At 43.8% G+C, this 71,689-nt stretch overlaps 1 protein-coding gene across 3 annotated transcripts; it reads left to right on the forward strand.

The window, feature by feature from the left end:
• Positions 1–5,429: 5,429 nt before the first annotated feature.
• Positions 5,430–51,633, forward strand: TMEM248 (transmembrane protein 248). Of its 3 annotated transcripts, none has more exons than XM_017338226.4 (7): positions 5,430–5,707; positions 29,032–29,208; positions 32,311–32,596; positions 34,248–34,398; positions 45,831–46,014; positions 48,367–48,510; positions 48,997–51,633. In XM_017338226.4, exons 2-7 carry the CDS (start codon positions 29,050–29,052, stop codon positions 49,015–49,017), a joined length of 945 nt encoding a protein of 314 aa, XP_017193715.1. In that variant the 5' UTR covers positions 5,430–5,707; positions 29,032–29,049; the 3' UTR covers positions 49,018–51,633. The 3 variants fall into 3 exon arrangements, with proteins under 3 accessions (XP_017193715.1, XP_089177655.1, XP_069920860.1); XM_089321529.1 differs by lacking the exon at positions 5,430–5,707 and adding an exon at positions 5,739–5,990; XM_070064759.2 differs by lacking the exon at positions 5,430–5,707 and adding an exon at positions 10,263–10,360.
• Positions 51,634–71,689: the final 20,056 nt, after the last annotated feature.

A 71,689-nucleotide genomic window follows, 5' to 3' on the forward strand; every position in this document is an offset into this window, starting at 1 on the left:
CTGTCCCGGTTGCCCCTCTTCCAGGCCAGCTCTCTGCTGTGGCCTGAGAAGGCAGTGGAGGATGGCCCAAGTGCTTGGGCCCTGCACCCCATGGGAGACCAGGATAAGCACCTGACTCCTGCCATTGGATCAGCGCGGTGCGCCGGCCTCGGCGGCCATTGGAGGGTGAACCAACAGCAAAAGGAAGACCTTTCTCTCTGTCTCTCTCTCACTGTCCACTCTGCCTGTAAAAAAAAAAAAAAAAAAAAAAATTGAAGTAGGTTTGTGAGCTGGAAGACCACACCTTCACCACGCCCCTGTGTGACCTCATTCCCCAACCTGGCCACACCTGAACATTCTCTGGCCAATCAGGTTAATTAACCATGCCCCTTTGGAAGTGGATTAAAAGCCTGGAACACAGTGTGCCCGCCCCTTCCTTTCTTTGGCCTTTTGCCAGTACAGGGCTTGAAATGGGTGGCCCTGTGCCTCCAGGGTGCTTGGCCTTTGGGCCACCAGCCCCATGCGTCCTGGGCTAGACGGTCCTCCACGTAGCTGGTTCCTGGTACTCAGTATGAACCTAGATTTACCTCTCTCCTATAGATAGGGCCTTCACTCTCCTATGCATCTTTTGCACTGAATAAAAGCTTAAAAATGTACAATGCTGCCTTGGTCATTTATAGTGGTATTCAGAATTATCTGAATATTAGGCAAGAACCCACCCGGGCTTATTAATACTGGGAATTTATTAATAAGCACACGGTGATATCCTATGGCACCTCAAATTCTGGTTTCATGTTCACTTTGCTAGTGCTGAAAGCAGCAACCATGGAGCTGAAATTTTAGTGGGCCTGAGATTGCTTTGCTGTTCCTTTCAGATCCATTTTTCTAGTTCTTGAGGCTCAGACTCATTTGCTTCCAGATTTTGCCGGAAAGTTTAATTACTAGTATCTGATGTCAGTCTAACCTATTTCAAACCAACGGTAGCTTGTTAATTTCGATGCCTTTTATTAGAATCATTCCTTTTTCCTTCTAAATATAAGAGATTTGCAAGAAGTTCATGGAAAATTCACATTATGAAAAAACTAGGCCTGTATTTCAAAACTTTTTATACCAGAATGAAATTATCTTTTAATTCCACTTCCTTTTTTTAAAAAAAATGTTTTATTTACTTGAAAGGCAGAGTTACAGGGAGAGGGAGGGAGGAAGAGAGAGAGAGAGAGAGTCTTCTATCCATTGGTTCATTCCCCAAATGGCCTCAATGGCTGGAACTGGGTTGATGGAAAGCCAGGAGCTTCCTCTAGGTCTCCAACATGGGTGCAGGAGCCCAAGCACTTGGGCCATCCTCTGCTGCTCTCCCAGGCTCACTAGTAGGCAGCTGGTTCAGAAGTGGAACAGTTGGGACTTGAACTTGCATCCAGTTAGGATGCTGGCACTGCAACCCACTGTGCCACAGCACCACCCTTCCTCTGCCCCCCAATTCCACTTTCTACAAACCTTTTGAAGTATCCTTATAATGCCTTAGCCACTTTTCAGTGAAGAATGAGTCACAAGTCTTACACTAAATCCTACTTGTAACACCAACTCACTACTGGTGGCTGTTAAATAGGATTTTATGGGGTTCCGTAACTAAAAAAGACTCACAGGACCTCAATATGCCAATGTAAATAAATCTAGTTTATTATAGGACAAACAACAACAACATAGCTTCAACATTAAAGTACAAACATATGAGTAAATCAGAGCCACAGGCTGTTTCATGGTGAGAGTTCCAGAGAGGTCAAGTGCAAATGCCTTTCAACCTCCTTCTATAAGAGACAAGACAAAGCCCAGTCCTCTTTTGGATCAGGAATCACCAGGATGCACAGGGAGCACCTTGGAACAGAGAGTTCCAAATGGATTCTCTGTTGGGGGTTTTTCTATCATGCTGGTCACAGACACATTCCTGCTACATATATAGTCTCAACCAGAAAACCCTCCAGGGGTCTCCCTGAAGCCAGGTGTAACCCATCATTCTCATTATTATTCATAAATAGTACTGAGAGGCTGGCACCAACTGCGCCCAAACCGCAGCACAGCGGTTTCTCTTTATGGTATCTGGAGGATTTTTCACTGAGTCCAGTTAGCTGGTCCCACTGAACTTATGGTAAAGATTGAAGGATGTGAGGTATAGGGTGCTTTGCAACATACAGAGGGAGCAGCAGAGCTAGGACTGGACCCCAAGTCCCACCTCCAGCCAAAGCCTCCTGCTCTCCGAGGAGGGGGAGGAGAAGGAGAGAGAGAGGGAGAGAGAGAAATCTTCTATCCACTGGTTCAGTCCCCAGATGGCTGCAATGGCTGAAGCTGGACCAGGTTGAAGCCAAGAGCTTGAAATTCTATCCAAGTCTCCCAGATGGGTAGCAGGAGCCCAAACACTTGGGCTACCATCTGCTGCTTTCCTAGACACATTACCAGGGAGCTGGAATAGAAGTGTGCCTCCTGTTGTGGCGTAGTGGATGGGGCCACCGCCTGCAGTGCCGGCATCCCATATGGGCACCGGTTCAAGGCCCAGCTGCTCCACTTCCGATCCACCTTCTGCTATGGCCTGGGAAAGCAGTAGAAGATGGCCCAAGTCCTTGGGCCCCTGCACCAACGTGGGAGACCTGGAAGAAGCTCCTGGCTCCTGGCTTCGGATCAGTGCAGCCCTGGCTATTGCGGCCAATCGGGGAATGAACTAGCGAATGGAAGACCTCTCTCTCTCTACCTCTCCTCTCTCTGTGTAACTCTGACTTTCAAATAAATAAACAAATCTTTTTTAAAAAAGGTGTGCTTCTATAGAGATGCGTGCATCTCAGGCAGCAGCTTAACCTGCTGTGTGCCAACAATGGCCCTGACAAAACTTATTTTTATTAACTTCTGACAGTGTTATGGTTTTGATATGGCTTGAACATGTCTACCAGGGCATTCATATGATCAGGCATGGTCCTCAATGTGGTGCTAGGAAATGGTGTTGAATGTTGAAGAGGTGCAGCCTACCAGGAGTTGCCCTCAGCAGGGATTAATGTAGCTCTCGTGGGACCCCTATGCTCTCTCAAGGGCCAGTGGTTATCAGAGTGAGCCTGAGCTTGGATTGCTCTCTGGCTTCCTGTCTGGTGATGAGATCTTACCCTCTTGCACAAGTTCTTCCCATCTGCCATGAGGTCCTCCACCAGAGCCAGGCTGATGCCAGAGTCATGTCCTTGCACCTCCAGAACTGTGAGTTGACTAGACTTTTAATTTATAAGGTTAGCTTGCCCATGTGTTTGCTACAGTCATCAAAATGGGCCAAAATACACACAACACTCACACAACACTCCTCATACAACACTCTTCCACTTTTACAAACCACGTTTACTTCATATTCACCAAACTGTAAATAGGCATCTAAATGACCACTTGGCCACTGCACTTGTTCAAGGGTTGGATGGACATTCTTGCCAAACTCTCTGTGTTGAGTTGAAGGCCGTCAGCAGCTTTAAGCTTGAAGGTGTGATTTTGGAGATAGAAGTTTCATCGGGTGGATTACTTTCTACTGGAAGCTAAGCAGAGTCTTCTGAAGGCTGTCTGAAAGCGACTGATAGATATCCTTGCCGAAAGACAGAAGGGGGCTGGCGCTGTGTCGTAGTGGATAAAGCCAACACCTGCAGTGCTGGCATCCCATATGGGTGCCAATTCAAATCCCAGCTGCTCTACTTCTGATCCAGCTCTCTGCTATGGCCTGGGAAAGCAGTAGAAGATGGCCCAAGTTCTTGGGCCCCTGCACCCTTGTCGGGGACCTGGAGGAAGCTCCTGACTTCTGGCTCCTGGCTTCGGATCAGGACAGCTCCATTGTGGCCATTTAGGGAGTGAGCCAGAGGATGGAAGACCTCTCTTTCTGCCTCTGCCTCTGTGTAACTCTAGCTTTCAAATAAATAAATAAATCTTAAAAAAAAAAAGATATGTTTGGGGCCTACTGTCAATCTTGTGAAGGACTCCTTCATGACTGAATAAGTCACATCGTAGCAGTATCTCCTAGATGTGAACTATTTTAAGATAGTTCAGCAACTTAGTACTGCCTCCAACTTGTATGTGATAGGCCATTTTCTGCACACCTAACAACTTCATAGTTCACTGGTGAATAGGTATGTATTTTTTGTTTTGAGTAAATATACAGTATTTATAACAATTCAGTAAATAACTGTGAACTCCTAAGAAAAAGACCACTTTTTCCATTGTCTTTGAAGTACTTGTGTCTGCCTCCCCACCCCATCCCCTAAAAACAAACCTTGTGCATCTTTATTTACATTTTTGATAGGAGAGAGGGAGAGAGGGAGAGAAAGAGGGGGGGGGAGAGAGAGAGAGAGAGAGAGAGAGAGAGAGAGAGAGAAAGGCAGCCTAGCTCCTTGCTAGACTGAAGCCAGGAGATGGAAATTGAATCCAGGTCTCCTGGGGGGGGGGGGGGAGTGTGAGGGTGCCAGGAACCCAATTAGTTGAGCCATCACTTCCCTCTGCCTCCCAAGATCTTTATCTGCAGAAACTGAAGTTGGGAGCCAATGGGTAGGGAACCCAGGCACTCCATTGCAGAATGTGGGCATGTTCGCCCCAGTCTTAACCACTAGGCCAAGTCTGTGCATCTTCTTATTACGGCTGATGCATCTCTAAACAATATGCTGGTTAGATTCCTGTGTGTTGGAATTCTATAGAATGGAATCATGCTGTGATGTATCATTTTGTGATTTGCTCCCTCCCAATGTTACATCTTGAGATTGAGACCCATAATCATTTGAACTGTATTCAGTAATTCCACTGCTGTCTTGTATCTGGTGATACACGAATATACTAAAGACCATTTTCACAGCTGACTGTATACACGCCTGTTTTTTTTTTTTCTTTTTTACTCAATTTTTAGCGACCACAAATAGTACCGCTATAACATTATGTGTCCTGGGGGCAAACTTGCAAGCGTTTCTCCAGGATATTATAGTGTCAAGAGAAGCTAACTTTAATAAGTGTTCTGAATAACGCCAAATTAAGGTATAAAGCGGTTGTACAAAATTATATTATCTACACAGAGACAAAGCACACATATGAACACGCACAACTTTCTACGTCGAGTGCAGACACACTGCATACATGGAGTGCGCACGCACAAGCACACCATGAACATATATACTCAGGAACACACACCACACAGAACAACATACAGATACACATACACGCACCGCACACACTTCTGCAGACAAGGTAGATGATACGTACGGATCCACAGAGGGGAACGGGGTAGGGACGCACTCACCGAACTCACACCCAGAGCTACAAACGTACATCCAGCAGCCCACGCAGTCCGCACACACGTGACCTGGCGGGGAGGCGGGGTCTTCGCCGTTCGCTTCTGAAGAATTTTGTCCCGGCCGCGCCGCCGTCAAACGCCAGGTGTCAGAGGTCACGGCAGCGTTGGCGGTGGCTTCTCCCCTCCCCGCCCCCCGACCCGGAAACCGCGGCTACCGGAGTCCAAGCGGATCTTGTGTTGGCGGCGGCGGGAGCCGGGCTGGCCTCTGGTCCTCGCGTCGGCCCAGCGGAGCCGGACGCTGCCCCCGGCGCGCCGGGGAGGATGCTGCCGAGCAGCCCCGGGCCCGCCGCGCGCCGCCGCGAGTGAAGTCGGCGCGGTCGCGGGGCGTCTGCAGAGCAGCTGGCGCGGCTGGGCCCGGGGCGCGCCGCTGCCCGCCGGGGCGGGGTGAGCCGGGGCGGGCGGGGGTCGGGGTTCTGTCGGGACTGCGCGCGTGCCGAGTTCCCTCCTTGCCCCTCAGGGCTGCAGCCCCCGGCCTGGGAAGGGGTCGCCCCGCATTAGCGGGCCTCGGCCTGGTCACCCGCCGCTGGGGTTTGTTCGTCTGCATTCCCGGAGCGAGGGTTCCCTACCCGCTGTGGAACCGGCGGGACTGAGCACGGGTGGAACTGAGGCCTGGGTATCCGGATCTGGCACGCCGAGCGTATTGGTCGTTTGCCGTGTTTGACTTTGGGTAGTGTTTGCGTTTCTATCTCCTCTAGCTAATTAGACATCTGAGACAGAAGCTGGGAGGGAGACACGTTGTGTGCAGAACACTGGAATGGAATAGAGATACTCTGTGTGTGTGGCGGGCCTGTGAGGTCCACATCGGATGGATTCTTGCCTGTCTTCATGTCTAAGTGAAACGAGGAGTGAGTTCAAGGTAGTCTCCGTGCCCATGGTTCAGTTCCCTTGATGGGCACCGTGGAGAGTTAAACTAGGCCTCTTGTGCCGTGTTGAATTTCCTGAACGGCGTAAGCGCTGAACAGCTGGTGAGGGCGCCTTTGTTGGAGAATCTGGTATCTGAGTTGTCGGCTGGCAGAGCGCAGCCCGCCCTGGGCGATGAACAGTGCTCTGCTTTGGAATGATGGTGTCTTCCCCTGACCTGCCGCTTACCTGTCTCCAAGGTGCGCCACCCCTGGGAGGTCGTGGGAAGAATCCCACACGTGCTGAGGATTGGTTACATTGGTGTTGGCCCCGTAGCACCCTCGTGGTCAGTTTAAGGTCTGAGCGGTTAGCACTGATGTGACCTGTCAGTGCTTTAACTGGTTAAGAACGCCTTCCGAACTTGTTCATTTGAGGGTTCTGGAGGGAAATGGATCTGTCGTGCACCTTAGGTATACTTCGTGGAGGTGCCACGTCGACCGTGTAGGCAAGGGCCTGGAAGAATTTCTGTGGCGTGATTGAGGTGAACTGGTATTCGGTCCATCACCTGCGTCTGGGTACTGAGATCGCCAAATGCTGAGACCTGGGGGTGGGGGGGCTCTTAATTGCAGCTGCTGCGGGGTTGGGGGGCTGTGAGAGCTAAGTGCAAATATAATGTCTGCTGGTGAGGAATTTAGAGAAAGTAATAGGCTATAAAATGTGGCAGGACTCAGTTGCCATAGGGACGGACCAGCTGTTACGGATTTTGTTGTGGTTAGGGTCAGAAAAGTTTTGTAAAGGAAGTAACCTTTGAGGTGGACCAGGAGGATGGGGGACACTGAGAATTAGCTGCAGGGGAAGAACTGGGGCCAGTTGGTAAAAGAGCACCCCGACTGGGTAGCTGGGTAATTGGTGTCTAGCAGTGTTGGCAGAAGCAGCTGGGTGAGGATTACATGGTTTTCTAAGGAGGACAAAGAAACAAATGTCACCCGGTCTGGCTTCTGTTAGACTTCTGGCTAAAGAATTGGTTTTGTTTGACGAGTTTGTCCTTGTTCTGTTAAGCAGCTGGTGGAATGAAGCAGTGCTTAACTTACTTGAAGGACAGTGGGGAGGATGCTGATTGTCATTCCTGTCTGGGATTAACAGCCAGGAAATTAAATTTGGTGTCCGTGCCTGTGTTTCATTTGCAGGAGCATGACTCCAATATGGTCTCAGCAGCTGTGGTTATGGTCAAGTGCTAAGTGGCAAGCCCTTTACTTGTCTCCTGAGTGTTTTAAATGGCAGCTCATGCACTTCACAGACAGGCTGGCTGTTTCTCTTACCCAGATTGTGGAAGAACCTGTGAAGCCATTCAATCAGGGTGCTGTATAATCGCTCTGGAAAACGACTAATTTTGGCACTTCCCTGGCGGCGGTCTTAACCTTTCTTTAAAAATGCCGAAGCCTGTTTTAATGCTTCTTTCGACTCTTCTCCTCCTTCTACCCATTGCTCTATCTCCTCCTCTTTACAGACAAGCATCTGAAAGAGCCCTGACCAGGGACACAAGTATAATATAAATAGGGATGGCAGATCTGTGGAATGCTTTTGTTAGCACTGATGTGACGATAATTCCATGACCGCGTAAGAGGGCTTAAAAAAAAAAACTTTTTTTTTTTAAACTCTGAGATTCCAATTAAATTGAAAAGGGAAATGGAAGGAAGAGTTCTTAGCAAATTGATTTTCTATTTACAGATATTTTGATAAGCACAGGCATCTTTAAGATTTTTATATATATCTAGAGAGAGAGAGGGAGGGAGGGAGGGAGGGAGAGAGAGATCGCCCATCCTTTGGCTCACTCCCTGCATGGCGACAATGGCCCAGGCTGGTACAGCTAAAGACATGAGGCAGGAACTCCACTCTGGTCTCCTACATGGATGGCAGAGGCCCAAGTGTTTGGGCCAGCCTCTGCCGGTTTCCCAGGCCCATTAGCAGCGAACAGAATAGGAAGCAGAGCAGCCCAGACTTGAACTGGTGCTCTGATACAGGATCCTGGTGTCATAGGCAGCAGCTTAGCTTACTGCACAGTGCCAGCCCCAAACACGGGAATCTTTTAAGTTATTTTTCCTGGGTACAAAGCAAATCTGATAAGAGGTCTGTAGTGCTGTTTCTGCATATAGATTACATACCAAAGTTTAATAGTGGGCACTTCACAACATAGTTTTTGAAGCACTTCTCTTTTCCATTGGACTGTGGTGCTACTTTCAAAATATTTCCCGGTCTTTATACTGAATTTGGAAGTGATAACACTTAATATTCACTCTTTAGCTTTCATTTAACCCTGACATTTCATGACTTTTTTCTTAAATATCTGTTAGCTGAATCCCGCATCCTTTAATTTTAATGTGGGAGTACTTTAAATAAATTGTGCTTTTAAAAATGGCCAACAATTTGTCAAAAACTAAAGAACAAAGAAATGATTTTCAGTCTTGGGCAATTGTGAATTTATTTTTTGTTTTTCTTTTATTTATTTGAAAGGCAGGGAGAGAGAGCACAAACTCTCCAAATGCTTGCAATGGCTGGGAGCTGGGCCTTGCTGAACCCTGCAGGTTGGGAAACTCAATCCAGTCTCCCATGTGAGTGGCTCGGACCCAGCTACCTGAACCATCATTTCTGCCTCTCAAATTCTGCTTTAACAGGAAGCTGGGAGCAGGTATTGAACTTAGGCATTGGCGTCGTCTTTTTTTTTTTTTTTCTTAAAGGAGCCCTCTTTTTTTTTTTTTTTTTTTAACACTTATGTATTTATTTATTTGAGAGGTTGAGTTAACAGAGGGAGAAAGAGAAAAATTTTCCATCTGCTGGTTCACTCCCCAGATGGTCGCAACTCTACAGTGGCCAGAGCTGGGCTGATCTGAAACCAAGAAGCAGGAGCTTCTTTCATGTATCCCACACGAGTGCAAGGGCCCAAGCACTTGGACCATCTTCTGCTTTCCCAGGCCTCGGCAGAGAGCTGGATTGGAAGAGGAGCAGCCGGGACTTGAACTGGCACCCATATGGGATGCAGGTGCCACAGGTGGAGGCTTAGCCCACCACACCACAGCGCTGGCCGCAGGCATTGGCATCTTAACTGCTAGGCCAAATACCTTCCCCATGTAAATTTATTTTATTTTTTTATTTTTTAAAGTTTTATTTATTTACTTTCATTGTATTTGAAAGAGAGAGAAAAATTTTCCATCTGCTTGTTCATTGTCTAAATTTCTGCAATGGCCAGGGCTGGGCCAGGTCGAAGCCAGGAGCTAAGAACTGTATCTGGGTCTTTCACCTTGGTGATAGGGACTTAGCACTTGAGTCATCATTTGCTGCCTCCCAGGATGTGCATTAGCAGGAAGCTGGAATTGAAAGTGGAGCCAGGACTCCAACTGAGGCACCCCATAGGAGATGTGTGTGTCCCAAGCTGTGTCTTAACTGCTGTGCCAAATGCCCATTTTCCTGCCTTGTGAATTTATTTTTTTAAAAAGAGGGGCATGTTGGAAGTTACCAGTTTTTTGTTATGATGTCAAAAATGGAACAATGCAGGGGCTGGCACTGTGTCATAGTGGGGTAAAGCAGTGCTGGGGTAAGTAGTGCTGACATCCATATGGGTACCGGTTCAAGTCTCGGCTGCTTCACTTCCGATCCAGCTCCCTGCTAATGGCCCTGGGAAAGCAGTGGAGGATGGCCCAAGTACTTGGGCCTCTGCACCCAGCTGGGAGGCCTGGAGGAAGCTCCTGGCTCCTGGCTTTGTATTGGCTCAGCCCTGGCTGTTGCGACCATTTGGGGAGTGAACCAGCGGATGGGAAATCTATCTCCTCTCTCTCTCTCTCTCTCTGTAACTCTTTCAAATAAATAAATAAATCTTTTTTAAAAAATGGAACAATGTGAGTACAAATATGGCTGAAGTCTGAATTTTAGAAAAATCTGTTTACAGACATGTAACTGTATCAGATGTATTGTTCCTTTATGGGAATACTGGTGTTGTCTAAGTTGCATATTTAGCAACCAAAATTTTATGATTTCAGTTGTAATTTCTCTTTTAATAATTTTCTGAGCTATATAAGAGTCTTCTGCACTGTGAATTGTAGCAGAGTCAGAAGCAAGCATCCATTTACAGAAGATTCTGCTAGCCTTTGCTCTGCATGCTGATGAAAGAGCGCTGTGACAAGAGTCCCTTTGCAATGAGATGAAGTAAGTCAAACATTTTAAGTTTCCAAAAACCATCTATTTATTTATTTTAAAGAGTTATACACAGAAGGAGAGGCAGAGAGAGAGAGAGAGAGAGAGAGAGGTCTTCCATCATCTGGTTCACTCCCCAGTTGGCTGCAAAGGATGGAGCTGTGCTGATTCCAAAGCCAAGAGCTTCTTCTGGGTCTCCCATGTGGGTGCAGGGGCCCAAGGACTTGGGCTGTCTTCTACTGCTTTCCCAGGTCATAGGCGAGAGCTGGGTCAGAAGTGGAGCAGCCAGGATTCGAACCGGCACCCATATGGGATGCTGGCACTGCAAGCAGCAGCTTTACTTGATACGCCCCAGTGCCCAGAAAACTGGCCCCAAAAACCTGATCTTAATTGTGCTTTTATTGAAGTTGGTGACTAAAACACACTTTATATATCTGTGCCAAGTGAAATTTTTTTTTTCAATTTGACATTTAGCAACCCTGGTGTTGTGATTGACGACATGTTTTTTGGGGTCAGGTGAATTATTCCATCTCTGCCATTTATATGCAGTGTGATTTGTACCAATTACTGAACCTCTTTGACTCACTTTCCTCTTTTGTAAAATGAGGGTGGTGTTATCTGCCTAGCAGTATTACAAGGATGAAAAATATGACATATGTATAGCACTTAGCATGGTGCCTGGGATTATAGCACGTATTAAGTTGTAGCTTTTAAGAATAGCCCTTGGAGTCTGGTATCTGCCTCTTATCACCCTAGGGAAAGGGGCTTCCTACTGTTGTCTTTTTTTTTTTTTAAGATGTGTTTATTTATTTGTAAGTCAGTTACACAGAGAGAGGAGAGGGGGAGAGAGAGAGAGAGAGAGAGAGAGAGAGAGAGGTCTTCCATTGCTGGCTTACTCCCCAGATGGCTGCTACAGCTGGGGCTATGCTGATGTGAAGCCATGAGCCAGGAACTTCCTCTGGGTCTCCCATGCGGGTGCAGGGCCCCAAGCACTTGGGCCATCTTCTGCTGCTTTCCCAGGCCATAGCAGAGAACTGGATAGAAAGTGGAGCAGCCAGGACTCAAACAAGTGCCCATAGGGGATGCTGGCACTGCAGGCAGTAGCTTTACCTGCTATGCCACAGCACTGGTTCCCCTACTGCTGTCTTGATTGCAGGAGTATATGGATGTTCTCCAGTTTGTATCTCATTTGAGTGGATTGGCTGCTGTTTAAACCTGTAACATTTACTAGGTAGCAGTGGTAGTTAATGCATGGGCTCTGGAGGCCTACTGGATTTGAATCCATGTTCACTTCCTGTATGATCCTGGGCAAGTTAGCTGACTTCCTTGTGCCTTAATTTTCCATCTGTAAAATGCAGATGTTGTAGGGACCGCATCTACTGTGTGCAAAAACTTCTAAGAAAGCAAGTGATGGTGTTAGACAGTATTGCTAAGCACCCCCTGGGTGCAGGCACTGTCTGAGGTAGGAAGGCTACAGAAACAACATTGTAGATATGAGAACCCATCAGCAAGAGGCATTGTTCACTTTGACTGAGGCAGGCAGTGTCAGTGGGGATGGAGTGAGAGCTTCTTTTTTCTTTTAAAGGCAGAGTGACAGAGGGAGACACAAATCTTCATCTGCTGGTTCACTCGTCCAGTTTCCCCACAACAGCTGGAGCCAGGCCAGGCTGAAGCCAGGAGCCTAGAACTCTATCTGGGTCTCCCACATGGGTGGCAGGGAGCCAAGTACTTGGGACATCGTCTGCTGCCTCTCAGCTACATTAGCGGGAAGCTGGATTAGAAGCATGGAGTAGCGGGGACTTGAACTGGCTCTCCAGCATGGGATGTAGGTGCCTAACGATGCCTACCCTGAGAGCTGCTTTTGAGGTGGAAATGCCAGGACTTGGTAACTGGTAGGACAGCAGGAATGAATGGTGGGTAGGGGTCACTAAGTAGATGGCTGTTTGTTTCATTAAAAGGAGGGGCTGAGAAGTTGTGTTAAGTTGTGGTCCTGCTTGTTTGCGGTGCCTGTGAGTCATTTAGAAGAGAACACCAAGAGGTGGCTGTTTGGAGCTGGAGGAACAAAGTTGGCATGGAGCCATGAGTGAGTAGCTGCCCCTTGAACAGAGAGGACCAGACAGAGCTCAGAGGAACATCAGTTTTTGAAAGTGAGAAGGAAGGAGTGGCCTGGTGACAGATGAGGACTGCCTAGGGACTGGAAGAGGGTGCTAACTCCATGCCAGATACTGACAACCTAGACTCTGAATATAGCATCCCAGAGATTCCAGAGCTCTTGAAGTTTTCCTTTGTCTGCCTTGCCTCCCACTTGTCTCCCTGAAGGTCTCTCCCATCCATGCCTGCTGCTTTGTGATGGAGGAGGAAGGATGGTCCCTACTCAGTGCTTGGGAAGGGCCGGCTGAATGCTTGAACAGGCACATGGTTTCTTTCATGCCAGCGGGCATTCTCATCTCTGCCAAGGCTTAAATAATCTGTCACTGTGTTGTGTTCTGTTCTTAATTAGGCTCAGGATTTGCAATCCCTGGCCTTAACGTCCTTCAGATGTCTCCAACTTTGCAGAATATGTGAGAAGTGCTACTTTAAATTTTACACTAAAATGAGTCTCTCCTACAGCAAGGCAGGAATTCCTGCCATTCTCTCTTTAGCATAGAACTAGTTTGGGCGTGCTTTGCTCCCCCTCTTCCTCGCTGACCCCAGACTCTCTCAGCTCTGGCTTTATAGGAGACTTTTAAAGAATTTCCCATTTAGTGTAAACTGGAAAGTATAAAGCTGAATGGGGATTTTGTTCAGCCTGTGAGGTGCACTTTTTGGTCTGGGTCATAGGTAGTGGTTTAATATACTTTAAATGAAAATAAATTAGGTTACATAATGAAACTATTTAAGGGGGCTGGTGCTGTGTGTTGCAGTATGTTGAAACCCCAGCCTGCAGTGCTGGCATCCCATATAGGCGCCGGTTCTTGTCCCAGCTGCTCCTCTTCCGATCCTGCTCTCTGCTGTGGCCTGGGAAAGCTGTGGAAGATGGCCCAACTCCTCGGACCCCTGAACCCGCGTGGGAGACCTGGAAGAAGCTCCTGGCTCCTGGCTTCCGGTCAGCTCAGCTCTGGCTGTTGCCATTATTTGGGGAGTGAACCAGTGGAATGGAAGACCTCTCTCTCTCTCTGGCTCTACCTCTCTCTGTAACTCTGTCTTTCAAATAAATAAAAGAATTCCTTAAAAAAAAAAGTCAGTTGTGGAATCCCGCTCCAGTCCGAAGACCTTAGTTTAAAACTAGTTTAGAGTAAAGCTAGCTTGAAATGAGAATAAAATTAGTTTTAAACTTGGACAACTAGCCATGTAGTCTGCTTTAAAGTACGTGGACTGGGGCTGGTGCTGTGGCATAGCGAGTAAAGCTGCTGCCTGCAGTGCCGGCATCCCATATGGGTGCCAGTTCGAGTCCCACCTGCTCCACTTCTAATCCAGCTCTCTGCTATGGCCTGGGAAAGCAGTGGAGGATGGCCCAAGTCCTTGGGCCCTTGCACCCACATGTGAGACCTGGAAAAAGCTCCTGGCTTCGGATTGGCCCAGCTCCGGCCGTTGTGACCATTTTGGGAGTGTACCAGCAGATGGAAGACCTTTCTCTCTCTCTCTCACTCTCACTCTGCCTTCCAAATAAATAAATAAAGTACATGGACTTTGGAGACAGGGAGAGAAATTATGAAAGACCCCATGTACCCGGCATAGTGCATACTAATTTACTTCTTTTTCTTTTCTTTTTTTTTTTCTTTATTTTTTTATTTTTTGACAGGCAGAGTGGACAGTGAGAGAGAGAGAGACAGAGAGAAAGGTCTTCCTTTGCCGTTGGTTCACCCTCCAATGGCCGCCGCGGCCGGCGCACTGCGGCCGGCGCACCGCGCTGATCCGATGGCAGGAGCCAGGAGCCAGGTGCTTCTCCTGGTCTCCCATGGGGTGCAGGGCCCAAGCACCTGGGCCATCCTCCACTGCACTCCCTGGCCACAGCAGAGAGCTGGCCTGGAAGAGGGGCAACCGGGACAGAATCCGGCGCCCCGACCGGGACTAGAACCCGGTGTGCCGGCGCCGCTAGGCGGAGGATTAGCCTAGTGAGCCGCGGCGCCGGCCTACTTCTTTTTCTAATAAAATAGTCAAGTTGTAAAATTATGTTGTTTTGCTTTTGTTGGTCCCTGGAGGGGGGTGTGTCCATTTTTGCTAGGGTCTTTCCTCCTGACAGCTGTGTCTTGTTTCCTCACATGGTAAGAAGTCAGCCTTTAAGCCCTTTTCCTTTTTTCTGGACTAGTGGTATTCACTGATGCCCCAGTGCCCTCCTCCTGTTCTTACTTCCTTATCGTATGATTTTTTTCCTGCAAGAGTACAGTTCAGGAGATACCTGTGATCTTACAGATGGAGGATGGTGCAGAGCTCAAGCTTCCCATGAATACTTTTAAAGAATTGTTTTATTTTATTTTATTTGAAAGGCAGGGGGTGGGGTGGAGAGTCAGGGATATCTTCCATCCTCTGTTTCACTCCTCAGATGTCCTCAAGAGCCAGGGCTGGGCCAGGTCAAAGCTAGGAGCCCAGAACTCTATCTGGGTCTCACACATGGGTGGCAGGGGACCTATGTACTTGAGTATTTGAGCCATTACTTGCTGCTTCCCAGGGAGTGCATTAGGAGGAAGCTGGACCAGAAGCAGAGGTGAGACTCAAGTCCCAAGCTGCAGCTGGACCCCCTGTGCCACAGTGCTACCCACCCTGAGTACTTTTAAAAGAACAGAGAGAGGCAGGAATCCTTTCTTCTCATACTCTTCATTTATTTGTCCGGAACTTCTCCCTGCCTTGCAAGACACCTTCCCATCCTGGGTGCCCTTTGAGTTCCACTGGCCTCTCTTCCTCCACCCAGTGGAAGAGGCCACACCTGCCTGAGAACACTGTGCACCTCCCGCCCTGGGAGCACCATGCCCAGCCATCTGGAGGAGCTCTAAATGTGCTTTCCCATTGTGCTGTTGGGTTTCTCACAGAGCTCCCTAAGTACAGATTGCTGCAAATTCAGGATTACCTTCCTTAGGTCCAGAACAGTTTGCAGGATGGGCCTCGTTTCTGTTTTCTTTTTCTGTACTTTGATTTAAGAAATCACTGTTAAGTCCTGTTTTTCCCTATGTAGCACCTCTGTTAATGGAGAAAATAAACAATTAAAATTTTATGAAGTTTTATTTTGACCACCAGACCGGTACTATAATTTGGGGATTATTTATATTTATATACTTTATTGTTAAAATTACTAGAAAGGAAGTACATATTCATTATAGAGATTTTAAAGAAAGAAGAAAAACTGGGCTGGTATTGTGGTGTAGCAGATTAAGCTACTGCCTGCAGTGCTGGCATCTCATGTTGGAGTTCCAGTTTGAGTCCTGGCTGCTCTGCTTCCAGTCCTGCTTCCTAGTATGTACCTTGGAAAGCAGTGGAAGATGACCCAAGTACCTGAGTCCCTGCCAGCTTAGTGGGAGACTAGGATGGAGTTCCAAGTTCCTGGCTTCAGCTTGGGCCATTTGGGGAATCTACCAGTGTATGGAAGATCTCTCTCCTCTCTCTTTCCTTCTGTTCCTCCCTCTCCTTTTCTCCCTCTCTCTGTGACTCCTTCAAATAAAATAATCTTAAAAAATATCTATCTGTCTATCTATAATCTCACCAGATAGAGATAGCCACTGTTTACATTTGACTATATATATATGTATATATATATATAGCTATGTAAGTACTTTCCCTCTCTCTCTCATACTTACCTTGAAATAGTTTAATTTTGTATAGAGTCACCTCTACATAGCTATAGGTCCTATAGTTGTATATTCAACCATCTGGGTCGAAAATATTTTTTAAGAACTTGGATCTGGGTGGGAATTGTGGTGCAGTTGGTTAAAATGCCACTTGGGACACCTGCATCCTGCTTGGGATCAAATCTTGGCTACTCTACTTCTGATCCAACTTCCTACTAAAGCTCCTGAGAGGCACAGATGATGACTCAAGTTCTTGGGTCCCTATCACCCACATGGGGGACCTGGATGGAGTTTCTGGCTTTGACCTTGCCTAGCCTTGATCATTGTGAACATTTGTAGAGTGACCCTGCAGATGGACTCTCTCTCTCTCTCTCTGTCACTCTGCCTTTCATATAAATAGATTAATTAAATCTTTATTAAAAAAAAAAAGCTTGGGTCTCTACAGAACATATACAGCCTTCCTTCCCCCTTCCTTAAAAATGTAGTATAACAACCATTTACATAGCATTTATATTGTATTAGGTATTATAAGTAATCTCAAGATGATTTAAAATATATGGGAGGATGTGTATAGGCCAGATGCCATTTTAAATAAGGGATTTGAGTATTTTTGGATTTTGATATCTTTAGGGATATGTGTGAGGAGTGTCCTGAAACCAGTCCCCTCTGGGTACCAAGAGAGGATTGTTAGTCAAAAAGCTGGGGGCAGGATTGGGGGGAATGATTATTTGACAGAAACAGAGAGCTCCTGTCTCCTAGTTCACTCCCCAAATGCCCATAGTGGCCAGGATTGGCTGGGCCAAAGCCAAGGGGCTGAATCTCAGTCTGGGTTTCCCGCCTAGGTGGCAGGGACCCCTTACTTGACCATCTCAGTGTCTGCATTGGCAGGATGAGGAAATTGAGAGCTGGGAGTAGAACCCAGGCACTCTAATGTGGGTCTTAACTGTTAGAGCAAACATCCACCTCTTACGTTATTTTAGATCCTGTTTTTAATGGCTGCATTTTGTTCCTACTGGGGAGGTGTCATTTTATTTGAACAGTGCCCTGCTTTTGTTTGACATCTAGTTTTCCATTTTTTCCTGCTCTGATCATGTCTGGTGTAACTGTTCGGGTAAATCTCTTTTCAGTGATGAGTGTTTCAGGTTAGTTTCTAAGAATAGTATTCTATTGATATGTATGGTCAATTTGGTTTTCAAAAAGTTTGTAACAACTCTTCCCTTAAAACATTTCTTTAAACTTTTTTTTTCTTAATTTATTTGATGGTAACAATGTTGTGACATAGTAGGTTAAGCTGCCTTCTATGATGCTGGCAGCCCATATGGGCCCCTGTTCCTGGCTGCTCCACTTCTGTTCCAGTTCCCTGCTTATGCACCCGAGAAAGCAGTGGAAGATGGCCCAAGTCCTTGGGCCCCTGCAGTTCCCTTGGGAGACAGGATGAAGCTCCTGGATTTGGTCTGGTTTGGCTCTGGCCACTGTGGGAATGAACCAGCCGATGGAGAATCAATCTCTCTCTCTCTCTCTCTCTCTCTCTCTCTAACTTTGCCTTTCAATAAAAAAATTTATTTGAAAGGCAGAGAGATAGAGAGAAATACTCCATCCTTCATCTCCCAAATGCTCACAATAGCTGGGGCTGGGCTAGGCTAAAGCCAGGAGCCCAGAACTTAGTCTGGATCTCCGATATGGGTGGTAGGGAGGCAAGTACTTGAGCCATCACCTGTGCCCTCCCCACCCTCCACCCAGCATTCGTTTAAGCAGTTGTGTTCTGATAAATTGTAGGTCTATTGAAACATCTTTGGGACCATCTTGGTTTTGCCTTTTGTGTACTTAAACCACTGCCGGATGTTTAGCATTGGCCCTGAACTGTGTTTATGGACTTTAATCCCATGCTTTCACATGCTTGTGAAATTGCCTTTTGGTCGTGGTCTGTGTACCTTGAATCCCTGGATTTTCCGAGGCAGCTTCTAGCCTGGTCATTTCTGTTTCCATGGTGGTGAATACCATAATTGGAGCTGGCATGAATGCTTTCTCCCTTTTTCTTTTTACCCCAAACAGAGCTTAATTTATTCTTTAATGAAACATAACAGTTTTATTGAAAAGATTATAGAAGCTTTCTCATAACTCTTTACAGAGGAAATAAATTCATTTAACTTTGATTAATTCCCTATATGAAAATACTTGGCATGTTAGAAAGGAAATTTCAAATTTGTGAAATATATGAACTCCTTTTTTTTAATTTCATTTTTTTAAAAGAAACTTAATTAACTTTAAAGAAGCACCCAAGAATGATATATCCTTTGGGAACATTTAGACATAATTATAATACAACTCTTTGAGGACAGAGGTCCTGCGTGGTAAGTTAGTGCACAGTGACTCTAGTTGTTAATTTAACAACACTCTGGTGTATGACATCAGTGATCACCTGAGGTGCTTGATTTGAGCTGCCTAGGCCATGGAAGCCTTTTGAATCCATAAAGTCCTTCAGTATTTAGACAAAGTCATAAGCAAAGTGGAAGTTCTCTTCTCCTTTCAGAGAAAGGTACACCCTTCTTTGATGACCACTTCTTTCCACTGGGGTCTCACCAGTTAGGTCTTAATATTTGAACTCTTAATAGTTGTATTTAAAATACTTTTATAGTGATTATAGTTGTTGGTCTACTCTGGACGTTTTCCTAAATTAAGTTGGTTTATGTTGACAGTATTTGCTAAATTGTGGGTATTTATTTTGATATAACTAGGCATTTATATTCTGATGTGATATGGTTTTATTTATTTTTTTAAAGATTTATTTATTTGAAAATCAGAGTTAAACAGAGAGAGAAGGAGAGGTAGAGAGAGAGAGAGAGAGGTCTTCCACCCAGTGGTTCACTCCCCAATTGGCTGCAATGGCTGGAGCTGGGCTGATCCGAAGCCAGGAGTTAGGAGCTTCTTCTGGTTTCCCACGTGGCTGCAGGGGTCCAAGGACTTAGACCATCTGCTGCTGCTTTCCCAGGCCATAGCAGAGAGCTGGATTGAAGTGGAGGAGCTGGGTCTCGAACTGGCGCCCATATTGGATGCTGGCACTACATATACTCCTATGCCACAGCGCCAGTCCTGTGACATGGTTTTAATGAATGATAGTTCTCTCTAGAAGTGAACTTTGATGCATATATCTTATCATTTTTCTGAATGGTTTATAATTGTAGTTCTAGGTGGTGACTGATCCAATTTATTTTTATAGACAAATTTTGTTGACAAGTTTTTAAAATTATTTTTAATTTTATTTGACAGGTAGAGTTAGTGAGACAGAGAGAAAGGTCTTCCTTCCATTGGTTCACCCCCCAAATGGCCGCTATGGCTGGCGCTGTGCTGATCCAAAGCCAGGAGCTAGGTGCTTCCTCCTGGTCTCCCATGTGGGTGCAGGGGCCCAAACACTTGGACCATCCTCCACTTCCCTCCTGGGCCACAGCAGAGAGCTGGACTGGAAGAGGAGCAGCTGGGGCTAGAACCTGGTGCCCATATGGGATGCTGGTGCCGCAGGCGGAGGGTTAACCAAGCAATCCACGGCACTGGCCCCCGACAATTTTTTTTTTTAATAATGATTTACTGTTGATGTTTTTGTTTCTGAATCTTATTAATCTCAACTGGAATCATTTCTAGATTGTTCTTTAGTTTATGATTTAAACTTGGACTCATTTGATTAATTTAATGAGCTTACATTTGAAAATCACATATTTTGTGTTTAGATATTGGAAATTAGAGGCAAGTTAGATGCAAGTATCTGCCCTTTAGAGTAGTTTATAGCTTGGTTGAGAAGGTCGACATAAGAGGGTACTTTAAAAGTTCATAGAAAAATAAAGTTGATTTTGTTTGTGTATGAACTTTTTGAAGTCTGTACATCTATAAAGGCAACTATAGTAGAATATTTCAGGCTCTGTGAGAACTTTGCAGAGACTATAATGAGGACTTTAATGTAAACCTGTTCACTTCTTCCCAAGGCACAGGAGGGAAGATCTGGGGAAGTTTCACAGAGGTGGTAACCCCTGAGCCAAATCTTGGAAGGTAGGAAGTGAGGTAGTGGGGTGTGGTTTGTAAAAGTCAGGAGGACCAGAGGACTCTGACTTGAGGCTGTGACATGTCTGTTACATTTGGGGCACTGCAAGTAGATGACGTAGGGGTGTAGGGGCAAGCCCTTTGAGAAGCAGATAGGCCCTAGCTCATGGTAGACTGCTATTCTAAGGAGCTTGGAGTTCTGAAAGAGTTAAGCAGAGCATGATCGGATTTGCATTCAGAAGTCAGCAGCATGGAAGATGAATGATTTAACTGATGGGAAGATCCAGTTGAGGCTTGGGGCAGTAGTCATAAGGGAGTGATGAGCAAGTAGCAGAGGGGTATGGAAGGCAGAGAGAAGTAAGAGGGTAAAGAAACAGTCTTTGGCACTTAGTACTTGCTTGGCTATGGTGAGCAAGGCAGAAGATGTTCAGAATGTTTCCCCCAAGTTCTGTATGGAGGTGGGGAAATACAGAGGGAAGAGTCAGGTGGAACTGATAGGAAAACTGGTGAGTTCAGTTTTGGATCTGAGGGTGTAGAGAGATGCAAGTGACTCTTGGATGTAGAGGTCTGAGCTGTAGAGGGCTGATACAGTGATTAATCTGTGTCATCTGAACCAGAAGCTGGGCAGAAGGTAGGTCTGAGATGTGCTTTAGAAAGAAAATTGGCGAGATTTGCTGATGAATTAGGGAAAAGAGCGCAACAAAAGGAGGAATATGTTGAGGGGAGTTTATATTCTAAATGTAAATGTTAAAACAGAAAATTAAAAACATGAGCTAAGTCAGATTCCAGCAGATGAAGATGATGTGTAGGAATTACTGAAATTAGAAAACAAAGGTGAATGTAGATAAAATCTGCAAAGCCAAATACTGGTTTTTTTTGAAACAATGAGTACAGTAGAGCTCTGGCAAGATTGATTAAAAAGACAAGGCAAACATACCCACATCTGTAATGAAAAAGAACACAAGTACAAGTGGATTAAAATGGGACAAATCACAAAATAATACCGTGTTCCCAGAGTTTAAAAACCAATGTAAAATGGACGATTTCCTAGAATAATACATCTTATCAAAACTGACTCAACAGAAATTAAAAACAGACTTGAAACTGTTAAAAAAAACATTGATAAGTAGCTAAGATTAACCCACCAAAATATAAAATCAAACAAAAACTTGGCATACCTAGATGGTTTTCTGGCCATGGTCTATCAGACTCCCAAGAAATAGATAAGCGTATCTTATTTACGTTGTTCTGGAAAGTGGAGACAAGTGAACACAAAATTTATGATACTAGGTAATGTGGGGGGCGGAGCCAAGATGGCGGAATAGTGAGGGCATGCACCGATAGTCCGGGAAAATTTAGTTTAATAAAAGTGGAGTTACGGTAGCCTCAGAAAAAGGATCAGGAAAAAAATTGCAGAGGAAACTCTTCCGGATCTAGTGGCTTTGACTCAGAGGACCTACTGGGAGAGCAAGGTCGCCCACTGCTTGGAAGCCGAGCTGTGGGAGCCGCAGGGTCTGCACGCCAGTGCAGGAAGGGGAGTGGATGTGACACAGACGACCAGCAGGGAGAGCAGGGACTCCCAGGGCTCTGAGTCTACACATTGGCGCTGGAAGGGGAGGTGAGCTCAGTAACCGGAGACATTGGCAGGGAAACGGCAGACAGAATTTTAGAGGGAAGCGGGTTTTGAGGCGGGAAAGTTCACCAGACTGACTACAGGAGAGAGGAAAAAAAAAAAGGTGTAGGGGGGTACTGGTACAGACAAGTTTCTCTCTCCGCCAACCTTGCAAGAGTTTGCAAGAGACAAAGAGCAGGTCCCACTCGGGATATACATAACAAAAGGGGAGAGCTAAGGAACTGAGGCTTAACAATTCAGTAGCCTAGGCAACCCAGTGGGAGTCCACAGGAGAAACTGAGCCGGCACAGACTCTTTGGGTAGAAGCCAGAGATCAGAAGCTAAATACCATCAGTTCTGCTCAGCCATGCGGTATTACTTACCTCATGAATAAAAAAATAAAATAAAATAAAATAAAATAAAATAAAGAGAGAGAGAGAGAGACAGATATTTACCATGCATAAACTGAGGGTGTCACCTTTGCACACCCATAACCCGGAAGAACCAAGCAGAGCTCTCAGGCCACACCCATCTCAAGCCTCCAAGGCTCCTCCAACAGCAGGCAGTCCACTTAACACAGACATAGTATAAAAAAAAAAAAAAAAACCTCACAGTGAGGGAAGAAGAATTAACAATGCCAAGCAACAAACACAAAAATCGAGGGAACAAGATCAACGATGACACTATGACGCCTCCAAGGAAACAAAACACCCCAAGCCAAGATTATGAAGATGATGAGATAGAAGAAATGCAAGATACGGATTTCAAAAAATTTATGATAAGAACATTTAGAAGTTTTCAAAAGCAAATCCTTGAACTACAGAAATCCTTATTGGACAGGATTGAAAATCTCTCTCGTGAAAATGAAATTTTAAGGAAGAATCAAAATGAAACGCACAAACTAGTAGAACAGGAAAGTGTGATAGTGAAGAGAAATCAAAATGAAATGAAGAGCTCAATAGATCAAATGACAAACACATTAGAAAGTGTAAAAAACAGAGTCAGTGAAACAGAAGAGAGAATATCGGACTTAGAAGACAGAGCACAGGAAAACATGCAGTCAAACCAAAGAAAAGAAGAGGAAATTAGAAATCTAAAAAATATTGTTGGGAATCTACAGGATAGTATTACAAAAACCAACATTCGAGTTCATGGAGTTCCTGAAGGCATGGAGAGAGAGAAAGCATTAGAAGGCCTTTTTAGTGAGATACTAGCAGAGAACTTTCCCAGTTTGGAGAAGGTCAGAGACATCCTAGTACAGGAAGCTTATAGAACCCCCAATACACATGACCAAAAGAGATCCTCACCACAACACATTGTAATTAAACTCACCACAGTGAAACATAAAGAAAAGATCCTACAATGTGCAAGAGAGAAACGTCAGATTACTCTCAGAGGATCTCCAATCAGCCTCACAGCAGACTTCTCATCAGAAACACTACAGGCTAGGATGGAATGGCGAGACATAGCACAGGTGCTAAGAGAGAAAAATTGCCAGCCCAGAATATTATATCCTGCTAAGCTCTCATTTGTGAATGAAGGTGAAATAAAGACCTTTCATAGCAAACAGAAATTGAAAGACTTTGCTGCCACTCGTCCGGCCCTGCAAAAGATACTTAAAGATGTGCTACACTCAGAAACACAGAAACACGGCCATCAATATGAAAGAAGGTAGAGGAAGAAAACCGACCATTACAAGAGCATGGGAAGCTCAAAGCATATACTAGAAAATATCTCCGGGAAAATGCAGGGCAAAGTCACTATGTATCAATAGTCACATTAAATGTTAATAGACTTAAGTCTCCAGTTAAAAGACACCGAATGGCTGATTGGCTTAAGGAACAAAACCCAACTATTTGTTGCCTACAAGAAACACATCTCTCTAACAAAGATGCATGCAGACTGAAAGTGAAAGGTTGGAAAAAGATATTGCATGCCAAGAGAAACCAAAAAAAAGCAGGTGTAGCCGTATTAATGTCAGACAAAATAAACTTTAATACAAAAACTGTTAAGAGAGACAAAGAGGGGCACTATAAAATGATTAAGGGTTCAATTCAACATGAAGATGTAACTATTATAAATGTATATGCACCTAATTACAGGGCACCGGTCTATTTAAAAGATATGTTAAGGGAATTAAAGGGAGAGTTAGATTCCAATACAATATTACTGGGGGACTTCAATACTCCACTCTCAGGAATAGACAGATCACCCGGACAGAAGATCAACAAGGAAACAGCAGGTTTAATCGACACTATTGCCCAAATGGATCTAACAGAAATCTACAGAACTTTCAATCCTACATCTAAAGACTTTACATTCTTCTCAGCAGTGCATGGAACCTTCTCTAGGATTGACCACATACTAGGTCATAAAGCAAGGGAAATGCAAATCAAAACCACAATGAGGTTTCACCTCACCCTGGTTAGAATGGCTCACATACAGAAATCTACCAATAACACATGCTGGCGAGGATGTGGGGAAAAAGGGACACTAACCCACTGTTGGTGGGAATGCAAACTGGTCAAGCCACTATGGAAGTCAGTCTGGAGATTCCTCAGAAACCTGAAGACAACCCTACCATTTGACCCAGCCAGCCCACTCCTTGGAATTTACCCAAAGGAACTTAAATTGGCTAACAAAAAAGTGGTCTGCACCCTAATGTTTATTGCAGCACAATTTACAATAGCCAAGACCTGGAACCAACCTAAATGCCCATCAACGGTAGACTGGATAAAGAAATTATGGGATATTTACTCTTTAGAATACTATACCGCAGTAAAAAACAATGAAATCCAGTCATTTGCAACAAAATGGAGGAATCTGGAACACATCATGCTGAGTGAAATAAGCCAGTCCCAAAGGGACAAATACCATATGTTCTCCCTGATCGGTGACAACTGACTGAACACCAAAAAGGAAACCTGTTGAAGTGAAATGGACACTATGAGAAACGGTGACTTGATCAGCATAGCCCTGACTGTTAATGAACAACTTAATACATTATCCCTCTTAGTATTTTTTTTGTCTGTTCTACTTAATACTACTGGTTTAATTCTGTAATTAATACACAGTTATTCTTAAGTGTTGAAATTTAACTGAAATGTGATCCCTGTTAAACATAAGAGTGGGAATAAGAGAGGGAAGAGATGTATGATTTGGGACATGCTCAAGCTGACTTGCCCCAAATGGTAGAATTAGAAACATACCAGGGGATTCCAATTCAATCCCATCAAGGTGGCATGTACCAATGCCATCTCACTAGTCCCAGTGATAAATTTCAGTTCACAATTGATCATAATGAAAGGACTAAGAGTCAAAGGGATCACATAAATAAGTCTAGTGCCTGCTAATACTAACTGACAGAATAAATAAAGGGGAGAGCGATCCAACATGGGAAGCGAGATACACAGCAGACTCATAGAATGGCAGATGTCCTAAACAGCACTCTGGCCTCAGAATCAGCCCTAAAGGCATTCGGATCTGGCTGAAAAGCCCATGAGAGTATTTCAGGCACAGAAAGCCAAGACACTCTGGCAAAAAAACCAACCAACCAAACAAACAAAAAAAACCTAAATGAAAGATCTCTGTGAGTGAGATCCCAGTGGAAGAACAGGTCTTCAAAGAAGGAGGTACCTTTCTCTGAAGGGAGGAGAGAACTTCCACTTTGACTATGACCTTGTCTAAATAAGATAAGAGTTGGTGAACTCAAAAGGCTTCCATAGCCTTGGAAACTCATGACTGGAGCAAAGGGAGATTACTGATGCCATAAACAGGAGTGTCAATTTGTAAAGTCAACAACAGGAGTCACTGTGCACTTACTCCTCATGTAGGATCTCTGTCCTTAATGTGCTGTACATTGAGATTTAATGCTATAACGAGTACTCAAACAGTATATTTCCTCTTCTTTTCTTTGGTTTTTCTGTATGTTTTCCTGTGCTCTGTCTTCTAAGTCCGATATTCTCTCTTCTGCTTTACTGACTCTGTTTTTAAGGCTCTCTAATGTGTTTGTCATTTGATCTATTGAGCTCTTCATTTCATTTTGATTTCTCTTCACTATCACACTTTCCTGTTCTACTACTAGTTTGTGCATTTCATTTTGATTCTTCCTTAAAATTTCATTTTCACGAGAGAGATTTTCAATCCTGTCCAATAAGGATTTCTGTAGTTCAAGGATTTGCTTTTGAAAACTTCTAAATGTTCTTATCATAAATTTTTTGAAATCCGTATCTTGCTTTTCTTCTATCTCATCATCTTCATAATCTTGGCTTGGGGTGTTTTGTTTATTTGGAGGCATCGTAGTGTCATCGTTGATCTTGTTCCCTCGATTTTTGTGTTTGTTGCTTGGCATCGTTAATTCTTCTTTCGTCACTGTGTGTTTTTTGTTTTTAATTTTTTTAATTTTATACTATGTCTGTGTTAAGTGGACTGCCTGCTGTTGGAGGAGCCTTGGAGGCTTGAGATGGGTGTGGCCTGAGAGCTCTGCTTGGTTCTTCCAGTTTATGGGTGTGCAAATGTGACACCCTCAGGTTATGCGTGGTAAATGTCTCTCTTTTTATTTATTTATTTTATTTTTTCAGGAGGTAAGTAGTACCGCACCGGATGGCTGTGCAGAATTGATGGTATTTAGCTTCCGATCTCTGGCTTCTACCCAAAGAGTCTGTGCAGGCTCTGTTTCTCCTCTGGACTCCCACTGGGTTGCCTAGGCTACTGAATTGTAGTGACTCAGTTCCTTAGCTCTCCCCTGTTGTTATGTAAATCCAGAGAGGGGGCCTGCTCTTTGTCTCTTGCAAACTTTTGCAAGCCTTGCAGCCTTGCAACCTTTGCAAGGTTGGCAGAGAGAGAAACCCCCCACCCTTTTTCCTTCTCTCCTGTAGTCAGTCTGGTGCACTTTCCCGCTCCCCTCTAGATTCTGACTGCCGTTTCCCCGCCAATGTCTCCGGTTACTAAGCTCACCTCCCCTTCCAATGCCGATGTGTGGACTCGGAGCCCTGGGCGTCCCAACTCTCCCCGCTGTTGTCTGTGTGACATCCACTCCCCTTCCTGCACTGGCGCGCAGACCCTGCCTAGTTTGTTTTAGGGTATCACCTGTTGCTTTGACTATTGGGACAGGGAGCAAGCCCATTCATTGCTGGGGAAAGGATGAACTGGTGCAGCCTTCTTAGATGATTGTGTGACAATACCATGACAAGTTGAAGATGTGTTCTGCTCTGTGGCTGTCCTCGAGCCACTCTTGTACCTATTGTTGTTCCCTTTGTGGGTGAAACAGTGGAAAGACCTTTTCTCAAGTAAGTCAACTGTAGGACACACTGAAGATATACAGCCCTTAAATTCAGTGTTAGATAAACATCGTTCAACAGATAACTCAGAAACAGAAGGTTCAATGAAAATAGTATGATAGAGTATATCATTTTCCCCAGCTTTTCAAATACAATATGAGTAATTATCTGTTTTTGCACACTCACACAGTAGAAGTACACAGCACATGCTGGATAATAGTACTTGCCAGTTCAAGGTCAGGATTTGTCTCTGGAGAGAGAAGAGATTATTTTGCATCTCAAGGCTGTTAAGAGTACATTGCCTGATTTACTGCAAGTGGTGGTTGTTCATAGGGACTACAGATACATTTCTTTGTCTCTCAAATTTAAAAGCTGGTGCAGACTTTTAAAAAAGTGCTTTTTGTTAATGTCATCTGTTCATAGTTAGAAGTGCTTGTTGTCCCCGGGGCCATGTCTGTAGCAGTGAAGAAGATGACAAGATCTTTTCTCATGGAGTGCACAACTGAGGAATGACAATTGACAAGTGGAAAAAATGATTGTACTCTTGACTGACACTAAACACTACAAACGAAATAAAGCTGAGTGCTGAGACCAGGAGTGGAGAGGGTTCAGGGAAGGGCTCCTGTAAGGACCTGACTGTTTACTATGAGGAGCAGTTTAAGAAGAGCAAGCAGGTGGGAATTTGGGGGCAAAGCAACCCAGGCAGAGATAAAAGCTTTCAGAAGGTTATGCTTAAAAATTGCAGTAGGATATGTAGGAATAAAATACTTAGGAACAGCTTAACAAAAGAAGTGGAAACTTACACTATAGTCAGAAAACATTTTTGAAATATGTTAAAGAAAACCTAAATAAATGGTTTGTAGACTACAGAACACTATTGGTAAGAGGCAGCATTTCCGAAATTGACCCAGTGATAGAATTCACTCTTTTTTCGTTACATTAAATTAGCTTGTTGCCACTTTAGAAAGCTATGAACTGGTTGGGCCCAGTCCTTATTGCTTCTGAGCTAACTTCCTGGCAGACACTGATGAGCTGATCCTATAAAACAGCAAGGCACACAGTGTGGCCCACGCACAGTAAAGGAGGAGGGGAAGTTGGTGGCAGTGTTGTTGGAGAGGTTGGCAGGGTTTCTGGATCATGAAACCATGCGCTGTGCTGGGGAACTGCCATATTGGCATGTATTTGTGTCATATCACTGATGGACCTAAACATTATCTTAATTAACACAGAAGTAGCAGTGCTTGTCATGGAATGTTTAGAAGATTCAAACTAGATTCAATCTATATTTTTCAAGATTGTACCACTTGAGGTAATGACAGTTAACATTTAATTTTTTCTTCTAGTCTTGAATGAGTTTACTTACAAATTTTTTTTTGAGATAGCATTTTTATTTTACTGTATAGTCAAAGGCTTAATGGCTCTGCTAAATAAAGAGTTCAACAGATAAAAAGTGCAACTGTCTAATCCAGTAGGAAAATCAGCAAGGCTGTAAACAATAATCATATGAAAAGATGTTGAATCTCACTCATATAAAATAAATTTTAAAATCAGGCATTTCTCAGATTTCATAATAAAACTTTTTTTTTTTAAAGATTTATTTATTTCTATGAAAGAGTTACACAGAGAGAGAAGGAGAGGCAGAGAGAGAGAGAGGTCTTCCATCCGCTGGTTCACTTCCCTAGGTGACCACAATGGCCAGAGCTGTGCTGATACAAAGCCAGGAGCCAGGAGCTCCTTCCAGGTTGCTCATGCGGGTGCAGGGGCCCAAGGAGTTGGGCCATCTTCTACTGCTTTCCTAGGCCATAGCAGAGAGCTGGATTGAAGTGGAGCAGCTGGGTCTCGAACCAGCGCCCATATGGGATGCCGGCAGTGCAGGTGGTGGCTTTACCCACCGTGCTGCCCCTGAACTTAAACTGCCCAATACTCCTAAGGGAAACAAAAGTGAGATTCATGGCTTTTCTTTTGGCAAGCCAATCCACACATCTTCTGATTAATTTCTTTCAGGTGGAACTGATCAGAATAATGTTCAACATCAACCCCTTGGAGAACCTGAAGCTGTACATCAGCAGCCGGCCCCCCCTGGTGGTCTTTATGATCAGTGTCAGCGCCATGGCAATAGCTTTCCTGACCTTGGGCTACTTCTTCAAAATCAAGGAGATTAAATCACCAGAAATGGCAGAGGTACAGTCTATTCTGACTTCTCTCAGGCTGACTTGACCTTGTAGAATGGGGAAACGCCTGTGGGCTCACCAGACATCTTTCCTTGGTTGTTTCTTTTGTCTCCTAGTGACAAAGGTCAGTATTTATTAGAAATTTTCTGTTTCCCATCTCCCTGTGACTAGTTTTGTTGATGAGAAACTTAGTTACTGTTTGATTTAAATACTAGTGCCAGTTTCAGTTAGCTTGTTTCAGCAGTGAAACATGCATTTATGTATATTATATATAAATAACTTATGTCATTGTTTTTATTCTGATTTTTAGTTCAGCTGAATATCATTTTTCAAAAGATTTGTTTGAAAGGCATAGGATTAAGGAGTGTCAGAGAGAGAGAGAGAGAGAGATTCAGTCTTGTATCTACAGATTCACTCCCCAAATGGCCACAACAGCCCAAGCTGGGCTAGGCTGAAGCCAGGAGCCAGAACCTCCATCCAGGTCTCCCACTTGGGTGACAAGGGCCCAAGTCTTTGGGGCCATCTTCTGCTATCTTCACAGGCGCATTAGCAGGAAGCTGGATGGGAAGCAGAGCTGCTGGGACGTGAACCAGCGCTATGATTTGGGATGCTGGTGTTGCAACGAGCAGCTTACCCTGTTGTACCACAATGCCAGTATATTTGAAGAGCATATTTGGAGACTATATTTTAAAAGTGATTTGTGTCAAGAAGTTAGAAAACATGCATCTATTCATATGAATTAGTTCACTCCAACTTTAGGAAACTTGATTTTTTTTTTTTTCAAAAGGATTTATTTATTTGAAAGGCAGAGAGACAGAGGGAGGGAGAAACAGAGAAAGATCCATCTTCCTTCTGCTGATTCACTGTGCTGGTCCAGTTCAAGGCCAGGAGTCCCATAACTCAATCTGAGTCCTGACATCGGTGGCAGGGGCCTATTACTTTTGCATCCATCCAGTGCTTTCTCAGTTGCATTAGTGGGGAACTTGAACAGAAGCCCAGTAGTTGGGACTTGAACTCCAGTATAGGGTGTTGGTATCTGCTGGTATTGCACATGGGAGATTAACCTACTACTCTACAATGCTGGTCATTGAACATTGATATTTTAAAGCTATATATCATAGTTTTATCAGCTTTACTTATGATTTAAAAAAGTATTCATTTGTTTGAGAGACAAAGGGAGAGAGGGACAGACAGACTCATTCAGTGGTTCACTTTCCAGATGCTCACAATAGTCAGGACTGGGTTGGGTTGAAGCCAGGAGTTGGGAGCTCAGTCCAGGTCTCCCCCTGTGGGGACAGGAACCCAATCACTTGAGCCATCACTGCTGTTTTCCAGGGTCTGCATTAGCAGGAAGTTGGAGTCAGGAGCTAGAGCTGGGTATATATCCAGATATTCTGATATGAGGTGCAGGTGTCTTAATCAGCATCTTTACTGCTAGGCCAAAGGCCAACCTCTGCTAATGGCTTTTTACATCATTTAATTTTTTTTTTTTTAAATTTAAGAGGCAGAAAGAGGGAGAGAAAAAGAGAAATACAGAGCACTCCCATCTGCTAGTTTATTTCTCAGATGTCCATAACATTGAGGAAGCTGATGCTCAATCCAGGTCTCTCAAATGGGGCCCAGAAACCCAACTGTTGGGTAATTACTGCTGCCTCCTAGGATCTGCATTAGGAGGAAGTTGGACTCTGGGTCAGGAATTGAACCCAGCTGCTTGCGGTGTGGGATGTGGGCATCCTAGTGACTTAACCACTTGGGCAGATACCTGTTGCTTTCCCCCTTTTTAAAAATCATTTAAAAAATTATTTGAGGGGTAGAGAGACTGACACAATAATGACTGTTTCTTCTTTACTGGTCAGGAAGGGATCCTAAAGAAATTCAAATACAGGTATCTTTTTAACAGGAGAACTTCATTATCTATAATCATGCCATCTAGATTGTAGGGGATAGGCAAATGGATACATCCAGTTGCAATCCTACTAAAAATGTCATATGCGAGGATATTTCAGAAAGGTTATGGAAAAGGAAATTAAAGATTATTTTGGTGCACAATTTTTAGAAGAGTTTTTTCCATAATAATTTTCCACACGTTTTTTTGAACTGCTCTTGTTACTACTTATCATGATGTTAAAAAAGTAGAACATTTGACATCTTGGGGCTAGCCCAAATTGTGTTTTAAAATTAATCCTAGTGTTAGAGTAATGAGAAAGTGTAATTTGATTTGTCTTCACATTTGGCAACTTTTTATAAACCAATGTTGCTTGGTGGAGAGAAGTTGTAGTTAACAGCCTACTTCATCTTTGGATTTCTGCTAAAATTAACATAGACCCTGGTGTGTCATTCACAATGTTGGTATCTATGAACCATGACAGTAATAGCTGTATGTGTGTTTTTAAAAATAAATGTATTAATTTTATTTATTTGAAAGACAATTTCAATTTCTGGGTCATTCTCCAAATGCCTATGACAGTGGAGGCTGGGCTAGGCCAAAACTGGGTGCTGGAAACTCCATATACATCTTTCATGTGGGTGACAGGAACCCAAGTACTTGAGCCATCATATGCTGCTTCCTAGGGTGTGCATTAGCAGGGAGCTTAATTGACAGTGGGGCTAGGATTGGGACCCAGACACTCGAATATGGGTTACAGGCATCCCAAGCGGTGTCTTAACTGCTGTGCCAAACACTTGCCCTGGCAGCCTCATTTGAAAAAAAAAACAAAAAAAAACAAAAAACAACAACAACAACGAACTATAGTTATAATTTAGATTAATGTTTTTAATGTTTTGTTCAAGCTTTTTTAAAAAAATTATTTATTTGAAAGGTAGAGAGAGATAAACACATTTTCTTGAGTGAATTTGTTTAACCTCACAGCTTCTAATATCTTGTGCCAATGTAGAGTTCCTATTTTGCATTATGAGTATGAAAATGATTAAGAAACTCATGGTCTTCTGCCAGTACAAGAGGATGATGGCTGTCTTGCACTGTCATTGGTAATGCTGGACTCTGATTGTGGTTTTTATTGTGATGTGATGCCATCCCCAGGGCCGTGTCTGTGGTCCTGCGGCAGGAGACTCTGGTAGCTCATGTTTGTGTCTCTATTTCCTTCCGCTGAAGGACTGGAATACCTTTCTGCTGCGCTTTAATGATTTGGATTTCTGTGTGTCGGAGAATGAAACACTGAAGCATCCTACAAATGACACCACTACTCCAGAAAGCACAATGACCAGTGGGCAGGCCAGGGTATCTACCCAGTCCCCCCAGGCCCTGGAGGATTCAGGTCCAGTTAACATCTCAGTTGCAATCACTCTAACCCTGGACCCTCTGAAACCCTTTGGAGGGTACTCGCGCAACGTCACCCATCTGTATTCAACCATTTTGGGGCATCAAATTGGACTTTCAGGTATGAGATCGTTGGTGCCTTTCTTTTCAGACTTCTAGGAGGACAACTGTTAGAGTATTCTCTGTGTATGCTTTTACTTAACAGATTATTTCTTATTTCACACATATGTCTCTTTTTGTTGTGTTTGACCCATGTAAAGTCAAGAAGGAACCATTTCTAATACAGCTTCACTTATAAAGGACTCGGAATTTATTAGTCTCTTTGTAAAAGCCCATCAGGATGAGAAACTGACAAACTGTACCCTTTTCTGGCCTTGGCATTCACACACATATAATTTTTGTTTGGGCTTCTCCCATTGGAATTTTCAGTGCTTACTATACATGTGACATCACTGTTAGTCTACTTCTTGTCGAATGCCTACCATTAGCTCAGCTCTGGACTGGCTGCCAGGAAGAACTAGAAAAGCCCAGAGTTTGGTCTCTTCTCCTTGGACGATGGGATTATAGAAGAGACGAAGGAGTTAACATTTCTCAAACACTTCCGAGTGTAGTTCCTCACAAAAAACGAAGTGCTGTGTAACTGCTTGTTAAATCATTTTAAAAATAAACACGTGTAAAACATGGAGCCCAGCCCTTTGACCACTCCCAAACCTGTGAGTCTCTAAGTGACACAGGAGAGGGACGGGGAAGCAGTGGGACCTGGAATGATGAGCAAAGATGGCCCATGGCAGCCCTGGGCCTTGGATGAATGACCTTTGGTTCTTCAGTTTCCAAAAGCCATTTTAAGAAGTCCTTAAAGGGATTTTTGTTTAGAAGTGACTGTTCCCGTAACAGCTCTCTCCTAGTCGGGGTCCAGGTGACTTCTGGGTTTTGCATATAGCAGGTAGACCTTTTTCTTCTGCTGTGATTTTAGAACACTTAGGTTTTCATTTAGGCTTCATCACTATCCAGGTCCACGACCTTTCTTTTTCTTTTTTTAAGATTTATTTATTTTATTTGAAAGAGTTACACAGAGAGAGGAGAGGCAGAGAGAGGTCTTCCGTCCGATGGTTCACTCCCCCTGATGGCCGCAACGGCTGGAGCTGTGCTGATCCAAAGCCAGGAGCCAGGAGCCTCTTCCAGTCTCCCATGCGGGTGCAGGGTCCCAAGGACTTGGTCCATCTTCTACTGATTTCCCAGGCCAAAGCAGAGAACTGGATCGGCAGAGGAGTAGCTGGGACTAGAACCAGCGCCCATGTGGGATGCTGGCACTTCAGGCCAGGGCATTAACCCACTGCGCCACAGTGCCGGCCCCCAAGACCTTTCTTATTAAGACTCTCAGATCCTCTAATGCTCAGTTTGTTCCTCTCTAAAAGGGCAACGGTAATGCTTTTTCAGTTATATTTATTTCTTGGTAAATTTTAAGTGAATACATGTGAAAGCTGGTTGAAAATGGTTGGGAGTGCTGTATAATGCTGAAACAGTGGCCGTCATTCACCCAGCCCAAGCTTTGCAGTTCAATGCTGCCTATGCCCTTGCTTGGACTCTCCAGGTGCCGCTGAAAAGTGGTCCCTCTCCATTTGCCACTTGCTGGCTATGCTGGTTGAGCAGATGTCATAGTTGTGATCAGGTCTGTTGTTCGGGTGATAGGTGATTCCTATTTGAATCCCAGAGAATAATAAACAGATGAATCCTTACCTTTGCTAACCAAAACACTGATTTCTCTTTCCCAGGCAGGGAAGCGCATGAGGAGATAAACATCACCTTTACCCTGCCTACAGCTTGGAGCTCAGATGACTGTGCTCTTCATGGTCACTGTGAGCAAGTGGTGTTCATGGCCTGCATGACGCTCACGGCCACTCCTGGAGTGTTCCCCGTCACTGTGTAAGTGTTCCCTGCACCGGGTGGATGGGCTGTGAGTATTACTTGGGCTGCCCAGCAGTGAATGATCAGGATGACTCGCATTGTGTGATTTTGTAGAATTACCATTGCCTGAGCTTGGCCAAAAGGTGGTTTAAGTTTCATTTGAAATTCTGAAGGTAGAACTTCTGCATACAAATACCAGAAAGTTCATGCTTCTGCAGGGCAGGAGAAGTGCCTGGTTGCACTGGATATCTTTAGGCTGCCTTTCCTATGGGTAGAGAAGAGGCACATCTCAGGAAACAGAAATAAGAGCTGACCCGATGGCCAGAGCAATTTGTAGTTACAGCTCCCTAAAGTGTTGTCAAGAACATGTTAGTTCTTAAGTCAAGAGTATAAGTAGAACTTTATTTTCCACCTAACAAGTTAACTGTTTCTGAAACTTTTTTTTTTTAACATTTATTTAATGAATATAGATTTCCAAAGTACAGCTTATGGACTACATTGGTTTCCCCCCCACCCCCTGATGACTTCCCTCCCACCTGCAACCCTCCCCTTTCCCGCTCTCCCCTTCCATTCATATCAAGATTCATTTTCAATTTTCTATATATACAGAAGATCCGTTTAATATACATTAAGTAAAGATGTCAACAGTTTGCACCCACATAGAAACACAAAGTGAAAAATACTGTTTGAGTACTCGTTATAGCATTAAATCTCAATGTACAGCACATTAAGGACAGAGATCCTACATGAGGAGTAAGTGCACAGTGACTCCTGTTGTTGACTTTACAAATTGACACTCCTGTTTATGGCATCAGTAATCTCCCTTTGCTCCAGTCATGAGATTCCAAGGCTATGGAAGCCTTTTGAGTTCACCAACTCTTATCTTATTTAGACAAGGTCATAGTCAAAGTGGAAGTTCTCTCCTCCCTTCAGAGAAAGGTACAAGGCTGCAAGGCTAGAAGAATTCCCAAGAGACAAAGAGCAGGCCTGCTCTCTGGATTTACATATCAATGGGGGAGAGCTAAGGAACTGAGTCACTACAATTCAGTAGCCTAGGCAACCCAGTGGGAGTCCAGAGGAGCCAAAGACTGGAAGCTAAATACCATCAATTCTGCACAGCCATGCCCTGCGGTGTTACTTACCCCCTGAATAAATAAAATAAATAAATAAATAAAAAGAGAGAGATTTACCACGCATAACCTGAGGGTGTCACCTTTGCACACCCTTAACCTGGAAGAACCAGGCAGAGCTCTCAGGCCGCACCCATCTCAAGCCTCCAAGGCTCCTCCAACAGCAGGCAGTCCACTTAACACGGACACAGTATAAAAAAAAAAAAAACAAAGAAAAAAAAAAAACGCAGTGACGCAAGAAGAATTAACTATGCCGAGTAACAAACACAGAAATAGAGGGAGCAAGATCAACGATGACACTATGATGGCTCCAAATAAGCAAAACACCCCAAGCCAAGAGTATGAAGATGATGAGATAGAAGAAATGCAAGATACGGATTTCAAAAAATTTATGATAAGAACATTTAGAAGTTTTCAAAAGCAAATCCTTGAACTACAGAAATCCTTAATGGACAAGATTGAAAATCTCTCTCGTGAAAACGAAATTTTAAGGAAGAGTCAAAATGAAACTCAGAAACTAGTAGAACAGGAAAGTGTGATAGTGAAGAGAAATCAAAATGAAATGAAGAGCTCAATAGATCAAATGACAAACACATTAGAAAGCCTTAAAAACAGAATGGGTGAAGCAGAAGAGAGAATATCGGACTTAGAAGATAGAGCACAGGAAAACATACAGTCAAACCAAAGAAAAGAAGAGGAAATTAGAAACCTAAAAAATATTGTTGGGAATCTACAGGATACTATTAAAAAAACCAACATTCGAGTTCTAGGAGTTCCTGAAGGCATGGAGAGAGAGAAAGGATTGGAAGGCCTTTTTAGTGAGATACTAGCAGAGAACTTTCCAGGTTTGGAGAAGGACAGAGATATCCTAGTACAGGAAGCTCATAGAACCCCCAATATTTTTAGATTTCTAATTTCCTCTTCTTTTCTTTGGTTTGACTGCATGTTTTCCTGTGCTCTGTCTTCTAAGTCCGATATTCTCTCTTCTGTTTCACTGACTCTGTTTTTTACACTTTCTAATGTGTTTGTCATTTGATCTATTGAGCTCTTCATTTCATTTTGATTTCTCTTCACTATCACACTTTCCTGTTCTACTACTAGTTTGTGCATTTCATTTTGATTCTTCATTAAAATTTCATTTTCACGAGAGAGATTTTCAATCCTGTCCAATAAGGATTTCTGTAGTTCAAGGATTTGCTTTTGAAAACTTCTAAATGTTCTTATCATAAATTTTTTGAAATCCGTATCTTGCTTTTCTTCTATCTCATCATCTTCATAATCTTGGCTTGGGTGTTTTGTTTACTTAGAGGTGTCATAGTGTCATCATTGATCTTGTTCCCTTGATTTCTGTGTTTGTTGCTTGGCATTGTTAATTCTTCCTCTCTCACTGGGAGGTTTTTTTTTTTTTTCTCTTTTTTTTTTAACTTTTATTTAATGAATATAAATTTCCAAAGTACGACTTATGGATTACAATGGCTTCCCCCCCCATACCGTCCCTCCCACCCACAACCCTCCCCTTTCCCACTCCCTCTCCCCTTCCATTCACATCAAGATTCATTTTCGATTATCTTAATATACAGAAGATCAGCTTAGTATACTTTAAGTAAGGATTTCAACAGTTTGCTCCCATGCAGAAACATAAAGTGAAAAATAATAGATGATTTTTTTTTAAATGATGATGAAATCAGAGCAGACCTATTCTCATGTTTAATCCCAGTGACAGTCAAGTTGGGAATTGATAATTTCTTTTTTTTTTTTTTTTTCTTTTTTACAGAGGATCAGTTTAGTATGCATTAAGTAAAGATTTCAACAGTTTGCACCCCCATAGAAACACAAAGTGAAATATATTGTTTGAGTACTCGTTACAGCATTAAATCTCAATGCACAGCACATTAAGGACAGAGATCCTACATGAGGAGTAAGTGCACAGTGACTCCTGTTGTTGACTTTACCAATTGACACTCCTGTCTATGGCATCAGTAATCTCCCTATGCTCCAGTCATGAGATTCCAAGGCTATGGAAGCCCCTTGAGTTCTCCGACTCTTATCTTGTTTAGACAAGGTCATAGTCAAAGTGGAGGTTCTCTCCTCCCTTCAGAGAAAGGCACCTCCTTCTTTGATGACCTGTTCTTTCCACTGGGATCTCACTCACAGAGATCTTTTGCCAGAGTGTCTTGGCTTTCCATGCCTGAAATACTCTCATGGGCTTTTCAGCCAGATCCGAATGCCTTTAGGGCTGATTCTGAGGCCAGAGTGCTATTTAGGACATCTGCCATTCTATGAGTCTGCTGAGTATCTCGCTTCCCATGTTGGATCGCTCTCCCCTTTATTTATTTTATCGGTTAGTGTTAGCAGGTACTAGACTTGTTTATGTGCTCCCTTTGACTCTTAGTCCTTTCATTTTGATCAATTGTGAACTGAAATTGATCACTGGGACTAGTGAGATGGCATTGGTACATGCCACCTTGATGGGATTGAATTGGAATCCCCTGGTACGTTTCTAATTCTACCATTTGGGGCAAGACAGCTTGAGCATGTCCCAAATTGTACATCCCTTCTCTCTCTTATTCCCACTCTTATGTTTAACAGGGATCACATTTCAGTTAAATTTCAACACTTAAGAATAACTGTGTATTCATTACAGAATTAAACCAGTCATATTAAGTAGAACAGATAAAAAAACTACTAGGAGGGATAATGTATTAAGTTGTTCATTAACAGTCAGGGCTATGCTGTTCAAGTCACCGTTTCTCATAGTGTCCATTTCACTTCAACAGGTTTCCTTTTTGGTGTTCAGTCAGTTGTCACCGATCAGGGAGAACATATGGTATTTGTCCCTTTGGGACTGGCTTATTTCACTCAGCATGATGTGTTCCAGATTCCTCCATTTTGTTGCAAATGACTGGATTTCATTGTTTCTTACTGCGGTATAGTATTCTAAAGAGTACATATCCCATAATTTCTTTATCCAGTCTACCGTTGATGGGCATTTAGGTTGGTTCCAGTTCTTAGCTATTGTGAATTGAGCTGCAATAAACATTAGGGTGCAGACCGCTTTTTTGTTTGCCAATTTAAATTCCTTTGGGTAAATTCCAAGGAGTGGGATGGCTGGGTCGGACGGTAGGGTTATCTTCAGGTTTCTGAGGAATCTCCAGACTGACTTCCATAGTGGCTTGACCAGTTTGCATTCCCACCAACAGTGGGTTAGTGTCCCTTTTTCCCCACATCCTCGCCAGCATGTGTTGTTGGTAGATTTCTGCATGTGAGCCATTCTAACCGGGGTGAGGTGAAACCTCATTGTGGTTTTGATTTGTATTTCCCTGATTGCTAGTGATCTTGAACATTTTTTCATGTGCCTGTTGGCCATTTGGATTTCCTCTTTTGAAAAATGTCTATTAAGGTCCTTGGCCCATCTCTTAAGTGGGTTGTTGGTTTTGTTGTTGTGGAGTTTCTTGATCTCTTTGTAGATTCTGGTTATTAACCCTTTATCTGTTGCATAGTTTGCAAATATTTTTTCCCATTCTCTTGGTTGTCTCTTCACTCTCCTGACTGTTTCTTTTGCAGTACAGAAACTTCTCAATTTGATGCAATCCCTATAGTTGATTTTGGCTTTGACTGCCTGTGCCTCCTGGGTCTTTCCAGAAACTCTTTGCCTGTGCCAATATCTTGAAGGGTTTCTCCAATGTTCTCTAATAACTTGATGGTGTCAGGTTGTAGATTTAGGTCTTTAATCCATGTTGAGTGGATTTTTGGTGTAAGGTGCAAGGTAGGGGTCTTGCTTCATGCTTCTGCATGTGGAAATCCAGTTTTCCCAGCGCCATTTATTGAATAAACTGTCCTTGCTCCAGGAATTGGTTTTAGATCCTTGATCAAATATAAGTTGGCTGTAGATGTTTGGGTTGATTTCTGGTGTTTCAATTCTGTTCCATTGGTCTATCCATCTGTTTCTGTACCAGTACCATGCTGTTTTGATTACTACTGCCCTGTAGTATGTCCTGAAATCTGGTATTGTGATGCCTCTGGCTTTGTTTTTGTTGTACAAGATTGCTTTAGCTATTCGAGGTCTCTTGTGCCGCCATATGAATTTCAGCACCATTTTTTCCAGATCTGAGAAGAATGTCTTTGGTATCTTGATTGGTATTGTATTGAATCTATGAATTGCTTTTGGGAGAATGGACATTTTGATGATGTTGATTCTTCCAATCCATGAGCATGGAAGATTTTTCCATTTTTTGGTATCCTCTTCTATTTCTTTCTTTAAGATTTTGTAATTCTCATCGTAGAGATCTTTAACGTCCTTGGTTAAGTTTATTCCAAGGTATTTGATTGTTTTTGTAGCTATTGTGAGGGGGATTGATCTTAGAAGTTCTTCCTCAGTCATGGCATTGCCTGTGTATACAAAGGCTGTTGATTTTTGTGCATTGATTTTATACCCTGTTACTTTGCCAAACTCTTCTATGAGTTCCAATAGTCTCTTAGTAGAGTTCTTTGGATCCTCTAAGTAAAGAATCCCATCGTCTGCAAAGAGGGATAGTTTGAGTTCTTCCTTCCCAATTTGTATCCCTTTAATTTCTTTTTCTTGCCTAATAGCTCTGGCTAGAACCTCCAGAACTATATTGAATAGCAGTGGTGAGAGTGGACATCCCTGTCTGGTACCAGATCTCAGTGGAAATGCTTCCAACTTTTCCCCATTCAATAGGATGTTGGCTGTGGGTTTTTCATAGATTGCTTTGATTGTATTGAGGAATGTTCCTTCCAAACCCAGTTTGCTTAGAGTTTTCATCATGAACGGGTGTTGTATTTTATCAAATGCTTTCTTGGCATCTATTGAGATAATCATATGGTTTTTGTTCTGCAGTCTGTTAATGTGGTGTATCACATTGATTGTCTTGCACACATTAAACCATCCCTGCATACCAGGGATAAATCCCACTTGGTCTGGGTGGATGATCTTTCTGATGTGTTGTTGCATTCTATTGGCGAGAATTTTATTAAGGATTTTTACATCTATGTTCATCAGGGATATTGGTCTGTAATTCCCTTTCAGTGCTGCATCTTTTTCCGGCTTAGGAATTAAGGTGATGCTGGCTATATAGAAAGAATTTGGGAGGATTCCCTCTTCTTCGATTGTTCTGAATAGTTTGAGAAGAATTGGAGTTAATTCTTCTTTAAATGTCTGGTAGAATTCAGCAGTGAATCCATGTGGTCCTGGGCTTTTCTTTGTTGGGAGGGCCTTTATTAGTGTTTCAATTTCTGTCTCATTTATGGGTCTGTTTAGGTTTTCTGTGTCTTCCTGGTTCAATTTAGGCAGTTTGCATGTGTCCAGGAATCTATCCATTTCTGATAGGTTTCCCTGTTTGCTGGCATACAAGTCCTTGTAGTAATTTCTGATGATTCTTTTTATTTCTGTGGTGTCTGTTGTTACATTTCCTTTTTCATCTCTGATTTTATTGATTTGGGTCTTTTCTCTTCTTTTTTTAGTTAGTTGGGCCAATGGGGTGTCAATTTTGTTTATTTTTTCAAAAAACCAGCTCCTCGTTTGGCTGATTTTTTGGAATGTTTTTCTTGATTCAATCCTGTTGATTTCTTCTCTGATTTTAATTATTTCTCTTCTCCTACTAGATTTGGGTCTGGTTTGCTGTAGGTATTCTAGATCCGTGAGGTGAATTGAAAGCTCATCTATTTGGTGCCTTTCCAATTTCTTGATGTAGGCACCTATTGATATAAACTTTCCTCTTAACACTGCTTTTGCTGCGTCCCATAAGTTTTGGTATGTTGTGTTGTTATCCTCATTTACTTCCAGAAAGTTTTTAATTTCTCTTTTGATTTCTTCTATGACCCATTGTTCATTCAGGAGCATGTTGTTCAATCTCAATGTGTTTGCGTATGCTCTAGGGATTCCTGAGTTGCTAATTTCCAACTTCATTCCTTTATGGTCTGAGAAGCTGCATGGTATGATTCTAATTCTTTTGAATTTGCTGAGACTTGCTTTATGGCCTAGTATGTGGTCAGTCCTAGAGAAGGTTCCATGTACTGCTGAGAAGAATGTAAAATCTTTAGCTGTAGGATTGAAAGTTCTGTATATATCTGTTAGATCCATTTGGGCTATAGTGTCGTTTAAATCTACTGTCTCCTTGTTGATCTTCTGTCCGGATGATCTGTCTATTTCTGAGAGTGGAGTATTGAAGTCCCCCAGTACTATTGTATTGGAATCTAAGTCTCCCTTTAAGTCCGTTAATAAATCTTTTAGATAAACTGGTGCCCTGTAGTTAGGTGCATATACATTGATAATTGTTATATCTTCTTGTTGTATTGATCCCTTAATCATGATATAGTGTCCCTCTTTGTCTCTCTTAACAGTTTTTGTGGTAAAGTTTATGTTTTCCGATATTAAGATGGCTACGCCCGCTCTTTTTTCATTTCTGTTGGCATGGTATATCTTTTTCCAGCCTTTCACTTTCAATCTGTATGGATCTTTGTTGGAAAGATGTGTTTCTTGTGAGCAGCAAATAGATGGGTTTTGTTCCTTAACCCAATCAGCCAATCGGTGTCTTTTAACTGGACAATTCAGGCCATTCACGTTCAATGTGACTAATGAAAAGAGGTAACTTTGCCCTGCCATTTGCCAAAGATAAGTTCTAATATATGCTTTGAATTCTCTGTGATCTTTTGCTGTGAGGTTTCCTTCCTTGGTTTCCTTCCTTTACCTTCTTTCATATTGATGGCTGTGTTTCTGTGTTTCTGTGTGTAACACATCTTTAAGCATGTTTTGCATGGCTGGACGAGTGGCAACAAATTCTTTCAATCTGTTTGCTATGAAAAGTCTTTATTTCACCTTCATTCACAAATGATAGCTTTGCAGGATATAATATTCTGGGCTGGCAGTTGTTCTCTCTTAGTACCTGGGCTATATCTCGCCATTCCCTCCTAGCTTGTAGGGTTTCTGATGAGAAGTCAGCTGTGAGTCTGATTGGAGATCCTCTGAGAGTAATCTGATGTTTCTCTCTTGCACATTTTAGGATCTTTTCTTTATGTTTCACTGTGGAGAGTTTAATTACAACGTGTCGTGGTGAGGATCTCTCTTGGTCGTGTTTATTAGGGGTTCTGTGAGCTTCCTGTACTAGGATTTCTCTGTCCTTCTCCAAACATGGGAAATTTTCTGCTAATATCTCACTACAAAGGCCTTCTAATCCTTTCTCTCCATGCCTTCAGGAACTCCTAGAACCCGAATGTTGGGTTTTTTAATAGTATCCTGAAGATTCCCAAAAATATGTTTTAGATTTCTAATTTCCTCTTCTTTTCTTTGGTCTGACTGTATCCTTTCCTGTTCTCTGTCTTCTAAGTCCGATATTCTGTCTTCTGCTTCACCCATTCTGTTTGTAAGGCTCTCTATTGTGTTTTTCATTTGATCTATTGAATTCTTCACTTCAGTCACTATCACAGTTTCCTGTTGTACTAGTTGTTTCGTTTCATTTTGATTCCTCCTTAATATTTCATTTTCACGAGAGAGATTTTCTATCTTGTCCATTAAGGATTTCTGTAGTTCAAGAATTTTTTTTGAGAACTTCTTAATGTTCTTATCAATTTTTTGAGATCTGCTTCTTGCATTTCTTCTATGTCATCATCTTCATAATCTTGAATTGGGGTGTCTTTTTCATTTGAGGGCGTCATGGTGACTTCCTTGTTTTTATTACCTCGGTTTTTGCGTTTGTTATTTGGCATATTGGAGATATTTGGTTTCTTCACTGTGGTGCTTTTTCTTGTTATACTATGACTCTAGATTAAGTGGACTATCTGTTTTTGATGGAGCCTTAGGGCTTGAGATGGGTGTGGCCTGAGAGCTCTGTTTGGTGTGCCAAAGGTGACACTCCCAGGTTAGGCGTGGTAAACCTCTCTCTCTCTCTCTCTTTTTTTTTTTTTTTTGATTCAAAAGGGAAGTAATTCTGCACAGCTGAACGAAGTTGGAGGTAGTTAGCAGGGAAATGATATACCCACAGGAGCCAGAGATCAGAAGCTCTTTCCCAAGAACCACACAGGGAATCTGTTCGGCCCTCAGAGTGGGCTCAAATTCTCCTTCAGTCTCCCACTGGGTTGCCAAAGTTACGGAATTGTAGCGTCTCTGGAGAGTGCTCACGTGAATTCCGTGAGTTCTCTCCCCCACCGTCTCTTTTTTCACAGTCTCTGTTCAGTAGCACCACAAATTTACTAGGTCCTAATCTCCTGTTAATTCACCCCGCCCAGAGTCAGGTTTTTCTGCTAGGCTCAGGGCCTGTGCAGACCTGAGGTCGCTCTGCTTATGACGTATGTCCAAGATGGCGCCTGCTCTTTGTCTTGCTCGCCCTTGAGAGGTGAGCGGAGAGAGAGAAACCCGTGTCCGTACCAGTCACCTTTTTTTTTTTCTCTCTCTCTCTCTTCCAGTCAGCCTGGTGAACTCCCCCCCCCCCCCCGGGGGTCGTTCCCTCTAGTCTCCTCTCTCCGCTTGCCTGCCGGTGTCTCGGGCTATTGAGGTTCGGCTCACCTCGCGTTCCAGCGCTGGTGTGTTGAGTCTGCCGCTGGTGTCCCGAACTGTGGGCTCCCACGCTCTCCACGCAGGTCTGCTGTGAATCACGCGTTCCGGAAGAGTTTCTTCTGCTGTTTCCTCCCCTACTCTTCCTTGAACCTGCAGTATCTCCACTTTTATTAAACTATCTCTCCTCGGACTATCAGTGTGCTCCCTTCCTATTCCGCCATCTTGCCTCCTCCCTCTGAAGAGGTTTTTTATTTTTTTTAAACTATGTCTGTGTTAAGTGGACTGCCTGCTGTTGGAGGAGCTTTGGAGGCTTGAGATGGGTGTGGCCTGAGAGCTCTGCCTTGTTCTTCTGGGTTACAGGTGTGCAAAGGTGACACCCTCAGGTTATGCATGGTAAATCTCTATTTATTTATTCATTTATTTTATTTTTTATTCAGGTGGTAAGTAATACTGCACAGCTGAGCAGAATTGATGGTATTTAGCTTCTGATCTCTGGCTTCTACCCAAAGAGTCTGTGCTGGCTCAATTTCTCCTGGGGACTCCCACTGGGTTGCCTAGGCTACTGAATTGTTAAGCCTCAGTTCCTTAGCTCTCTCCTTTTGTTATGTATATCCCAAGTGGGGTCTGCTCTTTGTCTCTTGCTAGCCTTTGTAAGGTTGGCGGAGAAACTTGTCTGTAACAGTACCCCCCCCACCCTTTTTTTTTCCTTCTTCTCTCCTGTAGTCAGTCTGGTGAACTTTCCCGCCTCAAAGCCCGCTTCCCTCTAGATTCTGTCCGCCGTTTCCCTGCCAGTGTCTCCCGTTACTGAGCTTATCTCCCTTTCCATCGCCGATGTGTGGACTCAGATCCCTTGGCGTCCCTGCTCTCCCTGCCGGTGTCTGTGTCACTTCCACTCCTCTTCCTGCACGGCGCGCAGACCCTGCGGCTCCCGAAGCTCGGCTTCTGTGCGGTGGACGACCTTGCTCTCCCAGTAGGTCCTCTGAGTCACAGCCACTAGATCCGGAAGAGTTTCCTCTGCAATTTTTTTCCTGATCCTTTTTCTGAGGCTACCGTAACTCCACTTTTATTAAACTAAATTTTCCCGGACTATCGGTGCGCGCCCTCACTATTCCGCCATCTTGGCTCCGCCCCTGTTTCTGAAACTTTAGCTTTAATTTTTTTTCGTTGAACAGTAGTCAGTATTATTGTTTTGCCCCTAAGGATTTATTTACTTTTTCTGTAAATGAAATAATGACCTATAGATAAGCAAAATACTCAAAGTTCAGCGTATTTAAAAGAATTCAATGCTTAATCCTTTGTAAGTAAGACTTAGTTATTCTGAGGTAAGACTTATTCTGAGGTTTATCTGCATTAGACATTTGCAAGTTTGTAGAGCAAGGTCAGGTAAGTTAGCCATGACTTGGTGTTCTGATAGCTGATGCAGAAGTTTGTATAGGAAGCTTCCAGTTGTAATGAAGAATTCACATCATTGGAGAAAATAGACTTCAATGGAGTAGGGCTCTCTTGGGCTGTGTCACATGTGAGAAGACTGTGGTTTGCATGGAAGATGCGGAATCCCAACACCCAACTCCTAAAGGTCAGATGCCTGTTTTTTTCCTGGTCTGTGTTTACCTCAGAAACAGAGAGAGACCCTACAAATGCAAATGGAATGGTGAAACAAGGTATTATCAGAAACACGTATGTGTTAGTTTCTGCTTTGCACACATGGTGCTCTGTTCAAGTGTTGTGCCCGCTGCTGGGGGGCGGGGGAGGAGAAACATGTGAGTGTCTCAGGCCACCAAGCATCTGTTTTCCCCTCTCTGCCCCCACAGGCAGCCACCACACTGTGTTCCTGACACTTACAGCAATGCCACGCTCTGGTACAAGATTTTCACGACTGCCAGAGATGCCAACACTAAATACGCTCAAGATTACAATCCTTTCTGGTGTTACAAGGGGGCCATTGGAAAAGTCTATCATGCTTTAAATCCGAAGCTTACAGTTATGGTTCCAGACGTAAGTGAGAAAAATCTGTGGCTGGCTGTTCTGGAACCGCTGGCCCAGGCTCTGTTTAGTTCTTGGATTAACTTAGTCTCTGCCACTCTAGACTTTCAGCTGGGTTGGGAACCTAGGCAGAGAGGGTAGACATGGGGAAACAGGTCACCCTTTGGGTTAAGAAACATCTTGTTCTTTCTTCTATTTTCTGCTGTGTTCAGCAGTAGTTACTTAAGCACTGTCGTGTGCTGACCCAAAAGGATTCCTTGAGATGCCTGTGTAGTGCTACTGATGCACACAAGCATGCTGGGAGAGTGTGTGCTTCATGTGGATCTGAGCAGTAGTAAGTAGCACTGTTTGGTATTCAAAAAGGTAGAGGTGAGTCATACAAGGAGATGAACCTTTGGGTAGTGTTTTTTTTGTTTTTGTTTTTTTTTGTTTTTGTTTTTTGACAGGCAGAGTGGACAGTGAGAGAGAGAGAGACAGAGACAAAGGTCTTCCTTTGCTGTTGGTTCACCCTCCAGTGGCCGCCGCCGCGGCTGGTGCACCACGCTGATCCGATGGCAGGAGCCAGGTACTTATCCTGGTCTCCCATGGGGTGCAGGGCCCAAGCATTTGGGCCATCCTCCACTGCACTCCCTGGCCACAGCAGAGAGCTGGCCTAGAAGAGGGCAACTGGGACAGAATCCGGCGCCCCGACCAGGACTAGAACCTGGTGTGCCGGCACCGCAAGGTGGAGGATTAGCCTAGTGAGCCGCAGCACCGGCCTAACCTTTGGGTAGATATTGAGGCCTGCATAGGTTTTCCATGGACAAAGAAGAAATGAGAAGAAAACATTTACTAATGTTGCAGGTGAAGAACTAATTTAGTGTCCTTTTCTAAGAGCTCTTCCCTGTCTTCCTGTCTGTGTGGGTGAATTTCTTTTTGTTTTTTTTTTTTTTTTTTTTTTTTTTTAAAGATTTTTATTTATTTATTTGAGAGGCAGAGCCACACACACACACACACACACACAGAGAGAGAGAGAGAGAGAGAGAGAGAGAGAGAGAAAGAGAAAGGTCTTCCTTCCATTGGTTCACTCCCCAACTGGCTGCAATTGCCAGAGCTACACCAATCAGGAGCCAGGAGCTTCTTCCTGGTCTCCCATGCGGGCACAGGGGCCAAGGACTCGGGCCATTCTCCACTGCTTTCCCAGGCCACAGCAGAGAGCTGGATTGGAAGAGGAGCAACTGGGACTAGAACTGGCGCTCACATGGAATGCTGGTGCTGCAGGCAAAGGATCTACCCACTGTGCTACGGCGCTGGCACTGTGGGTGAATTTCTTATCCCTTGACCTTTTCCCTGCTTCTTTTCTGTAGTTCATTTCTATGCAGTTGTAGAAGTTCTTAGGCTGGAGGCCTGCATGAGGGAGCAGTGGAGAGTAGGCTGGAAGCCTTCTGGAGTTTCTCCCACTGGCTGGGCCTGGTGATTGATTACCTGTGGGTGGTGAAAGGTCATCCAGGATGTCCTAAGCATCTTCAGCCTGAGACTTAGGAGAGTGGGGGAAAAGCATAAAGAAGGGAGCTGCCTCCCCTGGGGAAAGGTTGTGTGCTGAGGCCTTGCAGGTCAGGGAGTCATGAGTTAGGAACACAGACATGGGCTGTGAGCTGAGAAACCTGAGGGCAGTTGCTGGAAGAGGCTGTATCCAGGGAAGAGAAGGGGGAAGACGAGGCTTGAGCCTTGGGAGAGGAGAGCTTGTGGGTGGGTGGGGGTTGGAGCATTGTGAGTGCAGAAGCCAGGACAGAGCAGAAACAAAAGAAAGAAGTGGGAGGTCCCCAACAGGGCTCGCCTGGGAACTCCAGGTCTTCATTTAGTGAGTACCAGCTTTTATAGCTTGGGAGCCCAAAGAGATAACTTCCTGTTTGGCTTAAGAATTAAAGTTGAGGGGGCCAGTGCTGTGGCTCAGTGAGTTAAAGCCACAGCCTGCAGTCAGGCATCCCATATGGGCACCAGTTCCAGTACTGGCCCCTCCACTTCCATACCAGCTCCCTACTACTGTGCCTGGGAACGCAGTAGAGGATGGGATGGCCCAAGTGGTTGGGCCCTTGCACCCATGTGGGGGACCTGGAAGCAGCTCCTGGCTCCTAGCTTCAGCCTGGCCGAGCCCTGGTCATTGTAGCCATTTGGAGAGTGAACCAGTGGATGGAAGATTTTTCTCCCTTCTCTCCTTCTCTCTGTCTGTAATTCTGCCTCTCAAATAAATAAGTAAACTTTTAAAAAAAGCTAATTAAAGTTGAGATGAGATTGGAGGCTGTGAATTCTGTCCCCAGAAACCTAAACTGGAAGTCTGTTGGTAACTCAGTGGTCACTTTTCTCTTCTTTCTCGTTTCCATTTAGGATGACCGCTCATTAATAAATTTGCATCTCATGCACACCAGTTACTTCCTCTTTGTGATGGTGATCACAATGTTTTGCTATGCTGTTATCAAAGGCAGACCCAGCAAATTGCGTCAGAGCAATCCTGAATTTTGTCCTGAGAAGGTGAGCAGCATTTCCTAGAGAGTTCTATACACCGAAACTCCTGGTTAGTGCTTATCCATTGATTGTGGGTGGCCCCTTTACTCCAGACTAATTCCTGTCTTTTCAGCCAAAATCACGGTGTTAGATTTTCAGCCATACTGACTTTGCAGAGGTATTGGCTGTGCCATCACAGTAACATCCCCATGAGACACTGGACACTGGACCTGGACAACTGGCCTTCCTTCTCCCCCTTCATCAGCCTGAGAAGTCATCTAATAGATGCCAATCAGGGCTTAAACCTGCAGACCAGGGAGCCAGCCCAGTGGTTCTGCAGATGGGCTTCTTCTAGGCAGTTTGCTCAGGAATTCAGTGGCATCCTTGTCTGTCAGCTGCCTGTAGTCAGGGCAGCCTGGATGCCTAAGCCCCCTTCCCCAACTCTCGGGTGCCACTGGGGCTGAGTCCCTCGGTTTGCCGTTTGTCTGGACTCCTTGTCTTGCTGTCTTCTAGGTGGCTTTGGCTGAAGCCTAATCCCACAGCTGCCTGTTTCCTGAGAGAGACTGAAAGAACCATAATCATTGCCTGCTGAACCCAGCCTGGGCCTGGCCACTCTGTGAATACATGATGATCTTGCAATGTTGGGTTATTCCAGCCAAAGACATTTCAAGTGCCTGTAACTGATTTGTACATATTTATAAAAACCTACTTTGAAATTGGTTCAATGATGCACGTGCTTTGCACTGGGTGCAGCCAGAGCCCTTCAGCCTCACCATGGGACTTGTGGACTGGGCAGGGTATTTTCCGCATAGTGCTAGAGAGGATGTGGGGGTCTAGCTGCCTGGGAGCAGGTGGTGAGCTTTCCACCAAGGTCACAGGCACGTTTCTTCACTGGTGGGGTCGAAGTTGGCTTTGGTTCTGTGTCAGCCCGGTATGTTCAGAATGTTTGAAACAAGTCTGCACCTTTGATATGATCTTGCATTTCCAAAGCCACCAATCCATTTTGTGGATTTTAATGTGTGTGTGGCTTAATTGTAGTAACAGCAGTAATACCTTTTCTCCATTTTGCTTGCAAGGAAACATACCTGTTTCAGTTTTGGGTTACTTTTGGAAGACACAATGAATAAAATAGTCACATTTTAATACCACTTTAGTTAGGAAAGAGTTGTGCTTTTATCCTGAGTAAAAAGTTAAATATTTCAGTGCCACCTACATGCTTCATTTTCTATCTGGACAGTGAGGAACCTGGTCTGCAGTTGCACAGAATGTTCTGCTCTCTTTCTGCCCTCTTGCCCCTTCCTGCTATGATAAAAGTCAAAGCAGCTCTCTCACTCAGAAGGGCTTAAAATCAAGTAAATGGCTCAGTGTAAATTAAAAAGGAGTTGTTCTATTTTCTGGGATGTAAATGACAGTATGAAAAGAGAGATGACTTGATAGAACAGCCATGAAAAGGTTTGTGTTTTTGTTTTTCCAAGAGGATGAATTTTTCCACTCTTGGCATTTATTTCTATGCAACCAACACATCTTCAGAAAGAAAATGGCAACTAGGGAGATCTGTAACATGAAAAGGGTGCCTGTGAAATTGGAGAGACTGTAAGTCCGAGTTGCCATTTATCAAAGAAAACCAAAAATATTTTTCTTGGAAGATTGTGATCATGTAGTTTCTGTGTCCTGTTTTCCTTCTGATTCTTCATTTTTAAAATTTCATTCTCTGCCTTACTGTTTTTCTTTTTCGTAATAACTCTTAACCTAAAGAACTCATTGTCATTTTGTTCTGTCAGGCAGTGTGAGAGCAGGAGGGCAGTGAAAACACTGGACATGGCTGTCAGTACTTCTTTCCTTTAGGTCTGTTGCCTGTTCTAAATTATGATTAGCTCCTGCAGTCTGAAATATATTGGCCTAGAACATTTTATCACAGGCAGTCTTGAATGGACCACACTGTGGGCTTTGATTTGTAAAATCACGAAATAATAAGTTAATATTCCTTTTTTCCCTTTGAGTACATTTGAAGTGCAGTAATCATACTTGTCTTTCCATTTTTTTTTTTTTTTTGTATGATACAAGTTGCTTACATAATGCATGGCTAACTTCTTAATTTAGTTTTCCCTTTGGAGACTCTGAGACCCTTTATGAGACAAGATTGAAAAAGAGCCCTTTGGCTTGGCCTTTAGAAACATCTACATCATTAGGCCCATCAGATTTTAGATTAAGCTGCTATGAGTTAATAAAATCCTAGTGAAGTGGAGTTACAGGAGTGGAGAAGTTGTAACTGGCAGAGTCATATTAAAGGAAAGAGATAAGTGATGAAAGTCCATTTCACTGGTCTCTTCTATCTAGCTTGTTACCCAGGAGAATGACTCTGTTCAAGTGATGGGGAATGGCTGGAATCCAGCCAGGGGAGGAAGGAGACTGTCAGGCATGAGGAGAGGAAGTGCCAAAAATGCCTGGACAGTGTGACTTGTCATGAGGCCAGAATGTGTGCTGTAAAATTCAGCATTCATACTAGCAGGTACTTCTCAAAGATCTAACAGAGATGCAGCAGTGTGTGAAGGTAGATGGAAGAAGGCTGGGGAGGAGAGGGGACCGGGGCCCTGGCTGAGGAGGCCTCATACCTGAAGAGGTTTCCACAGAATCTCAGATGCTGTGGGCTCTGTGACTACCTGGGCACCTAAGACAAGGCCTGTTCCTCAGCTGTACTTGCTGGTGGACTTGAGGATGAGAAGAGCATTCCAGCGGTGGCCTGGGCCGGGAGCACTGGCTCTTCCTCAGGCATCTTGCACTGGAGGTCCATTAGAAGGTGAGCACCTTCCTACTCAATGGTTGTTTCAGATCATATTGATCTCTTTCCTTTGTCTTTTTGTCCTTTCACTGTATGACTTGAATCAGTTTTGATTCTATTTGTAAGTTTTTCTCATTTTTAGGAACCTGTCATTTCTGTTGCGTTTTCTTGGGCAGTGTGTAGGGATTCAGCATCCTGGTTTTTCGACCCTCCTGCAGGCACTGTGGGGTGACGAGGGCCAGCAGATCCATTTCCCTTCTCTTGCTGCATGATGGTCAGTTGCTGATCTGTTAGGGCATTCACTCCCTGATTAATTTTCTGTGTTTGAAATATGTGCGTATGTGCTTTACAGAATAAAACATCTGAATTTATTTCTGTGTGTCCTTTTCCTCTAGTCTGGTGCTTTCTCAGGAAAGAAAAAAAATTAAAAACCATTGAGGGGTTTTGCAAGCTGCTCTTGGAGGTGTCACCAGCAGGAGAGGGTGGCATAGTGTTTCCTAATAAAGCGGCCACCAAAGCCCATGGTGTTCTCCCTGAGAGTATAAACCACTCCTAGTCAACTTGGCCAAAAGGTTCTCAGAGACCTGAACCAAATCCTGCCCTGAAGATGGGAGTAATAACAGGGAGAGAGGATGAGATATGGGAGTTTAAAGAACACTTCTTAAGACAGGCATTTGGCAGAGCAGCTAAGATGCTGTTTGGAAAACCCATGTCCCTTCCGGGAGAGCCAGGGGTGAGTCCTGGTTCTGCCTCCAATCCAGCCCCCTGCTACAGCACACCATGGGGAACAGCAGGCAAAGGCCGATACGTATTTAGTGAGACCCTACCATCAGCTTGACAACTGAGATTGGATTATGGCTCCTTGCTCCCTCTGCAATTCTCCCGCTTTCCACTGAGCAGAGGCTCTGTGTCCCCTCACTCCTCAACCAGAACCAACCCATGGGCCAGTCAGGAATCCTTGGTGTGACAGGAGCAGCCCTGAGCATGCTAAGACCTCAGGGAGCTGTTTCCACCTCCTTCACCTCCTCTTCCTTTCTGTCTAGAGCAGGTGGAACAGGAGGTTGGAATCAAATCTGTTGTTCACTACCACCTCTTCCTCATCTCTGTATGCTGGTTTATCTCCAACAGGCTCCCAGGAAATGTCCTGTAGTTATGTGACACCTGATTGGGGCCAGAGGGACAGTGCGTGTGGAACTTGCCAGCCCCATGGCAGTGGTATGGGCTGGCATGGCAGCATGGGTCCCAACATGGGATCCCACTACAAGAACACCCCAAGCCCAGTGACCCAAAGCCCACACCTCTAGAGTCATCAAATTCTGTGCACAGAGATGGAAATCTGCCTAGAACCTTTTGTAGACACACTGCATCACGGGTCTAACCCAATGTATATGAAAACAGGAAATAGAGTTTAAAATGCCTTGGCAATTGGGAGAGCATAATGTCCTTAGCTAAGATCTGAGGTCACATAGGCATTAGGGGCAAAGTTCATAATGCCATCTGTCAGTGTCCATGTCCCATTGTGGTCTGATCAATTTGTCATCGTTTTCTGCGGGGTAAAGCCCATGGCACTGACCTCTTACCCAGCCTGAGGAAGACCTACGAGCAGAGAAGGGGCAGCTCTGCTGTGATTGATTTGAAAGAATGTTGTACACTTACTCATCCCTGCTCTGGGGTTTAAAACTAGGTCACATTTGTCATGAGCCCTGTAAGAGCCCATCTACACCTGCCACCTCATGATGGGCTGGGAAGTGGACCAATGTGGAGAGAGTGGCCAGTGCACAAGAGCGAGTGGGCTCCACACGTGGCTCACAGTCCCACTGAGGGCGATGATGTCACCTGCACAGAATGTTGGCACAGGCCAGACCTCTGTGATGTCATCCTGCATGGCGGTTATTAGGCCTTGCTGCCAGCACAGTGGCACAGGGACAGGTGCCGAGGGCAGAGACAGAGCAGGGAGAGTGGTCTGTGGGGAGATGGCCCGGGGAGCAAAGGAGTGGTGGACACAGGTGAGGGAAGGGAGAAGGCAGGATGGGGGTATGGGCATGGGCAGGGTAACAGTGGGTGTGGACAAGCTGAGAGTGGGCCGAGGGATGGCATGGGTGGGCTGAGGGAGGGCTGAGCGTGGGTGAGAGGGTGAGAGAGGGCGAGGGAGGGTGAGGTGGGCTGAGCATGGAATGGGGAGGGAGAAGGGGAGCCTGGGGTGATGGCAGTGGCAGGCATGGAATGGGGCACTGGATCCAGGACAATGGGGAGAGCAGTGGAAGCAGAGACAGGGGGGCAATGGAGGAGCTCCCTGTGGCATTCCTGCTGTACCCCAGGTGTGTGGGGAGAGTGCTGGGTATTTCTCAGCCCAACCTGGCCTTCCCTCCCTCGTTATGTGGCAAGCGTTTGGATCGCTGGAGCCAGATCCAACTCATTGCCTGTGTTTATAAATAAAGTTTCCATATTTGTCCAAAAATTACCATGTGATGTGTAATTTTTAACAAAGATGTATGTATTTGAAAAACAAATGAGGGAAGGAGTGGGTGAGAGAGAGGTCTTCCTTCCTCTGGTACACTTCCCACAGGGACCCAACAGTCAGGTCTGGGCAAGGATGGAGCCCGGTGCCAGGAACTCCTACTGCTCTCCCTAGTGAGTGGTGTGGGCCTAAGTACTTGTGCCTGAATCTGCTATTTTCCTAGGTACATGAGCAGGAGATTGGATGGGAAGTGGAGCAGATTGGACATGAAATTGTGCTCCCATATGGAAGCTCAGCTTGAGCAGAAGTCCTACAAAGGCCAGCTCCCTTGTGAAATGTCATTTTGTATCACAGTTCCCACACCCTATGCATTGATGGTGGAGTTCCATCTGCTAGGTCATGTGTACACCATGCTGGGTTTTACTGCCTGAGATGGTGTTGCACAGCCATGCAGGCAAACCTAAATCTTTGGCACCTCCCCTTGCCAGCTGAGGGAGGCCTGGGTTTGAGTGGAGAGCTTCACTTAAGAGGGCCGATTCACTTCGTGGGACTAGAGATGGGAGGGGAGGTCCTGATCCCAGCTGGATCATAGGCTTTGTCCAGTGCTGAAGCAGGTGCTCATGTCTGGCTTTCCCTGGCAATGTGTCCGACAGCTATGAAACAAGACAAAATCAACAACCTTTACAGCCTCTGGGAATCAGAAAAAAAAAAAAATCAAAAAACAGCACTGATTGAGAAATGGTGACCACCCAGGAAAGACGAGTGGGAGAAGCTGGCGTGCTGGCCTGGAGCTGTGTCCCTTTCCTCCCCACCCTGAGCTTGTGGTGCTTCCAGGGTGGGTGAGCTTGTGAAAACCAGCAGCCCTGTTGGACCTGGTGTGGAGGGGAGGGTGAGGAACCCATGCTCAGGTCCTCACCAGTAAATAGAGGAAACGTAGGATAAAAATGGAGATAAGCAGCAGCTCTGCTGGCCTGAGGTTGAAGGTCCTCTTGGGATAGGGGTGCACCAGTGAACAAAATAATTTTTACTTTTATGATACATTTATTTATTTGAAAGTCCAAGGTAAGGGAGAGAGGAAGAGAAAGATCTATTCACTGGGTACTCCCCAGATGGCTGCCACAGTCAACACTGGCCAGGCTGATGCCAGGAGCAGGAGCTTCTTCCAGGTCTCCCATGAGGGTATCTGGGGCCCAAGCACTTGGGCCATCTTCTACTGATTTTCTCAGGCCACTAGTAGGGAGCTGGATCAGAGGTGGCACAGCCAGGAAACAAACCAGCACCCATATGGGACGCTGGCATCACAGGGAGCAGCTCTACCTTCTATGCTACAATGCCAGGCCTAAATTATTATTTATTGATCTGAAAGACAGGGACACACAATAGGCAGATTGGGAGAACTTTCACCCTTTGTTTAACTCTCTAAATAAGTACAACTCCCTTAGCTAGACCAAGCTGAAGCCAGGAGCCAGGAATTCAACTTGGGTCCATGTGGGTGGCAAGGACCCAACAACCTGAGCTGCTGCCTCCCAGGGTGTGTATTAGCAGGAAGCTGGAACTGGAATTAGAGCTGGGACTTGATCAGGCACTCTGATATGGGATGTGGGTGTCCCAGTGGTGTCAGTGCTGGGCCAAACACAACCACCCCCCAAAGAGAAGTTTATCAAGGAAACAGCCAGATACAGGCAGTAGCTGTTTTTATTTTAATTTACATTTAGTTTTAAGATTTAACTTTTTTTTGCATTTTACCTCATTCACCTTATATATAGATATGCACATTTTTTTTTATTTAATGTGAATTTACAAAGTGCAACTTTTGTATTGTTGTGGCTCCCCCCAACCTCCCTCCCTCCTGTGACCCTCCCCTTTCCCACTCCCTCTCCCATCCTGCCCTTCATCGAGTTTCATTTTCAATCACCTTCATATACAGAAGATCAACTTAGTATACACTAAGCAAGGATTTCAACAGGCTGCACTCACACAACCGCACAAGGTATAGGGCATTGTTTGACTAGTAGTGTTGTTTTTAAGTTTCATAGTAAAACACATTAAGGACAGAGACCTACGTGGGGAGCCTGTACTCAGTGACTCCCATTGTTGATTTAACAATTGGCACTCTCATTTATGACATCAGCAATCATCTGAGACCCTTGCTATGAGCTGTCTAGGCTATGGAAGCCCCTTGAGTTCACCAACTCTGAACTTGTTTAGTCAAGGCCATATCACAGTGGAGGTTCCTTCCTCCCTTCAGAGAAAGGTGCCTCCCTCCAGAGAAAGGCGCCTCCCTCTTTGATGGCCTGTTCCTTCTGCTTGGGTCTTGTTCACCAGGATCTTTCATTTAGATTGTTTTTTTGCCACTGTGTCAAGGCTTCCCATGCCTGTGAGACTCTCATGGACCTTTTAGCCAGATCCAAATGTCCCAAGGGTTGATTCTGAGGCAGGAGAGATATGCACATCTTTTCTTGAAATGAGGGCTATTAATATCACAAAATGGGGGATTCCTGACAATGGTCAATGTGTGGATAGGGTGTAATTCAGTGAAGCAATAGTTATACCTATATATCAAAAAATATGACATCTCTACAATTTTTCAAAAGGATTTTTTTCAAAGTGAGTTACTGATCAAGGGAGAGACACGGATGGAGGAATGGAGGGAGTGAAGGGGAGAGAGAGTGAGTGCTTTTATCTACTGGTTCACTACCCAGATGGCTGCAGTTGCTGTGGCTGTGCTACACCAACTAGGGACCAGGGGCTTCACTCCTATCTCCTACGTGGGTGGCAGGGCCTCAAGCACTTGGTCTATCTTCCACTGCTTTCCCAGGCCATTCCCAAAGAGTTTGATCAGTAGTGCAGCAGCCAGGACTGAAACTGGTGGCCATATGGAATGGGCTTTGGATGTGTTGGCTTTACTTATTATGTCACAATGCTGGCCCCATCCACACGATTTTAAATATTTTTATTTATTTGAAAGGCAGAGTGACAGTGAAGTGACAGATTCATACTGAGAGATACATCTTTGCTCTCTACTGGTTCAGTCCCCACATGGCCATACCAGCCAGGGCTGGGCCAAGCTGCAGCCAGGAGTCTGGAACTCCATCCAGGTCTCCCCCACATCCATTAGCAGGAAGCTGGGTCAGAAGTGGAGCAGCTGAAACTTGAACTGGGGCTGTGATATAGCATGCTGGTGTCACAGACAGTGGTTTAACATGCTGCACCAAAATGCCAGTCCCCCTCTGCTCATTTATTTTCCTCTCTGTATATTAACTTCCACCAGTAATACAAAGCCTGAGATATTTTTCTTTGTGGGTTTGGGTTAACTCACTTAGCAACTGAAATCTATTCCATCCATTTTGTTACAAATGTCAGGATTTCATTCCTTTTTAAATGGCTGACTTGAGTATTTGATTTGCTGATCTTTTGTATTTTTTTGGTTTCAATATTAGTATTTTTAAATTTTAATATTCCTTTCCTCCTACTCATTTTGGGTTTGATTTGTTGTTGCTTTAAGCTGGATTGATAGCTCATTTATTTGGTGCCTTCTGGATTTTTGATGTATGTTATAAACTTCCTTCTTAACACTGCTTATGCCATATCCTATAATTTTTGGGATGTTATATTGATGTCTTCATTTGTTTACTAAGTTTTTTGACTAGTTTTCTGTCTAGTTAATATGTCCACTGATGAAAGTGGGGTGTTGAAGTCCCTGTAACTATTGTATTGGAGTCTATGTCTCCCCTTAGATCCATACACATTTATTTTGAATAGCCTGTTGCCGTGGCATTGGGTGCATATACATTTATTATAGTCACATCTTGAATTGATCCCTTAATCATTACAGTTTCTTTCTTTGTCTCTCTTAACAGTTTTTATGTTAAAGTCAATTTGGTTTGATGTTAGGATGGTTATCCATGCTCGTTTTTGCTTTCTGTTAGTTTGGACATTTTTCTATCCTTTCATTTTCATCCATCTGTATCTTTGTTGGTGAGATGCGTTTTTTGTAAGCACCAAATGATGGGTCTTGCTTTTTAATCCATTCAACCACCCTGTATCTTTTAGTTGAAGCGTTTAGGTCATTTACATTCAAGGTGACTATTCGCGAGTAACTACTTGTCCCTGTCATTTTCCTATAAATATTCCTACTGTTTGCTTGCATTTTCTTTTTACTTTTACTGGGAGATTTTCTGCCTTCACATTATTTCACAATGATGGCTATCTTTCCATGCTTCTGTGTGTAGCACATCCTTAAGCATCATTGTAAGACTGAATGAGTGGTGACAAATTCTTTCAATTTTGATTTGTTATGGAAGGTCTTAAATTCACCTTTGTTTGTGAATCAGTTTCATAGGGTACAATATTCTAGGTTGACAGTTGTTTCTTCTCTACAATACTGTTTTTAATTTTTATCTTTTTATAATGTCTTCAATTTTTATTTTGGTCTGAGAAATTTCCAAAGATTTGTCTTCTAGTTCTTTCTTCTGCAACACCAAATCTGTTGTTATGGCTTTCTACTTTTGCAATATGTGAAAAACATATTATTCATTTATATTTTTATTTATTTATTTTTTTGACAGGCAGAATTAGACAATGATAGAAAGACAGAGAGAAAGGTCTTCCTTTTTCCGTTGGTTCACCCCCCAAGTGGCCACTATGGCTGGCGCGTTGAGGCTGGCGTGCTGCACTGATCCAAAGCCAGGAGCCAGGTGCTTTCTCCTGGTCTCCCATGCGGGTGCAGGGCCCAAGCACTTGGGCCATCCTCCACTGCACTCCCAGGCCACAGCAGAGAGCTGGTCTGGAAGAGGAGCAACTGGGACAGAACCGGCACCCCAACTGGGACTGGAACCTGTTGTGCCAGTGCCGCAGGCAGAGGATTAGCCTAATGAGCCACAGCACTGACCTTTTATTTTTAATATTACCATTTGATTGCTCCTCAAAATCTCAATTTCATGGAAGAATTTGTCATTCATGGCATGTATGGATCTCTTTAATTCATGAATATACTTCTCATTGCTTCTGAGTAATCCTATGATTAATCTTTTGAATTCCACTTGAGAAATTTCATCAATCTCTTCCATATTCACTTTCAAATATGGAAGTATTGTTGTGTCCATCTGGGGGAGTCCTGTTGTCTTCCTTTTTCTGTTTCTTGAATTTCTGCATTTATTTTTAAGCATTTGTGGAAATACTTGTTGGTTTTTGCTCTGATGGCTTTTATCTTTGAATTATGCCTCTGTGGCTTAGTGGGGGTATCTGCTCTTTCAGTGAATCCCCAGAGGTGTGTGCCAAGTGTGGCCAGGGAGCTCTGATCCCTGCTGCAGGATGGGGTCCATATTCAGGATGGTATCCAAGTTGGGCGAGGTAGATCTCTTTTTAGCAGAAAGGTGAGTATGGTCACCTCTGTTGATGTAATCACACCATCACCTCCTCTCTTCCAAATGAGCAATGTGAACTAAAGGTTTTAGTTCACAGTGGGTGTAAATTTCATCCACATTGCCATATGAGCCACACAAAGGATCTGTGCAGTTCTCATTATGAGCACAGATCCCATTGCAATCCCACCCCAGGCAATCAGGGAGCTCTGAGCATATGGAATCACACACAATGATTGTCCAGAGATTCAGCTACACTCTGAGCTCTCTTGTGCAGTCACAGAATTGCCACAGTCTCAGCACACTATTCCTGCCATCATGGGATCCAAAGGACCCACCCTTCCCTGGTAACCTGTCATGACTGCAGAAAGTCAAAGATGTTTCCAGAGCCAGCTTCCTGAGGGTATTCTGCCTAGTAGGCTTGAGCCCCAGAGCCTGTGATATGTTGAGCAAATGGGGGCCACTCATATTGCTGCTTGCATGCTCATCCCCCTATCAATCCTCCCAGCCAGACTTAAAGTCAGTGGGGAACTTGCTTCTTCCCTCTGCTATAATCTCTGGATCACAGCTGTGCACAAGAGTGTCAACCGACTGTTGCCTTCTCTCCACTGGTTGCTGATTGTGTGCACCTGAGTTGTTGCCATCGGTACTGCTGACATGATATTGTTGTCCCAGCTGGCTGCTGGCTGCTGGGCTCAAGTGCAAGAGCTTTCACAACTGCTGCTTTTGCCCAAAATGGCACTGCCCTCTCTCAGCTGGTTGCCTGGTGCCATTGTGGGTGAGATGAGGAGAGAAAAACATGCTCCTTTTTTTCCCTCACTGGGTTGGTGGGTACACTATCCACCCATCTCCAATCACAGAACAAAAATCAAGGTCATGGCAATGGTGAGCTTTCCTGCAGATATACTCTGACAAATCCAATGTCCTCCATGCCCTCTGTTCAGCTCCCAGCTGACAATCCCTTTCCAAGCCTGTGGTCAGACACAGGTGTGTGTCTCTACTGTGCAGACGGCAAATTGTGGTTCAGATGGATTAAGCGCCTGCCTGCAGTTACACAAAGAGATCTGGGAAGTGATCTCCACTCACCAAAGGTTGGCATTTGTGACTTCTATGTGCATTGATCTGATATCTCATACCTGAACCTAACAATGTTGTTTGACTCTCCCAATATGCTACGCATAACTGACAAAATTGTAAATGTGTCATTTGTGGGGCTTGCATTTGACATGGTCACATAGACACCAGTCAGGATTCTGGCATCCCAGATTGGAGTGTCTGCATTTGAGTCCTGAGTCTGCTCTTGATTCCATCTTCCCACTAATGCATACCCTGGGATGCAGCAGGTGATGGCTCAGTAGTTGTGTTTTTCTCACTCAGCAGGGTGACCTAGATTGTATTACTGGCTCCTGGCTTCAGTCCCTGGCCAACCCTTGGTTGTTTTAGGCATTTGAGTATGAACCAGTGGGTGGAGTATCTGCCTGTTTTTAGCTCTGTCTCTGTCTTCATGTCTCTCTGCCTCAGAAATAAAATAATTTAAAAACAAAGATCAGGAAGAATAAAACCCAGTGTGCCACATGACCTTTAGTCATGTCATCAAGTTCTCTCTGCAGGAACTCTTGAGAAAATGGTGGGAAAAACATCAAAGGACATTTGCAGTAAGCGCACAAGGAGGGCTGAGCACTGAGAAGAGTTGTCATGATGGAATGAAGGCAGCAGGCCTTGTTGGCAGGACAATGAGTGTGAGTGTGTGTGGGGATGGGGTCCTTCCTAGCCCAGATAGGTTCTGGACTCCAAAATGCCTTCTGTGGAGTACCTGCAGGGTCTGCCCCAGGCACTTCCATCCCCTTCTCACACCCACTTGTTGGTTGTCTGCTGCTACCTGAATGCACTTTAGCTGAACTGCAGGTTGTAGGCCCACGAGCCAACCAGGTCCATGTCCAAGTATCTACTAGGTTGTGCCCTGCCTGGCAGCTCCAAGGAGATTCCAGTTTTCAGCTGATGCTGAGTGTGGGCAAACTGTGTCCCATGTACCTACAGGACTGAGGCTCCTGTCCCCTTCCGCTGCCCCTCCTGCCACATCACTTCCAGGTGATAACAATGGGCCCACAAGCAGACCCCTGGAAAACCTCCTACTGTCACACCTGTGAAGTCTTTTGTCAACTGTCATGGAACCACCTAGAAGCCAGGGAGGGATTCAGGGCCTGGTCTTGGGGACAGGGATTTTCATACCCACTTGGCAGGGAGATATTCTCTAAATGAGTTGAATAGACTCTCTGGAAACATGACAGGCAGCTGAACTGGGCCCTGGACACAGCCCTCTGCAAGGGAAGCCATGACCTCAAAGTAGAAAGATAAGGACAAAATGGTGGGAATGATTGTCTGTAACTTAGGCATGTGTGTTTTCACTTCAAAAGGCACTTTTGTGTCCAGCCCAAAACTTGTGCTATAAACCAACGATTCAAATGTTTGGAAATTTCAGTGGAATGATAGGTCCTGAAAGCTCCCAGGACAGAACAAACTATCACCCACAGGGAAGAATCGAACCATCATGGGGTTTCTCATGGAATACAAAATGCTCAGCCTTAGAAGCTGGTTCCAAAGTTCTAGAAGGAATCAGCATTCATCCCAGAACTCCAGGCACAGCTGCTGCCAGCAGGCAAGGGAGTTTATCACCAAGATGATGGCATTTGTACACATTCCTACTCCAAATGACATGGAGAATGGTGACTGAGGGTCCCTGGTTGACCGAACTTCCTAGGACAGTCATAGTACTAGATTCTTGTGTGTTACCTGCTGGCCTGGGTACAAAGAGGATTACAACTGGGAGGAGACCAGGTATAGAAGGGTGCGGTGCCTTTTTGCTTTTCATTACTTCCTATTCACTGCCACCTACTTCCCAATCTAGCACACTGCAACAAGTAGGATTGTGATGTCCCTAGACAGATGTGCATTCAAATTACATCAATGACTTCCTGTGACTTTACCTTATGTCTTAAAATAAAAGTGAGTCTGCATGCTGTTTTAAGCTAGGGATCACTTTTGCAAAATCTAAATCATTTAAACCAATAAGGTCCAAGGTGGCAGAATAGTGAAACAAGAGTCCAAGTCACCTTGGCAAAAATTAATATTTAAAAAGTGGTGATACATATGCCTAACATAAAGCCCATGGGCAATTTGCAGTGGGAAACACAGCGAAACAACAGAGACAGTCCAGGTTTTTGCCAAAAGAGCTAATAGGAAAAAAATAAAAAACAACGAAGGCTTGGATCCAGGGAGGAAAACACCGGCACCAGCAGATCAGGCTGGTGGCTGGCTCCCCTACCTCCCTTGCATTGCCTCACCCTCCACCAAACAGCGAGGGGCACAACAATTCAGAAAAATTCCTTCCCCTTCCATGTAAGCATATGGCAATGGGAAGCCCTGCATATGGAAAGCTTGTGCCCACCCACCACCATTGAGAAGTGAGCTGGGCTCCAGTAGGTGGGCATGCTGTGCACATGACCCACAGACTGATAGCACTGCCTAACAGAGGGAATTGTGCTCAATGGAAAGACTCCACAGATCAAAGATGCAGTTCATTTAGCAGTGTGAATAAGTTCTGAACATACCAAGGACTAACACTGGGGCATCCCACAGCTGAGTAGAAGGGTGGATCACACCAACAGAGGTGAACTCCTTCCTCTACCCTGATAACCAGAGGAAAGCTACAAAGCCCCCTGGGGGCCTTACCTTGGATACTTGCTCTACCCTGGAATACTGAACTGAGCACCCAGCATGCACCTCTTGGTACCCACTGAAAGTATAGACATCCCCATAAGTCACAAAGACACAAACAAACTAAAGATAACACCACAAAACAATAAAATGAAACAAAACAACACAAATGCCAAAAGGCAAAGGAAGAAATTTAAATAAATAAGGAACCTATTAAAAGACCCCTAAAGGAACACTACAGCATTTCAATAGTAGAAGGTGAAAATGAACAGATTAAGGACATACCAGAAATGGAATTCAGAAAATTAATCATCAGATTACTCAGAAGCAGTCAGAAGCAAAGTCATGAACTAAATGAAAAATTTTTCCATGAAATTGAGATATTAAAGAAAAATCAAAATGAAATCCTAGAAATAAAGAATTCAATAGAGCAAATATAGATGCTGGGGAAAGTCTCACCAACAGTAGGTGATGCAGAATAAATATTCAAACTAGAAGATAAATCTCTGGAAATTTTACATCACCATATGAAAGAACTATCTGTACCTCAATGTTTATTGGAGCTCAACTCACAATAGCTAAGACAGGAAATGAACCCAAATGGCTGTCAATTAAAGAATGGATAAATAATTATGGGATATGCACACCATGGAACACTACACAACCATACAAAAAATGAAGTCCTGTCATTTGCAACAAAGTTGATGAAACTGGAAAACATATACTTAGTGAAATAAGCCAGTCCCAAAGGGACAAATAACACATGTTCTCCCTGACCTGTGAAAACTAATAGAGCACCTCAAAGGCAACATGTAGAAATGAAATTGACAGCAATGATTTTGAACAGCCCTTCTCTTGACTGTTGAAGAATAGTTTTGTATTCTATGTTTATCTTTTCTTTTCCTTTATAGCATTTCCCTCATCTTTTTTTCTATGAGTCACTGAATTCTTTCTGAAGAGTTAACTATATATATTATATATATAATTTTAAAACTTTTTTTTTTTTTTGCCAGACAGAATTAGACAGTGAGGGAAAGAGACAGAGTTATAGACAGTGAGAGAGAGACAGAGAGAAAGGTCTTCCTCCATTGGTTCACTCCCCAAATGGCCACTATGGCCAGCATGCTGCGCTGATCTGAAGCCAGAAGCCAGGTACTTCCTCCTGGTCTCCCATGGGGGTGCAGGGACCCAAGCACTTGGGCCATTCTCTGCTGCCTTCCTGGACCACAGCAGAGAGCTGGACTGGAAGAGGAGCAACAGGGACTAGTACCAGGTGCCCCAACCAGGACTAGAACTTGGGGTGCCAGCGCCACAGGTGGAGGATCAGCCAAGTGAGCCACAGTGCTGGTCTATCTATAATGTTAATTGATAATAGATCTTAGTAAAAAATAAAAGGGAAAATAAGAAAGGGAAGAGGAAGGGTGGTTGGAGGGCAGGCACAGTGGTAAGAATTACCAAGATCCTAAAGTTGTAATTGTTAAATGTATGAAGTTCATAACTGCATAGCAGTATAGTCCTGCATACACACCTACAGATTTACTTCTAAGGGTACAGCTTAACAACTTGCAACCAGACCCTAAATTCCCTTAAGCTGGCTGGTAGAAATAGCAGCTTAAGTGTTATAAAGATCAAATGGATAGGATTAGGAGGCAAGTGACCATATAGATAGGATCCAGTGCTAACAGATCATAAAATAAGTGTTTGGAAATGATAATAGAATTAAAAAAGAGTGAAGGCTCCAACATGGGAATCAGTCCATACAGCATACCCATAGAATGACAATCATTTAAGAAGCACTCCACATTTAGAATCAGCCCTCAATGCTTTCTAGTCTGGCTGAAAATCTGAGGGGGAGCATTTCCAGCATGGAAAGCCAAGATGCTCTGGCAAAAATGTCCTACTTAAAGAATCCCTGTGGCTGGACGCCAGTGGAAAGAATTGGCCCTCAAAGAAGGATGCACTTTCCTCTGAAAGGAGGAGAGCACTTTCACTCTGCCTTGTCAAACTAGTGGATCCAAAAGGCTTCCAAGGCCAAGGCAACTCATGTTAAGAGCTTTGGGTGATCACTGATATCATAGCTAAGAGTCCTATTTGTTAAATAAATAACAAGAGTCACTGTGCACTAACTTCTCATGCAGGACCTCTGTCCCCAAAGAGTTGTACCATGAGACTTAATAGTAAAACGTATTATCAAGAATCACTTCCTTTTAGTGTATTAAATGAAGGATATTTTTATGTCCTGTAAGTTATCGTTATGTCTAAGAGCTACCAAAAGACGAAACATTCTTAGGTTCTTCTTTAAAGACAATTAAATTACTAAATGGAGAAGGAGGATGAAGGGGGGAGAGTAGGAAGAATTACTATGTTCCTAGTGTTGGATTTATGATACACAGAAATAAAAAAAATCACAACAAAGTACATTAATATTAAAAAGAAAAACACGAAGTAATCTTTTTCTTTGTTTTTGATCTGTATTTCACAGTGAAGCTTAAAAGTCATTTGCCCTTATATTAAAATGGAGTTTTGTAAAAAAAAAAAAAATCCTGCTCAACCGGTGTGCAAAACACACACAAAACAAAAACTGTTGCCACTTTATCTGCATGAAAAAAGAAACACACTTCAGATGAGTAGGTATCCAACTAAAGCATATAACAAAGTAACTTCAGTTCACATTTTTTCCAGAAGTTGCCTGGGTAGAAGTTATTCCGAAGGTTACTCAAATATTCTTCCAGTGCTTAGTACCATGCTCAAGTATTGCCGTCAACACAGAGGACACCCGCACAATGACGTCAGCACAGCCGTGGTCACACTCTGGTACCTGCTCCATTAGGCCCTGTAGAGTGAGCGCTTTGCCAGCAGCCGCGTCACTTTCTATTTGTAGGCTGGCTGCCTGGTGCTGACGTTTACTTAGCGCCCCCAAGGATAATGAATGAAATTGAAATCGTTTTACCTTGACGGAGTGAAGCCGTCCTCCCTCCTGAGGTTTGGCCCGTATTGCATATTTTTTTCTAGGCGGCGCTCAAATAAGCCTCCAAAGTGGCTGCCACTGGACGCCATCTTGCCCGGAAGTAGGATAGATCAAGGCGTGCCAGGATTGGCTGGAGAATCGACAGCATCGGTCATCATTTCCTGAGAGCAGGGACTGAAGAGACGTGGTGCCGCCCCCTGGCAGCCCCGCAGAGAGGATGTGAGAGACTTGCTCCCGCCTCCCCACCACAGGGCACCTGGCGGGATGCAGGGCGGGGAGAGGGGGCGGGACCGCAGGGGGCGGGGCCGATCGCTCTCCGTTGAAGTCAAACAACCGCTAGGGCGGCCATTTCTCAAGCGGCGGGGCCACACTGCAGTGTGAGGCTGCGATCGCCGCGCGGGGCTGGGGAGGCGGCCCGGCCATTCACCCGTGCTTGAGACTGTGTCCTCCGCTTGCCGCGGCGCCTCGTGGCCCAGCTGCTGCGGGTGATGCGCCGGTCCCGGGAAACCTGGACGGCGGCCTGGGGTGGGATGTGGCAGAGTCCCTCCGGGGTCTTGTGTGCAGTTGGGCGCAGGGCCGTGCAGCGGCCAGGCCGCAGCTCCCAGGAGGGCAGGATGTTTCTCGGTGGTCTTTGCAGTCCTCGCCAGGTCTGGGTCGGCCCTGTCTTTACTGTCCCATACCATACCTTCCCACTCTGATAAGGAAGAAATAAATACGGAGTGGATATTGCATTTGGTTGACAGTTGAGAATCCTAAATCTATAGTCTTTAGAGCTCATGATATATGTTTCTAATCATGTTACTAAAATAATAAGTTTATATTTTACTTAACTATAATCTCGCTGTTGATAGACTTTAAGACAGCCTTAAGATTTCACTGTTAGAAATTCTGCAGAAAATCTTCTGGTGTGATCTTTCAGTCATGAATTTGGAATACCATGCTGACTTATTTACTTATCCAAGATTGTGCAAATTTATGGGCAACCTGTTACCATTTTGAATTCTGAGATGGTTGAATCAATTTGTATGCGGTCATAGGAATATGAGGGCATTGGTTTCATCTGTGTCATCACCAGCATTGACTGTTGGAAATGAAAATAAATTTCTAAACGTTATGGCAAATATGGATAAGAGAGATCTTCAATTCTGCAGAACTATACTTGTATGTGTAGAGTACAATAGTAGTTTTGAGTCTGTGTGGATCATAAAACAGGTTACAAACTTTTAGATCCTTTTTCCTCCCATTTTTACATGAATCGAATCAAGCTCTGGATTTGAGAGCTGGATGGAAGGCAGGCATTTTAGTGATCATGGTGAAAATGTGGCTGCAACTGACACAAGTTGATCTAAACTGGGACTCCCAAATAGAGGTCAGGAAGCACAAGGTATAATGGGAATGAATTTCTTCTGATGTCACAATATAGCAAAGAAAGTGAAAAGTTCAGATGTTTTTTAAATGAGGTGACATGACACCCAACTTAGATATTGTTACACCCAGACAAGGATATTCAAGTGATTAAGTCATTATCGTGTAGTTTACCATGCTTCTTGATTTATTTGTATTCTATTATTTTACTCACTGCTTAGGTTTACTAATTCTGTTTTTGTGAAATTCCTTTTCCTTTATGAATTACTGGGTTTTACTCTTATCGAACTTTATTTTCTAGCTTTCCATGGTCTTGACTAAAAATGCCAATTCCATAATGGGTTATTTTCCTACTTTAGTCTTGCCTATTAATGTTTTAAAAGGGTTATTTTATTTATTTGAAAGGAGGTGCTATGGAGTGAATGACAGACACAGAGAGAGAAATCTTCCATCTGCTGGTCACTTCTCAGATGGCTGCAACCAGAGCCAGGAGCTTCTTCTGGGTTACCAATCTGTGCAGGAACCTAAGGGCTTGTGCCAAATCTGCTGCTTTCCCAGGCAGATTAGCACAGAACTGGATTGGAAGTGGAGCATCGAGGACTCAAACTAGTGCACATATGGGATGCTGGCATTACAGGCGGTGGCTTTACCTTGTATGCCACAATACTGGTTCCTTGCCTAGGAATTTAATGGGCATGATTGCAAGCCTCAAAGCTAAGGAATTGTGTCTGTTTTTAATTTTTTTGCCAGTTGAATCCTTTAAAGATATTTTAAACTATAGGAGTAACATGCATTTGTTATATTTTACAATTGAAAGCAAAAACTGGGATTTTCCCCTATCCCCAGTCCTTGTCTTGGTGTGAATTTTTGCTGTTGTTTGGGGGGTCTCACTAGACCCTTTGGATTTTAAGAAGAGATCAGAAAGAATGTTCTCAATGTTTTACTATACAAAATATATCAAAGATGCCTTCTCAGGTATTATAAACAATTTGCATCGAACATCTCTCTAAGTATATAAGCTCCTCTTTTGTGGCAATGCCACTGGGATATCATTTCCCAAAGAGTCACTGTTAGGAACAGGAAGTGGACTGGCTAACCAAGGAGTCCTTTAATTCTTGCTGGGCAGAAGCTTTGTGCTTTGTGCTTCCTCAGATTCATCCCATTCACATATGGGGCAAAGGAGACAGCAAGCAGAAGTTTTGCTGCTCCAAGGCAGTTAGGAAAGGCTGATTGCCTGGAGCATGGCTTTTTTGTTTAAACTTTCATTTAATGAATGTAAATTTCCAAAGTACAGCTTATGGATTACATTGGCTCCCCCCCCCCACAACTTACCTCCTACCTGCAACCCTCCCCTTTCCCGCTCCCTCTCCCCTTCCATTCACTTCAAGATTCATTTTCAATTCTTTTTATATACAGAAGATCAGTTTAGCATATATTAAGTGAAGATTTCAACAGTTTGCACCCACATAGAAACACAAAGTGAAAAATACTGTTTGAGTATTGGTTATAGCATTAAATCACAATGTACAGCACATTAAGGACAGAGATCCTACATGAGGAGTAAGTGCACAGTGACTCCTGTTGTTGACATAACAAATTGACACTCTTGTTTATGGCATCAGTAATCACCCTAGGCTCTTGTCATGAGCTGCCAAGGGTATGGAAGCCTTTTGAGATCACTGACTCTGATCATATTTAGACAAGGTCATAGTCAAAATGGAAGTTTTCTTCTCCCTTCAGAGAAAGGTACATCCTTCTTTGAAGACCTGTTCTTTCCACTGGGATCTCACTCACAGAGATCCTTCATTTAGGGTTTTTTTTTTTTTTTTTTTTTTTTTTTTTTTTTTTTTTTTGCAAGAGTGTCTTGGCTTTCCATGCCTGAAATACTCTCATGGGCTTTTCAGCCAGATCTGAATGCCTTTAGGGCTGATTCTGAGGCCAGAGTGCTGTTTAGGACATCTGCCATTCTATGAGTCTGCTGTGTATCTCGCTTCCCATGTTGGATCGCTCTCCCCTTTATTCTGTTGGTTAGTATTAGCAGGCACTAGACTTGTTCATGTGATTCCTTTGACTCTTAGTCCTTTCATTATGATCAATTGTGAACTGAAATTTATCACTGGGACTAGTGAGATGGCATTGGTACATGCCACCTTGATGGGATTGAATTGGAATCCCCTGTTATGTTTCTAACTCTACCGTTTGGGGCAAGTCAGCTTGAGCATGTCCTGAATTGCACATCTCTTCCCTCTCTTATTCCCACTCTTATATTCATATGGAGACACAAGAGACCTTGAATAGCTAAAGCAATCTTGTACAACAAAAACAAAGCTGGAGGCATCACAATACCAGATTTCAGGACATATTACAGGGCGGTTGTAATCAAAACAGCATGGTACTAGTACAGAAACAGATGGATAGACCAATGGAACAGAATTGAAACACCAGAAATCAACCAAAACATCTACAGCCAATGTATATTTGATCAAGGATCCAAAACCATTTCCTGGAGTAAGGACAGTCTATTCAATAAATGGTGCTCATGCTTCTGCACGTGGAAATCCAATTTTCCCAGCACCATTTATTGAACAGGAAATGGTATGCCCTGTAGTATGTCCTGAAATCTGGTATTGTGATGCCTCCGGCTTTGTTTTTGTTGTACAAGATTGCTTTAGCTATTTGAGGTCTCCTGCATCTGCATATGAATTTCAGCATCACTTTTTCCAGATCTGAGAAGAATGTCTTCGGTATCTTGATCGGGATTGCATTGAATCTATAAATTGCTTTTGGGAGAATGGACATTTTGATGATATTGATTCTTCCAATCCATGAGCATGGAAGATTTTTCCATTTTTTGGTATCCTCTTCTATTTCTTTCTTTAAGGTTTTGTAGTTTTCATCGTAGAGATCTTGAACGTCCTTGGTTAAGTTTATTGCAAGGTATTTGATTGTTTTTGTAGCTATTGTGAATGGGATTGATCTTAGACGTTCTTCTTCAGCCATGGCATTGTCTGTGTATACAAAGGCTGTTGATTTTTGGGCATTGATTTTATATCTTGCTACTTTGCAAAACTCTTCTATGAGTTTCAATAGTCTCTTAGTAGAGTTCTTTGGGTCCCCTAAAGAATCATGTCATCTGCAAAGAGGGATAGTTTGAGTTCTTCCTTCCCAATTTGTATCCCTTTAATTTCTTTTTCTTGCCTAATAGCTCTGGCTAGAACCTCCAGAACTATATTGAATAGCAGTGGTGAGAGTGGGCATCCCTGTCTGGTTCCAGATCTCAGTGGAAATGCTTCCAACTTTTCCCCATTCAATAGGATGTTGGCCCTGGGTTTTTCATAAATTGCTTTGATTATATTGAGGAATGTTCCTTCTATACCCAATTTGCTTAGAGTTTTCATCATGAAAAGGTTTTGTATTTTGTCAAATGCTTTCTCTGCATCTATTGAAATAATCATATGGTTTTTGTTCTGCAGTCTGTTAATGTGGTGTATCACATTGATTGTCTTGCACACATTAAACCATCCCTGCATACCAGGGATAAATTCCATTGGTTTGGGTGGATGATCTTTCTGATGTTTTGTTGCATTCTATTGGCGAGAATTTTATTGAGGATTTTTACATCTATGTTCATCAGGGATATTGGTCTGTAATTCTCTTTCAATACTGCATCTTTTTCCGGCTTAGGAATTAAGGTGATGCTGGCTTCATAGGAGGAATTTGGGAGGACTCCCTCTTCTTCGATTGTTCTGAATAGTTTGAGAAGAATTGGAGTTAGTTCTTCTTTAAATGTCTGGTAGAATTCAGCAGTGAATTCATCTGGTCCTGGGCTTTTCTTTGTTGGGAGGGCCTTTATTACTGTTTCAATTTCTGTCTCAGTTACGGGTCTATTTAGGTTTTCTATGTCTTCCTGGTTCAATTTAGGTAGGTTACATGTGTCCAGGAATCTATCCATTTCTGATAGGTTTCCCTGTTTGCTGGCATACAAGTCCTTGTAGTAATTTCTGATGATTCTTTTTATTTCTGTGGTGTCTGTTGTTACATTTCCTTTTTCATCTCTGATTTTATTGATTTGGGTCTTTTCTCTTCTTTTTTTAGTTAGTTGGGCCAATGGGGTGTCAATTTTGTTTATTTTTTCAAAAAAACAGCTCCTCATTTGGCTTTTTTGTAATGTTGTTTTTTGGATTTAATCCTGTTTATTTCTTCTCTGATTTTAATTATTTCTCTTCTCCTACTAGATTTGGGTCTGGTTTACTGCAGATTTTCTAGATCCTTGAGATGTGCTGAAAGCTCATTTATTTGGTACCTTTCCAATTTCTTGATATAGGCACCTATTGATATAAACTTTCCTCTTAACATTGATTTTGCTGTATCCCATAAGTTTTGGTATGTTGTGCTGTTATCCTCATTTACTTCCAGAAAATTTTTGATTTCTCTTTTAATTTCTTCTATGACCCATTGTTCATTCAGGAGAATATTGTTCAATCTCCATGTGTTTGCATATTCTCTAGGGATTCCTGAGTTGCTAATTTCCAACTTCATTGCACTGTGGTCTGAGAAGC

The sequence above is a fragment of the Oryctolagus cuniculus genome, chromosome 19 (assembly GCF_051225735.1).
Source record: "Oryctolagus cuniculus isolate XC-2025 breed Fujian yellow rabbit chromosome 19, ASM5122573v1, whole genome shotgun sequence".
In the NCBI taxonomy this organism is placed as follows: Eukaryota; Metazoa; Chordata; class Mammalia; order Lagomorpha; family Leporidae; genus Oryctolagus; species Oryctolagus cuniculus.

Excerpts from the sequence above, each read along its gene's own strand:
- TMEM248 (XM_017338226.4), top strand. The coding sequence starts at position 29,050 with ATGTTCAACATCAACCCCTTGGAGAACCTGAAGCTGTACATCAGCAGC. Across the intron at positions 29,209-32,310 it reads AATCACCAGAAATGGCAGAG|GACTGGAATACCTTTCTGCT; the intron begins GTACAGTCTATT and ends CTTCCGCTGAAG. Across the intron at positions 32,597-34,247 it reads GCATCAAATTGGACTTTCAG|GCAGGGAAGCGCATGAGGAG; the intron begins GTATGAGATCGT and ends TCTCTTTCCCAG.